Source organism: Mytilus galloprovincialis, chromosome 4 (assembly GCF_965363235.1).
Source record: "Mytilus galloprovincialis chromosome 4, xbMytGall1.hap1.1, whole genome shotgun sequence".
Taxonomy (NCBI): domain Eukaryota; kingdom Metazoa; phylum Mollusca; class Bivalvia; order Mytilida; family Mytilidae; genus Mytilus; species Mytilus galloprovincialis.
In genome coordinates, this window is record NC_134841.1 from 513,446 (window position 1) to 585,534 (window position 72,089).

The 72,089-nt window shown below is 35.0% G+C and overlaps 1 long non-coding RNA gene across 2 annotated transcripts; it reads left to right on the plus strand.

Moving 5' to 3' along the window:
- Positions 1–17,762: 17,762 nt before the first annotated feature.
- On the plus strand, positions 17,763–45,986 carry LOC143070452 (uncharacterized). Of its 2 annotated transcripts, none has more exons than XR_012976526.1 (2): positions 17,763–17,832; positions 45,665–45,986. It is a non-coding gene; the product is annotated as an uncharacterized LOC143070452 (long non-coding RNA). The 2 variants fall into 2 exon arrangements; XR_012976527.1 differs by lacking the exon at positions 17,763–17,832 and adding an exon at positions 44,626–44,854.
- Positions 45,987–72,089: the final 26,103 nt, after the last annotated feature.

Below are 72,089 nucleotides of genomic sequence, written 5' to 3' on the forward strand. Positions count from 1 at the left end.
TCACTGAAGATACATGTATTGTCGAAATGCGCATCTGGTGCAGGAAAACTGGTGGCGTTAATGTTATTAGTACATAAACCCTGTATGTTAATGACTATTCTATATACAACTATTACAAAAACCCTGTATGTTAATGACTACATATTCTAAACATAACTAGTACATAAATCCTGTATGTTAATGACTATTTTATATACAACTAGTACATAATCCCTGTATGTTAATGACTATTCTGTATACAACTAGTACATAAACCCTGTATGTTAATGACTATTCTGTATACAACTAGTAAATAAACCCTGTATGTTGATGACTTTTCTGTATACAACTAGTACATAAACCCTGTCTGTTATTGACTTTTCTGTATACAACTAGTACACAAAGCCTGTCTGTTAATGACTATTCTGTATACAACTAGTACACGAACCATGTATGTTAATGCCTATTTTATATACAACTAGTACATAATCCCTGTATGTTAATTACTATTCTGTATACAACTAGTATATAAACCCTGTATGTTAATCACTATTCTGTTTACAACTAGTACACAAACCCTGTCTGTTAATCACTATTCTGTCTACAACCAGTACACACCTGTATGTTAATGACTAGTCTGTATATAACTAGTACACACCTGTATGTTAATGACTAGTCTGTATACAACTATTTAACAAACCCTGTATGTTAATGGTTATTCTGTATACAACTAGTACACAAACTCTGTATGTTAATGACTAGTCTGTATACAATTATTTAACAAACCATGTATGTTAATGACTATTCTGTATACAACTAGTACACGAACCCTGTCTGTTAATTACTATTCTATATACAACTAGTGCACACCTGTATGTTAATGACTATTCTGTATACAACTAGTACATACCTGTATGTTAATGACTAGTCTGTATACAACTAGTACATAAACCCTGTATGTTAATGAGTATTCTGAACATAACTACATGTAGTACATAAACCTGATACGTTAATGACTTTTCTGTATAGACCTAGTACAAAAAGTCGAAAATTAACTGACAACACCATGGCTAAAAAAGACAGACAAGCAATAGTATTCAAAACTATAAACTTGACTACTGATATATGCAATACTAGGCATCTTAACGACAACCATTCGTCACTGCTGAGTACATGTAGTAATTCAATAATTCAATAGTATATGGATAAATAACCATGAAGATATGATAGTAAGACTGTTTGTATTGCATCTTTCTAATATGGCGACTTACTTACTGAGAACAGATGACTTCCGGTCAATATCCGTAGATTTAATCTATATTTAATAGGTATAAAGTGTATCATGATCTTGTAGTCTGATATAAGAACTTTAGGAACAATGAAGTCATTCCTAAGCAAAATTGATTCAGCATTTTCTTCTTACTTTCGGATAAAACATCCTCTCCCTATGGAATCTGTTGTTTTATTAGATCATCATCTGAGTAATGTAGATAGATGTTAGTTACGATGATTTCCATAGAGGACCCAGATAAAAATTAATACAGTTTTTACCGGTTATAGAATTACACGAGTTATAGTTCTGTCGCCAAGATGATTGAAAAATAAATGATAAGAATTCCGATTTTTGAAATCATAGAAGTGACTGACCAGTCCAATTTAACCGACTATCACAGTTAACCTGACAGTTGGTGCTTATGTTGTACTAGCAATGCAATAGTTTTCCCTTCGATATACTTCTATTTACAAGGAGGGTTGTTAAGTCATGTTGATATTTGTTTAATCCGTCAATGTAGAAATAATGTCTGATAAGACCTGAAATGTATTGTACTCCAAGGTATTTACAAAATAATTACCCATATACATACCGAAAGACACAACATTCAAACTGTAACACATCGAACGAAATAATCATCATGAAAGTAATTTGATAGTTGTTCGAAAGACATTCTTGGTTTCATAAAAAAAAATCAAAACAAAGTTCAAACAAAAGTTACCCAACCCTGATAAACATAGGCCAATACACAAACCCGAGAAAATCATTTTTAAAATAAAAATAATATGACGTATTTACAATTAATATAAATATAAGATTGCCAGTGAGCCAACTCTCCACATTTTACCAGAGACCAAAATATGAAAAGGTTAACAGCTAAAGGCCAACGTACGGTTTTCATTAATGAGCAACACCTATACCTTATAGCAAGCTACATAAGGTACTGTACTGTCATATACCATTCAAACGAGAAACCCATTGTGTTAAAATAATTTAAAATATAAAAAGAAAGATGTGACGTGATTGCAATTGAGATAACTTTTCGCAAGAGACTAAATGACACATAAATTAACAATTATATGTCACTGTATGGCTTTATACATTGTACAATGAGCAAAGCCTATATACCGCATAGTCAACTGTAAAAGACCCCGAAATGACCAATTTAAAACAATTCAAACAAGAAAACTAAATACTCAATTTTATAAGAACGAACTATCAAAAGTTAAAAAAGGCTCAACTCATCAGATGGATACAGATAAAAATGCATCTAACAAAAACGCAGATTGGACGTAGCTGAGTAATTGAACATCCAAACAGCAAAAATACACTACGTACAGATATGAGAGTAAACGCAGTTACTGACAGTTAGTTCAAAGCCACTGATAAGTTATAAAATTAACAAGCATCTAATAGTAAAGTCTATAATAAATCAGACTATCCAGTACCTTATACTTTCCTTAGTGAAAGCAGAGGCTTAACAATATACACTGCTATTACGGAGTTTAGTATGTTATATTCTTATGTTGTGTCGTTACACTACTTTGTTATATGATTACGAAGTTTAATCCTACCCTATAATTCAGATATCTATCCCGATATGGGATCCTGTATTTCAGTGGTTTTCATTTGTTTAACTTAATGTAGGATAGTTTATACAAATGGTCATATAAAGAAAGATTCCATATCCTAAGCACTATTGGTTTATTGTTTTATAATTATGCTTTACTTACGTTTTTTCTCAATTGAACAGAATTTAAACATATTTTATTTGCAAAAGTACCAAAAGGGATTGGACACAAGTTATAACAACATTAGAGACGTCCTCTCCCAATATAAATATAAACACAAAGTACATTAGATAATGACGAAAAACAGTAAGAATGCATGTAATACATACTACAGACGAAAATTAGAAAGAAAAAGAAAGAAAAAAAAACAATATAATAAGGAAACAACTGGACTGGAGTAAAAGTTTGTAAAGTAGAAATTTAGAATGTTAATTGATTGTTTTAAATCTTTGTGTTATTCTGGTATAAGATTGTACGGACTCAAAAATGTCTTTGTTTTGCTGAAAAGAAAGGTCACTGTCACCAGCTAATAGAAGCTCAATGGATATAGCATATCTTTCTAATTTTGAAAACAGTATTTCTCTTGCTTCGTTGTGAAAAGCGCACTCTAAAAAATAGTGTATACTATCCTCAACAGGGTGGCCACAGCTGCATGCGGGACTGGGTTTAATATTAACACGATGTAAATCTGAATTTAAAGAACTGCACATATTTCTCAAACGTGTATGAATGATATTAAGTTTTCTATCCCCACAATTAAAATAGGAAGGTGGTTGTATCAATTTGGACTTCATCTTTCGTTTAAAAATATTTATATTTTTGGACGTACGTATGTCGGGGTGAAGGCTATTCCATTCAATAGTAGTGGGTGGGAAAAAGGATTTTCTAGTTATGTCTAGTCTATAACCGGGTACTACATAATTATTACTGTTTCGCAAATCGTAGTTAGATACTTGACCAACAAGCGGGGGCATTTAATCACAGAGATAATCAGGGGCAGTCCCATTATGTAAAGAATAGAACATATTGAGCTTTCTGGACTTTCTTCTGTCCACAAGCAATTGCCAGCCAGTTTCAAAATATATAGCTTCCCGACTAACAAACACGGGCAACCCAGTTACTAACCTCCCTGCTTCTAACTGAACATGTTCTAAATTGTCGGCTTCTTGTTGAGTACAACCATCCCATAACTCACATGCATATTCCATAACGGGTCTTATAAAAGTTAAATATATACGAGCAAGATAATTTCTATTCAATACATATTTCAATCTTTTAAGAACATTTAATCTTGTGCTTGCACACTTTTAGTTTTATTAAGAGGCCACTATGCCATACCCTATCAAAAGCTTTCGAGATATCACATAATATAAGAGATGTTATACAGCGATCATAAAGTGACATGCATATCCTATAGTAAATTTCTATTAGCTGGTGAACAGTAGAATGACCTGGAGTGATATGAGTAGAATTACCCGATGTCTTAACTATTTTTTTCATTAATGACCAATACGATTTAGAATTACCAGATACAAACTCGTCCAACAACCTATTTGCGTTTAAGTAAAATTGATCTTTTGTGTATCGTTTTAAATTATTCACATGATTTCTTTGCTTTTTATACTTATTCAGATCTGGAATACTATTGGACCTATGAGCTTGTTTGTGTAGTCTATCACGTTTACGTATTTTTCTACGTAGGTCAGAATTAAACCATATTTTATCATTTGGTCGTATAGTTACTTCTTTTTGTGGAATACAGTCATTAACATATTCAAGAAATTTATTTGTAAAATTTTTACAATTTTGATCCATACTATTTTCAGCATTAATTATTGATTCCCAATCAAAAGTAGCAATGAGCTCGTTACATTTGTCGAAATCGGCATTTCGATAGTCCCAAATCATTCTTTTATAAGCAGTATTATTTTGTAACCTACTGAGATTATTCAAGAATATAATAGTTCCATCATGATCACTATACGTAGGATCTTTTTGTATTACATGGGAATCGTAGACATCACATGAATCTGATACCAAAATAGGATCTAACAAGGACTGGCATGTGGCACAAAATCTGGTTGGTTCGTTTATAACATTTTTAAGGCCATTTAGGTTCATAATGTCAAATATTTTATGTGAATGGTCAATAAGAAGATCTACATTTACATCACCCGTTATTACAACATTTGGAGTATAGCTCATATTGCATTTTCGATAGATTCATGGAATGTATCCCAAAAAATATTGTTGTTTGAAGGTTGTCGATATACAACACAAAGGAGTAAGTTGTTTGAAGGGAAGGTAATTTCAAGCCATAATGCTTCATTATTAAAATCCAAATCAGGTCTCGGTTTGGCTTGAATAAATTTACTAATATATATTATAATTCCTCCTCCTAAGCTATTGCGGTCTTTTCCAGTGGCGGATCCAGAGGGGGCGTAGAGGGCGTACGCCCCACTTTGCTTGGACTTTTTTTTTTTTTTTTTTGTAAAAGATTAATCAGACAAGACTTCGTGAACTTTGATATTTCCCGTGTATTTAGTTTTTATGTGGCAGTTCTTTACTTATAAAGATATTTTTCGCTCGTATTTACTGTAATATATTATTGGTTATGTCAAAGTCCTGTGATTCGCTACGGTGGAGAAAACCAGTGCGTCGAAAAAACGTCACTATGTCAATTTGAAAATCAAATTACAGTAACAAATTGCTTATGCTGAGGGTGACAAGAATGACACCTTCGATGTGACAAGGATTGAGCAAGAACGTACTGACTTCTATTTCATAATTCCACCAAACAGAAAGTAATACTCTATTACAATGTCAGGAACAAAAAAGTTCCACAGCAATATTATTTACCTACAAAAACATGTTCGCCGAACTGATTTATTGAATACTTTGACCAAGGCCCGACTGCAACCTGCCTGCTGGATGTTGCCTTAATGTCTCCATTTTTCGACCGTCATTCATAAATTCGTTGTCATTTCAGACTCATTCGTAGCCTTTGGTTGATTTGGAACCCCTCACTTCCCTTGTTGGCGGAAACATTTCGACCAAACATTTGGATAAAAATTGTCTGTTTGTTTCTTAACTCGTGTCGGTCGTATTGTAAATTCCATCGAATAGCCTGGCGTATATCTTGATACTAACTTAACATACAACAAACGAGAATTTTCCATGTCCATTTTTAACTGGCAAGTCCCAATCAAATATATTAGTACATAGCTTTGGATCCATCCCATCATTTTATAATAGACAATTAATGTGGAGAATACGGCATAAAAAATGTCCAACTCTTACACTTTACAGCAACTATAAAATATACATGTCCAAAGTCAAGAACCGTTTAAAAAGTGCATTTTACACTAATTTTATGCTTTTAGTCTAAAAAAGGTCCCAATATTTTTTTAGTTACTTCGCCCTCCACCTTTCCAAAATCCTGGATCCGCCCCTGTTTTCTATAAGGATCTCTATTATAACCCTCAATAATAATACCTTCATTTTTTATATTTTCGTCAAGATGCGTTTCGGTTAAACAAATCACATCAGCTTCATTACTAATGTTATCAACATAGTCTACTTTTTTACGCATACTTCTAATATTAAGGTGAAAAATTGAGAGAAAAAAAAAACACCTAAAGGACCAGGATTAACTTCTACATCATTACTTAGCATTATCAATAATAATATCACAAATGTTAACATTGGTTTCAATAGAAACAAATCAAGATATATAGAATAGCATACCGACGTCAAACATTTGCATTTCATAATAAGCAAGAACAGTTCAAATAAATAAGTGTGTCTTTTTCTTAATTTAAATACATCATTTTCATACAGAATACTGAATTAAGTTTACAGTAGAAATGACCTATCGACGAGCGATAAGCTTGAATATCATTACCCATTGTCAAAAACAAACATAGTTCTACAAGAATTCGACAGGTCTAACAATTCAATAACTACATCTGAACAATATTTCGTCACTCCAGTCAAAAACATATATAAAAAAAACATATGTACAATAGTTTAGATTGTGGAAACAATTGTACAGGTTGTGGATGAAAAAATAGTTGTTGAGTAAACTTTGATAAAAAAATAGAGAAAGCAAATAAATGCATGATACATCTGAATTTTTTTCCAAATTTAATGAAAAAGCAAGGAAAAAAAAAAACACATTTTACATTGCGCGAAGAAAAATAAATATAAAGAAATACTACATATTAAATATTTTAATTCTTTTAAATGAAGAGAATAAGAAAAATTTGGTGTAACTTTTAATTCTAAATTAAATTTTCGTATTTTTTCCTTGCAACTCAACATTGTTATTCGAGTGAACCTTTTTTTGAGGTCACATACCTTACACGCTTGAACAGTTTTGGTAAATAAACAGTTAAACGTGGCAAAAATTGTTAATTAATAATTCAGGAATTTGTTCATTTATCTAATTACAGGTAAGTTTATTTATTTATTAATATTGTTTGCAAATAGAAATAATACTTTAAATAGATCATGTTTGTCTTTATATTGTGTATTTGCATACAAGTATTAGATAAAATACAAAGGTAACAAAGAAACAGGCCGGTAACAACCGTTGCCGGATAGTTTTTCTGCACGAGTAGTCTGACTACAAGTGCAGAACAACTATTCGGCTGGTTAATCGCAGCTTACAGCCCAAAATTAATGACATAAGTTGAATGATTTTCTTCTAGATTTGCTGCTTATTTGGACGTGTATTACATGAACACTTTTTGTTTATAGGACCAATCGTGCATTGGTGAGTTGATAGGGATTTTATCTTTTGATAAGATTTGATTTTTATTTACTTATTTCCTGTCTTATTTTTATTGAAATATACACGTCAGTATCATCATTTCTTTACTTTCAGCATTGTCCAAATACTATTCATATCCATATATTGAAGAAAACGTTTATTGACCGAATATTTATATATTTCATTTCGTCTGAAATTGGGGTTTTCCCGTTAGGTATTTGTAGTTATTATATATAGATGGGAACTAGTGGAACTAGTTTTAGAACTAGTTCTGCAGGAGTATGTACTATTTATAAAGTCTGATGTTACGTGTACAAGGCACGAGAAAAGTTTTGGCGGTTTCTACGGGTGGGGTACTATATAAAGTTTGGCATTTAAATGTATTAGTATCGAAGGTGCTCGCAGTTAGGTCGTATAGTACGAAGTTAGTCACATTAATGGCTGCTATGTTTATTACATGTATTTATATTATGTTGTTTGTATCGAAGAAACTTGTATTATAGAGTGAAATAAAATGTGTATCGCAAGAGAAGATAATAATGTTACTGCGAGCAACTAACTCTATTTCTGTGTTTGTTTTGTTTAAAGCCTATTGAATTTAGAGTAGAAATACTTTAAATTCGGACGAGCAGGGCGAGGGAGAATTTAATGATTCATAAAGGGGGCGGTATGTTCTTTTTTTTAAGTATATTAATTAACTATTTACTTTTCAACGCCATCACCCAAATGTTTTTGTTTAAATTACTAGCACTATTTACGGTATACGGAAAATCAGGAATCATGCAAAACATTAATTTGTCATCTGCTTGACCATAATAATTTTTTTCTGATAAGATTTGTGATCAAAATATCTTTTTTTAGGAAAAAAAACATACCCCCCCTTTTTGAAGTTTGAAGTAAAGTCTAATCCCACAGTGTACTGATATGAATAGTATTTTACTGGAAATGTTTGAAAATAGATATTGATGCTAACGTAAATATTTTGTTCAATAAAAAGACAGGAAATAAGTAGGGGAACCAAAAAGTTCAAATCTAATTGAAAGTTAAAGTGCCCATATGCATGAACTCACTGATCATGCACGAGTGATTCTATTTATAAAAAGAGCCCGTGTATCATCTAATAAGAGCCCGTGTAACACCCGTTAATGTACTGTTTTTCTATAGCTCGGGGGGGGGGGGGGGGGGCAAAGTCGTAGAACTAAATGTCATTAAGATGATAATAATATGTTATTTCAAAAATAATTCAGACAAGAAGCAATGGTAACAGTCGTTCTAGTTTTCATATTTATTACAAGTTATTCAGTCTTAAGATCTTCAACATCTTGAAAGGATTTTATTAGAATTCTGTCGGAGCCGGAATTCTTCTTTGTGAACACTCTACCATCAAAGGTAAAAAACGAGTGAATCCTTTTGTTTTTTTTTTAAGTTGATTTAGCCTTTTGATGAGTTCCTGTCTATCTCTAGTTAGATCTTCTGTAATAAAAAAAATATTTGAGCCGAGTTGTTCTTGAGTTTCTTTTTGGACATGTAGATGTAGTTTTTAATTTTCCAATTTCGGAACCTACAAATGAATTGCGCTTTCCCATATTCGATTTTACCAATGATGTGAGACCTGTCAATGTCATTGACACAGAGAGGTGGTGAAATGCCCAGTTTTAGGTTGGCAATATTAACTATTATTTCATCTGTTTTTTGGAGGTCTTCTTTACTTAAAGGAACGTTATGAAATCTGAGCGATGTTCTGCGACCGTATTGTTCAAGTTCTTCAATATCGGCATTTAGAGTAGCCACTTCCTCCTTTAGACCCTTGTTTTCAGCCATAATGGTAAAAATTGCATTGCCCAAATTTCTAAATTATCTTTCATTAGCATCGGAAAGTGCTTTGTCAACATGTTGTTTTAGTTGAGTATTTTCAGTTTCTAACGATGTAATTTTTTGTTGTTGTTGATTAATAATGGTATTTAGTGGTTTAATAGCGCCTTGTATGGCTTCAGTAATAGCTGATTTTAAAGATGTTTTTAGTTCTGAAATAAGTTCTGTTTTTATTTCACTGATAATAGATTGAAATACATCAGGTTTCAATAAAGTTGTTTGTACAAGTTTTGCCATATCAAAGCTTTCACTGAGTTTTGAAGGTAACTGGACTCAATGGGGGACCACTCGACTGTACTTTAGATTGGCGTTGAACAGATAAAGATCTTTGACAGGTTGGTTGGGGTTTCATTTGGTCTTCTGATGATGAAGATAATTGACGTTTCCTGGAGGAACTTCTCCCTCTGTTACTACCACCAATAAGACTTGTAGACTCAGGAGTTTGACTTTTTATTTCACTTGTCAGTCAGGATTCTACTTCGTCAGAATTATCTCCCCATTACGCCAGTTCATTTTCACAAATCGTAGAAATGGAAGCCATTGTAAGGATGACGCGCTACCAATTTTGCTGTTGGAAACCGATAAATATATCCACAATGACATTGCACCATTACGATCCTTATATATCAGTTGTATTTTAAAAGACAAATTATCAACTAGCTAATGAGCATCAGCTAATGATATTGTCTGCATTGATTCAACTAAAAACTATTGTCTGATCGGTTGTCAGGTGGAATTTTCGAAAATTAATAAACATTTAAAAAAAATCTAATTAAAAATTTCGTGGAAGGGCAGACTAGATTTTTTCAGTGTATAAAGACTATATTAAACCCAAGTTTTCACACACTAAAAATTATAATTTTTCTAAGATATGCATTTTCATTATCCAACTTGAAAGACTGTCGTCAAGTACTTTCAGTAAAAAAAAAATAGCTATTCCAACACACCTTCTCTGTTTTTGTGACTCATTAGATAGGTATTTCACTTGACCCATATATTTCATCTTTTAGTACTGTTATTTTTTTTGTGTTATAAAGTCAACCTGTAGCTTTGATATATAAAAATGATAGAATCTGAAGCGAGACGATGTATGAAATATTCTTACTTTGTACGAAATCAAGACAAAATATTCAACTCAAACACACCTTAACATAAAAAGGTGCATTCGATTTTCTCTTTTCGAATTGTTACCCATTGTTTGAATTTTTTCTTGAGTCACATAATGGAAAGGCAGACACGAAAATTTTTTAACTAATAGATTGATATGTTTTCCGTCCGTGGTATTTTTTTTTTAAATCGGAGGTTATGCGTTTTCTTCATCCAACTTGAAAGATACCAATGTCGTCGACTTGAAATCTAATTGTTCTGCTTAACTATGTACTAGATAAATTGATAACTTATACAAATTGTGTTTTTAAATAAAACACCTCGTAATTGAGAAGAAAATTGTAGTTTTGTTTGTTTCGATTAATTTTTAAAAATTTTGTCACTATAGTAAACAATACAGTACACATTTATCGCCTTCTCTAACAAAGAGCTTCGATTTTTTTGTTCTAGTTCAACCGGGTTTCCGACTGTTGTGACGGACATTTTGTTTGTTTATAACTGGGGTTGAACCAACAAATCGTATATTTTACCAGTATTTAACGCATATAGTGACATAACAATGAAAGTCTGAATAGTACCATATATTAGGAATACATTCTTGAAAATTTCGTTACCAAGACACACATAAAAATATCACATTTCGTACAAAATGTTTGTTAGTATTTTCACGTCCTTCTAGTTGCCGCCATTTGTTGTTGTTGTTGTGTGTATCTTTCCTCCACTGTTTGGAGAACTGTAGTGTTGAATACTCAGCACTACATATATATATGCACTGTCCCACAATTACTACAAAACTAAAAAGAAGAAGTCTATATACACTAAGAGCGGGATGGTTTCTACTGTGTTTCAATCACTCAATAATTTTAAAGTTATGATAAATGTCAATGATATGCAGGCAAGTAATTCAAGCACATTACTTGTAGTGAATATCCAGGGCGGTACTACGTGCAATATGGAGTGCATAACATAATCCTCTGCTAATACATTCCAGTCTATTGTAAAATTGAGGTAGCACTAGGTGACTAGACGAACAGTCCAGTATGATCTGTGTAAGCTGAGTTGGTTCTGGTGTTATTTGTTGGTATAATCCCGGTGACATTTCCTCGATAGCTTTGCTTAGGGCATCTATAAAGGGTTGTCTAATCGAAGTAAGATGCTGGCATTGAACTAAAAAGTGAGTTCTGTCTTCAGGACCTTGCTTACAGAGCGGACATGTCGGTTCTACTTCATATTGGTTGAACTTATGTCTATTTGCTTGTAGAGTATACACTCCAAGCAGCATCCTACATTTTATAGAGGCTTTTGTTATAGCATGAGTGTTTTGTCCAGCACTACTCCATATCAGGTGTGTCTTACCAATTGAGAGAAGGTCAATATCTACATATTTCAGAGAGGATTTAGATGCAGCTTCTAACTTCAGTTTGTTATCCCAATAACAATTTACTGTTCGTTTTACAAGTTCTTTCCAGGTTAATTTTCCTGGTGGGTTTTGAAGAAGGTCGTAGCATGAGGGTAGATCATATTGTTCCAGTATGGATTTCACCATGATAAACCAACTATTTGACGATTTTGATTTTGTTGCTAGTTGACGCCATGCTAATTGATGTTCTATAGAGTCAAAATTTCTTATGATGTTGCCAAAAGTTGTTAATATCCTCCTATGTATCTCTGCTTTAATTGGTGGTTCACCTAGTAGCAAATAGCAAGCGGAATCAGCAGCCTTGTCTGGTAAGTGCTGTATCTGTTTAAGTAGCCGCTTATAATATTGATTGATGGTAGTAAGATCCTTTGCTGCTAGTCGTATGGCTTCCAGTCCATATGTCAAACGTGGTATTATGTAAATACGAATTAAGTGTAGTGAGACACATGGGTTTAGACCATTGATACCGTGCAATCCTGCTCCCATCATTGCATAGGTTGCTCTACGAGCAGTGCTTATACGTTCCTGGACCACTGTACTTGAGTCAAATCGTGATTTGCTATCTCTGGTTATTCCAAGATGTGTGGCAGTTTCAGACTGCTGAATCAGTGAGCCGTTGAGTAAAAATTCATGCGTGTCCTGATTTCCAGTAACTAATACTGTAGATTTTGTTTCACTTAGAGTGTAGTTTTCTTGCAGTGCATAGTTTTCCTGGAGGTCTAACATGGCTTGTAGCTCATATGGGCAGTTTGATGCTAGGCATATGTCATCTGCGACAGTAGGAGTCCCACAGTAAATTGACCCAATGTAACATCCTAGTCCATTTTTTTTGTAAAAGGTCCAAGAGGGAGTTAATGAAGATTTTGTAGGCTGTGGGTGACCACACACCGCCCTGTCTAACACCCTGCTTCTCTGGAAATGGACGAGAGAGACCACCACTCCATTTGACTTGGGATACTAGTTCGTTGTACCAGGCTTTAAGCATAAGCCACTTATCTCCCTCAATTCCAATCTGATATGATTTTCTAAGAAGTGAGCTGTGCCATAACTTGTCGAAAGCTTTCTGGGCATCTAATAATGCAAGGATAAGCAGTTGTTTATTGTCTTTTGCCTCCGCAAAAAGTTTGGTTATTATGATGGCAGCAAATATTGGTGAGATTCCTGCTGTGAATCCACGTTGCAGATAGTTTTGTATTTTGTTAATGATGGTACTATTGTCATTCAGGTGGAGTTTTTCCATGACCTTGTTGATAACACTTGTGACGGTGATTTTCCTATAGGAGTTTGGATCAGTGGCTGGTTTACCTTTGTTTTTGGACACGGGACTAACTAAGCCCATTTCGAAGAGTTCCGGTAAAGTACAAGATTGAAATATCAAGTTTATAAGTTTAGTTAACATGAGGACCAGAGTTTTTCCACCATATTTAAGATGTTCGCTACAGATGCCAGCGCTGTCAGCAGCTTTTCCATTTTTCAGTTGACATATTACTTCACTGACTAATTCTTCACTTACAATGATTTGTGATTTTTGTTCAGATCTAAAGATGTCTTCCAAAAATAAACAATCAAGTTCAACTTGGTTTTGATAACTGTTCTTGTTGTAATGTGGAGTTGCGAGTTCTTCAAAATAGTCAGCCCAGCCATTCCGAATATCATTGGGCGTTGATAGAAGGTTCTCTTCTACTTTCAGGCATGTAGTTTGTACGGATCCATCTTTTCTTTGATTGGCAATAAGACGATAAAAGGTTTGCTGATCACCCTCATGGGCTTTCATGATTTTTTCATATTTTGACTTGCGTAACATTGCCTCATGCTGTCTTTGGGTAGAGCGAAGTCTCTTTTTTGCCTCCTTCATGTTAATAAGTGACATACAGTTTAAATTTAATGGACGCCCGTCACATTTCCACTCCCAGAATTTTTGTTTACTATCTTTGCAAGCTTTGTTTATAGCTGGTGACCATGAACGGGATGATTTTGGTCTGCTCTTACTTTTTTGAGTCGGAGCACATGCTCTTGCTGCAGTGTCAAGTATGGCACATAATTCGCTTGTTACATTTGAGAGTTCACTATAGGTAGACTTTTCCGGTTCTAGTTTATTTCTAAAAGTTTATTTGAGACCATATTTTGGTACTTTTCCTTGTTTATCTTTTCCCATTTTACTCTTGGCGGTAAGTTTGAGATAATAGGTTCTGAATTATAGGTATCCAGGTCAACATTGATGCAGCCAGCAACTGGGTCGTGTTGAGACGTGTTAAGTGGGTGACGTTGTAGGACTTTAAAGTTGTTAACTAGTCCTGGTGTACTTTCCAGGATGTAATCAATCTGTGTTGAGCTCATACCACTAGGGTGAAAGTAAGTGTTTTCCTGTCCTAATCCATTAGGGGTATAAAAATTATGTTCTTTAATAAAATCTAAAAATCTAAATATCCAATTTCTGAGAGTTCATCAGTTATTTCACGGTAGTCTCTATCAGCGTCGATCCCTCCTCTACACGGCATGTATACACCTATTATTAATAGTGGTTTAGGTTTTACGTCCACCTTAATGACATTTATTCGCATTGATCCATCAGATTTTTCGGTGACAGAGCTTGAAATTTCCCTTTTATAGCATATTGCCGTCCCACTCATCCCTCTAGGTCTCTGGAGTGGTGATATGGGATTTGTATCATCTACACATTTAACGTGACATTTGTATTTATTCAAAAAATGTTCCATTTCGTCCTTTTCAAAGTTGTAAAGCCAGTGTTCCTGTAGAATGAGAATGTCTGACATTTTTTCCAGTAATGTTAGATACGGTTTACTGGAGCGGAAACCCTCGACGTTGTAGGATACCAGCTTAAGTTTACGAAGTTTGTTGGAATTTGTCTCATGATTTTCTGAGGAAAGTGTGGGTTTGCTCTCATCATCTGATTTTGATGGACCGTTTGCGGATGTCGATATATGACTGGTGCAACATGTTGTTGTTGAGTTTGCATGGGTTTTATCTGACAATGGCTGTAATTCATCCACGGTGGTTTGGTTAGAGTCGGTGCATTCACTAAAAAAGACTGATTTGTTGGGCAGAATGTTGCCTGTTGCTCGCTTTGCATACTATCCGAATTCCCAGTTAAAGGCTGCTTGGAGTTGTCTGTGGGTAAGGAGTCATTACTAGTAGCATGCGTAGTATTTAGTTTGGCTGGTTGTACATTTTCGTTTATGATGTTAGACGGATGGCCACTATTTGTCGATGCTTGATTAAAGTTCTGAGGAGAGTTATCATTTCCTACGTTTCGAACATTTGGATGGTTTACAACAATCGGGATCCCGTTATTCCGTGTCTGGAATGTAGGTAGAGTTGCACTATTAAGACTATTTTGACTTGAAGTACCGTGGGTTTGAGCATTATTTTTACTGATGTTCAATTGTGTTGTTAAATTTTCAATTTTTACTAAGTTTTCAATGCTGTCCATCCGACAGGCATTACGGACATTCTCAAGTTCAAGTTGACGAATTCGCTGTTCATATATCTGCATCATTGGGTTATTTTCACTTACAGTACAGCTGCATTGACGTTGTAAAGATGGGTTGTTTCTAGGCTGGTTTTCATCATTGTTGTGTATACCCTCTAGTAAAAGTATTTTTGTTTTTTGGATGCGATTCGACTCTTCCATATCTTTGCATTTGTCTTCAAGCTTAGCTATGAATGCTTTTGCCGTAACAAGTTGTTTCTTTGTTTGATTAAGATCAAGTTCAGTTTTGCTTAATTTATTCTCAATAGCACGGAGTTGCTTTTCCTTATTTTGTAGTTCGGAACGAGGAACAAATTCAATATTTTGTTGAGACATGCTGTTTTTTGTCACTATATCTGCACAAGAGGTTGGAGTTTGTTGTACAGATACGCTGTCATTGGCTTCTTCTGTGTTACTAGAAGTGGCTTTCTTTGGTCTTCCACGTTTCAGTTGAGTGGAGTTAGGTGTTACATCTTGGGTATTGATAATGGTTTTATCAGTTGTTATTGGTGCATTACTGATTGCATCTGGCGTTGACATGCTGGTGTCATCTGATGTTGAAATGATGATAGACGATCTGTTGACGGCTTGCTCACAATCGAGAAAGTCTTGCATGTGTACACAACCACGACAGGTATATGGACTATTTGAGGTCTCAAGCGCTCTTGATTCTTTAGGTTGAATGTTCAGGCATACGTAGTGGAACCAGTAGGTACAAATACTACATTCAACTGAGTTGGCCTTGCAGAATACATTACATATGGGGCATATTGCATAAGAGTCTGTATCCTGTATTAGTTCAGGATCTGTTGTTACATCACTTAATATAGAAGGACTGTTAATAGTTGATTCATTTGTTGGCTTATGTTTGGTACGAACACTCTCACTTTGAACCATATTAACGGTAGTATTGTTGTTACGAGTACTCTCACATTGAACCTTATTTACAGTAGTAATATTGTTAACACTGGTTTTGACTTTTGCCGGATTTGCATCCTTGTTAAGCTCGTGTTTTATTGGCGCAGTTGGCGTACCATAATTAGAGTTTGATTGTTGAAGATATTTACTGCAGGTTTGCCTTATTAATGAGTTCAGTTTATCAAAGCTTTTATTTTGACTAAGTAAGATAACTACCTCTGGTAAGATGTTACGCAAGAATAGTTCCAAAGCGTTGCCATTTATAAGTACTCTACTACTGGTGTTGTAACAGTTTATTCTATATTGCTGTTTTTTGTGACTATTCTTTACTGATATTTGTTCCTCAACTAGAAGATTGTTTTTATCAGTTTTAGTAGTAATGTCATATTTAATATGTTTGGAGACAAGGCATCCTTTAACACCTGATTTAAATTCTTCATAGCACGCTGCTGTTAATTCAAGCACTAAATTGTCATGTTTCATTTCAACTCGGATTTGACTTTCCCTATTTGCTGCCTCTATTTTGCCTGACATTGCTTTATCAATGTTTAGTGTGTATGGAACAGATGTTTCATTTTGAGCATTTGTATCATTATAACTATTGTCTATATTTGAGTTTCTTTGCTCTTGAGATCTATGCCTAGTATTTAAAGTGGCTACTTCGGTCCCCAGTCTTGTAGGGGTATAGGCAATTGGCGCATTTCTAGTTCTGTGACTACGTCTAGTTAATGACATAATATAATGATGATGATTGAGTGATATGAAACCAAGCAGAAACAAAACCACTAAAATGTTATTAAAAATATACATGTACCGGTAAAAGTTCACTGGGTAAAAGTTCTATATACACTATGTAAAAATTTTCCAAGATGGCGCCGGCAAGCCGGTGTAAAAATTGTGATAAAAGTGTCAATTATAACTTAAAACGTCTAAAAAAAAGTTCTGAATTAAAGGATTAAATGGACAACGGGTGCATATCTGTACACTATATTACACTGGTGTTGGTAAAAGTCAACTATAACGCATTAAAATGGATAAAACTTGTGCTGTGATAAAAACTGTGCATCCACCATCGAGCCTCGTTCACCGATGTTATCCCCGATCCATCAACGAAGATTAGGTTAATGTTAAGGATATTGTCTATCCCAAATTCATGTATTTGGTTTTGATGTTATATATATATGTTATATTTGTTATTCTCGTGGGATTTTGTCTATGTGTGTTACATTTTAGTGTTATGTCGTTGTTCTCCTCTTATATTTAATGCGTTTCCCTCGGTTTTAGTTTGTTATCCCGATTTTGTTTTTTGTCCATGGATTTATGAGTTTTTAAACAGCGGTATACTACTGTTGCCTTTATTAAGGAAACACGGAATTATTTCGCCTTACAATCGTTTACACAGAGGGCGTTTGTCATTCCTCGGAATATGTAAGTACTGATTATACATTGGTCGTAAGTTATGTCTCGTGTGGATGTAATCAAAACAAAGGTATTGATTTTGAAGGAATTTAACTGCTTTTCCTGGTTAATTTGATATTAATCATTTATAATTAGAAACACTTTCCGTGAAATTAACTTTTACAATGTTTAAGACAGATGAACAACTTGGTCTATTATTTTAATTGTTTTTTTCCTCGATTATCTCCATATTGAATCAAAAGATTATAATTACTGAAATTAAATTATAAAAGTTATCAAGATAATGTAAACACTGTAAACGTATAGAATATGAAAGTATGATAGTTCTTTTTTAGAATGTACTTCATGCATATCAAACCTTAAAATTACGTTCGAAGATATTTGCTATGATCATTGACCAAATATTCTTCAAACAAGTGAATGCACAACTTGATTCATGGATGATTTTTTTTGTGATATGCTAAGCGAAGTACTGACTTAGAACAAAAATGTATGTTGTATACATTGTAAGTAAAATGCAGAGACATATACTATAATAACTGTATTATTATAGTTTATGTCTCTGGTAAAACATATGTTACGAATTTACAATTTAAGAAATTCAATGCTCAGTGTAGAATTGAATATAAATTTAGTTTGAAATGTAACAAATAAATACTAATATATCAGAAATGTCTTTGTTTTTCATGATTTTGTGTAAAATACAAGGGTTATAGAATAAATTTATTACGTTCTTGTCCAATTGCAATTGTCAGAAATTAGAGTCATAAAAAGAGGAAAATTGTTTTTTTTTCCTTTTTAGCTCACCTGGCCCAAAGGGCCAAGTGAGTTTTTCTAATCATTTTGCGTCCGTCGTCCGTCGTCGTCGTCTGTTAACTTTTACAAAAATCTTCTCCTCTGAAACCGCTAGGCCAAATTAAACCAAACTTGACCACAATCATTATTGGGGTATCTAGTTTAAAAAATGTGTCCGGTGACCCGACCAACCAACCAAGATTGCCGCCATGGCTAAAAATAGAACATAGGGGTAAAATGCAGTTTTTGGCTTATAACTCAAAAACCAAAGCATTTAGAGCAAATCTGACATGGTGTAAAACTGTTAATCAGGTTAAGATCTATCTGCCCTGAAATTTTCAGATGAATCGGACAACCCGTTGTTTAGTTTGCTGCCCCTAAATTGGTAATTTTAGGAAAATTTTGCTGTTTTTGGTTATTATCTTGAATATTTTTATAGATAGAGATAAACTGTGAACAGCAAAAATGTACAGCAAAGCAAGACCTAAAAATAACATGACCAAAACGGTTAATTGACCCCCTAAGGAGTTATTGTCCTTTATAGTCAATTTTTAACAATTTTCATAAAATTTGTAAATTTTTACTAACATTTTCCACTGAAACTACTGGTCCAAGGTCATTATAGATAGAAATATTTGTAAGCAGCAAGAATGGTCAGTATATAGTAAGATGTACAAACACATTACCATCACCAAAACACAATTTTGTCATGAATCCATCTGCGTCCTTTGTTTAATATTCACATAGACCAAGGTGAGCGACACAGGCTCTTTAAAGCCTCTAGTTTATTCTGCTCTCAGTTGAATGTTATAATATTTCTCCCGACATCTCTATGAATTTGCCCTGTGTTCTTTTTGTCATTGAAACCATCCCTTTATCCTCCGCTGCTATAAGACGCTTTACCGGTACGGTTGTTACTTGGGTGCTCTCTTCGAGGTCCGCCTTCGAAGTATAAATAGTGGCTAGCTCTTCAGTTTTTGTGAACCGACTGTGCAAGGGCTGTTTAGCCAGTCAAGGTCGTTAAAAACTTCCATTTGTTGTTTTTGTGATTTGTACGGAAAACAGCAGATAGCTAACACCGAAAAGGTTGGGACGGAAGTAGTTAACAGCAGGCAGAAGGTTAAGTTTGAGTGAAGTGAAGTTCATGGAACCTGCGAACAGAATATTGAAAGGCTGGTACTGTTGGTTCGGTACAGATTGTCCAAACAGGGCTGGTGCTAAGGTTTTGCGTCTCACATTTCTCACTTTTGCAGTGAGTGTTTACCTTAATGCTACTCTGTTGTTCCGACAGTTCTGACCACATTTGTTTAATAAAGTTTCATACGAAAGTTAACATATTTTAAATTTGTTTCATACATTACTTTTATAATATGTTCCATACGTTTAGGTTTACGCCCAATTCCACGTACTTGTGTTTCAGCCCACTTTCGTACATTTAGGTTTCAGGCCAGTTCCATACATTGAGGTTTCAGACTATAGTTTCAAACAGTTGGTTCAAACAAGTATCAGACTGAAAGGTTTTAGACAGTTTAATTTATCAGGTTCGGTTTAGGTTGATAGTTCTTGATATTCGTTTTATGTAGTATTTGTTTTATATTTGATAGTAAAGCGTAAACGGTTTGACCTTAGAAATATTGCATTACTCTTCAAATCCCAGGAAAGTGGTACGAACCCGAGGATAAAAAAATATCAAAGCATCTCCTCCCGGTTACACGTTAAACATATATAATGAGAAAATGCGAACATAATCATCTTTCTACCAGTCACAGTTGAGTTTCTTTGGATTTGTAAGACTCACTGAATTAAAATTCAATTTCCCTGGACTAGCAATGACCGGCAATGTATGTGATTATCACGATGTAAAATACGTAGTTAAATTATATTCTGAAATGGTCATTGAATAAAACAAAAAGTGTTTTTTTGTAAGGCTGTACATACATATCGATAGCTTAATGACAACTTTACAATTATAAACTCGAAATGAACACTTCCTTCGAACGAGTTTTACACTGTATCGCACGAATGTATTAGTTCTTGTCACATAACAGTGACGTCACAACTAAGAAATGATTAAACAATGAATATCAACCAAGTTTGTTATTGTGATTATAATCCTACAGACATGTTATGTTAGGAAAGCATTAGATTGATCTGTCTGTCTATCACATTACTCAAAACTAAACAGCAATTATTTCGTTACAATGGTAAAAACGTTTAACATGATATGAAGGAGGCTGCTAATAGATAAGGTTTAACAATTTTTCTACCGTTGTATTTTATCATTTTATCAAACACACACACACACACAGACATCACGACACCATTACCATTGACTTACAAGTAATGTTTTCGTGGGCAAATAAAGAACGGTTCCAAGTGGTAATTTATTTAATACATGTAATTTTTCAGTCAAACTCAAAAAGACTTTTGAAAAACATCCTTTTTTAGCTCACCTGGCCCAAAGGGCCAAGTGAGCTTTTCCCATCACTTTTCGTTCGGCGTCCGTCGTCCGTCGTCGTTAACTTTTACAAAAACCTTCTCCTCTGAAACTGCTGGGCCAAATTAAACCAAACTTCACCACAATCATCATTGGGGTATCTAGTTTAAAAAATGTGTCCGGTGACCCGGCCAATCAACCAAGATGGCCGCCACGGCTAAAAATAGAAAATAGGGGTAAAATGCAGGTTTTGGCTTATAACTAAAAAACCAAAGCATTTAGAGCAAATCTGACAGGGTGAAATTGTTTATCAGGGTAAGCTCTATCTGCCCTGAAATGTTCAGATGAATCGAACAACCCGTTGTTGGGTTGCTGCCCCTAAATTGGTAATTTTAAGGAAATTTTACTGTTTTTGGTTATTATCTTGAATATTATTATAGATAGAGATAAACTGTACACAGCAATAATGTTCAGCATAGTAAGATTTACAAATAAGTCAATATGACCAAAATGGTCAGTTGACCTCTTTAGGAGTTATTGCCCTTTATAGTCAATTTTTAACCATTTTTCCTAAATCTTAGTAATCTTTTACAAAAATCTTCTCCTTTGAAACTACTGGGCCTAATTAATCAAAACTTGGCCACAGTCATCTTTGGGGTATCTAGTTTTAAAAATGTGTCCGGTGACCCGGCCATCCAACCAAGATGGCCGCCATAGCTAAAAATAGAACATAGGGGTAAAATGCAGTTTTTGGCTTATAACTCAACAACCAAAGCAGTAAGAGCAAATCTGACATAGTAAAATTGTTAATCAGGTCAAGTTCTATCTGCCCTGATATTTTCAGATGAATCGAACAACCCCTTGTTGGGTTGCTGCCCCTAAATTGGTAATTTTAAGGAAATTTTACTGTTTTAGGTTATTATCTTGAATATTATTATAGATAGAGATAAACTGTCAACAGCAATAATGTTCAGCAAAATTAGATTTACAAATAAGTCAACATGACCGAAATGGTCAGTTGACCCCTTTTGGAGTTATTGCCCTTTATAGTCAATTTTTAACCATTTTTCCTAAATCTTAGTAATCTTTTACAAAAATCTTCTCCTTTAAAACTACTGGGCCTAATTAATCAAAACTTGGCCACAGTCATCTTTGGGGTATCTAGTTTAAAAAATGTGTCAGGTGACCCGGCCATCCAACCAAGATGGCCGCCGTGGCTAAAAATAGAACATAGGGGTAAAATGCAGTTTTTGGCTTATAACTCAAAGCATTTAGAGCAAATCTGACATAGTAAAATTGCTAATCAGGTCAAGATCTATCTGCCCTGAAATTTTCAGATGAATCGGACTCCGTTGTAGGGTTGCTGGCCCTAAATTGGTAATTTTAAGGAAATTTTACTGTTTTTGGTTATTATCTTGAATATTATTATAGATAGAGATAAACTTTAATCAGCAAGAATGTACAGCAAAGTAAGATTTACAAATAAGTCAACATGACTGAAATGGTCAATTGACCCACTAAGGATTTATTGTCCTTTATAGTCAATTTTTAACAATTTTTATAAAATTAGTAAATTTTTACTAACATTTTCCACTGAAACTACTGGGCCAAGTTCATTATAGATAGAGATAACTAAGCAGCAAGAATATTCAGTAAAGTAAGACGTACAAACACATCACCATCACCAAAACACAATTTTGTCATGAATCCATCTGCTTCCTTTGTTTAATATTCACATAGACCAAGGTGAGCGACACAGGCTCTTTAGAGCCTCTAGTTTATTTTTTTTTTATCTTGGAATGAATGAACAATACCTGTCATGTTCAATGTGAAGGTCAATTATTATCGTGTAACGTGTTTGGCATATAAATCAGCTGTTCGTATCCGTTTTCACGGAATCTGAAATGCTTCAATGTTTATCTTTACATTATTAAACTCAAAACCTAACTACAACTTGGACTTTACTATAAAGTACGAGACAACCCGTGTAAACTTTGAATCAGTACTCGAAAGAAACTACAACATTATAGACAATTTACTTTGAATTCACAAGTCTTAACTATATTGAATCATTTCCATAACAGCGTGGACAACCGCAATACTTGTGTTGGCAATAATACTGGATCATTTGCCTTTAACTTGCTGGTCATCTGCTATCGATAACAGTGATTTTACTCCCACCTAGTCTGTCAGATGCATTTCAATGGGAATTAAAAAAGAATTAACAAGTAAAGAAGATACAGGTGCACAAGAAGAAAAACAGAAAGATAAGAATTCAACATTCAAGTCAACACACAATATTTAATCCTCTGTTAGTTGTGAGTTCGTATTATTTGATTTAGGCGTTTAGAACCTTTGGCGACCACACAGTTTAAATGTATATTACACGAACGATATGACAAATGGGCGATATTATCGAACGTTCATCTAATCAGAACCAGTCAATTGATACCCTGATCATGAGTGCGCCAAGAAATAGTCTTGTCCCCGCTGTTATGAAAATGCTTCTATATACATGTATTCATTTTTTTATATACAAATAAGGCCGTTAGTTTTCTAGTTTGATTTGTTTTACATTGTCATTTCGGGGCCTTTTATAGCTGACTATGCGGTATGGGCTTTGTTTATTGTTGAAGGCCGTAGTTGTTAATTTCTGTGTCATTTTGGTCTCTTGTGGAGAGGTGATTCATTGGCAATCATACCATATCTTCTTGTTTATATATAACTTTAATTTATCCTTAATCCTTTCAGACTCCAAACTTATTTGTTGTTTAACAATGACATGTCGAAACTATGAGTAGCGAGTCTCAAACTTCGAAACCACTAGTTCCTGAGACACCTAGTCTCCAAAACCCATGGTCAGGTACATTCTACCTGTTGATGTGTACGCTTGATAACATACATGGTCCGGTACATTCTACCTGTTGACTTGTATATAATTATTTGATAACATATATGGTCCGGTACATTCTACATTCTACATGTTTACGTTTACATTTGATAACATATAGGTGTCAGACCACCAATTAAAAATCCCTATCTGTTCAACCAAATTTTGCAATTTTCACAGCTTTCTAAATATTTTACCTTAAGTTTAACTTCAAAGAAACCAGGTATATCCTGAATTGTACATGTATCACCTTCCTACATGCCAATTTTCAACCAATGTTTAAAGTCTTGTAACAAATTTCTGATTTTGGAAAGACAGGTACTACCAAAATAACTCCCGGTTTTCTGGAAATCTTAAATTAGTGTACTATGTAGCGCATTAATCCTGAATTTTTAATGCAAACTCATAGACAAGTGAATTTTGGCTCAAAATGGTCTAAATATATTTCCCTTTCACCAAAAGTTTCATTTCTGCAAATTTGTTGGTTAGTTTAAGTAAACAATGACATCAAAAGCACTATTTTGTTCTAAATTGGAGGGAGTAATTGGTGGTCTGACACCTATATGGTCCGGTAAATTCTACCTGTCGACGTGTACATTTGATTACTGTAACATACATGGTCCTGTACATTCTACATGTTGACGTGTACCATGGTCCTGTACATTCTACATGTTAACGTGTACATTTGATTACACACATGGTCCTGTACATTCTACATGTTGACGTGTACATTTGATTACACACATGGTCCTGTACATTCTACATGTTGACGTGTACATTTGATTACACACATGGTCCTGTACATTCTACCTGTTGACGTGTACATTTGATTACACACATGGTCGTCCTGTACATTCTACCTGTTGACGTGTACATTTGATTACACACATGGTCGTCCTGTACATTCTACCTGTTGACGTGTACATTTGATTACACACATGGTCCTGTACATTCTACCTGTTGACGTGTACATTTGATTACATACATGGTCCTGTACATTCTACCTGTTGACGTATACATTTGATTACATACATGGTCTGCTACATTCTACATGTTGACGCGCATTTTTTATAACATATTTATATGATGTATTAAAATAAGAAGTTTTATGATTGCCAATGATACAACTCTCAGTTCTGTAACTGTTGTTCAGTCGATATTATATAATGAAATAAAGACCCACAAACACACACAGATCTAGACAAATCCCACCGCACAAACCATTCTGTCAAAAGACAACGGTTATTGTGTATGGTGTTTTTTTTTTTATTGCGATAGTCTACCGTTCATAGCTTAACACGTAACCCTTCATTGTTCTTGAAAATATGTTCTTAGCAGAGAATCAACAATTATCAATTTTGAAGCCTCTGATTGTGTGATTCCTGCACTCAAGGTGGGCATGACACATCAGTGTTATATATATAATAAGTACTTATGCAAGCAGGCACTGTAAGAACGTTCAAACGATACTTTGATAGAAATGAAAAACACATGGACGAATCGTAAAAACAGAAATTACTTTCTTTGTTTCTTTATAATTTTAGAAATGTATCTTTTTCTTATACTTGTTATATGAATATATCGTTAATCGTAACTTATCTAGATCAGAGATATCCAATTAGTACATGTACACAGATGACGATGCCTTTTAAATGCAGGAATATCACTTATAAGTTAATTATGTCTTGTTTGTTGTCATAAACTGGGTTTCTCATCAGCAGTTTTTATTGTAAGTATATAACAAGACAGTCTGATGTGTTTCTGTTATATAATAGTCAGAAGAGTAGCATAATATTATGTAATTGTTATTTTTAGTCGTATCAGTAAACATAAACAATCGATAACATAGATAATTGGAGAACGTTTAAACAGATAACATAGATAATTGGAGAACGTTTAAACAGACTCCTTTCTTATACAAAGATTAATTGATTCAAGTCAGTAAGAAATACAAGTATTTTTTAGGGAAGGTATGATCTCCAAATCTGTTCGAGGATAAATCTGTAAGTCTGTAAGAAAAGTTAATATCCGTTAGAATCTTTAACTGTCCAAACCTGCTTCAGGGTAGTAGACTGTCTAAATAATTTCTAGTGCATATATCTGTCTTAACTGAACAAGGGTAGAAATGTCAAAATTTATTTAAAACTGTCCAAATCTGCTCTTGGGCAGAACTGTCCAAATCTGTTTTAGGAAAGAACTGTCAAAATCTGTTCTAGGGCAGAACTGTCCAAATCTGTTTTAGGAAAGAACTGTTAAAATCTGTTCTAGGGCAGAACTGTCCAAATATGTTCTAGGGAAAAACTGGCCAAGAGTAGAACTGTCAAAATCTGTTCTAGGATAGAATTGTCCAAATCTGTTCTAGGGCAAAACTGTTCAAATCTGTTCTAGGGCAGAACTATCCAAATCTGTTCTAGGACAGAACTGTCCATATCTGTTCTAGGATAGAACTGTCCATATCTGTTCTATGACATAACTGTCCATATCTGTTCTATGACATAACTGTCCATATCTGTTCTATGACATAACTGTCCATATCTGTTCTAGGATAGAACTGTCCATATCTGTTCTATGACAGAACTGTCCAAACCTGTTCTAGGACATAACTGTCCATATCTGTTCTATGACATAACTGTCCATATCTGTTCTATGACATAACTGTTCATATCTGTTCTATGACATAACTGTCCATATCTGTTCTATGACATAACTGTCAATATCTGTTCTATGACATAACTGTCCAAACCTGTTCTATGACATAACTGTCCATATCTGTTCTATGACATAACTGTCCATACCTGTTCTATGACATAACTGTCCATATGATATCTGTTCTATGATATAACTGTCCATATGATATCTGTTCTATGACATAACTGTCAATATCTGTTCTATGACATAACTGTCAATATCTGTTCTAGGACATAACTGTCCATATGATATCTGTTCTATGATATAACTGTCCATATGATATCTGTTCTATGATATAACTGTCCATATGATATCTGTTCTATGACATAACTGTCAAATATCTGTTCTACGACATAACTGTCCATATCTGTTCTATGACATAACTGTCAATATCTGTTCTATGACATAACTGTCCATATCTGTTCTAGGACATAACTGTCCATATCTGTTCTAGGACATAACTGTCCATATCTGTTCTATGACATAACTGTCCATACCTGTTCTATGACATAACTGTCCATATCTGTTCTATGACATAACTGTCCATATCTGTTCTATGACATAACTGTCCATATCTGTTCTAGGGCAGAACTGTCCAAACCTGTTCTAGGATAGAACTTTCCAAATCTGTTTAAGTGTGGAATTGTCCAAATCTGTTCTAGGATAGAACTGTCCAAATCTGTTATAGGAAACTCGAACTGTAACACTTTACAAATATTTTAGGGTAAAAATGTGCAAAACTCTTTAACGATACAACTGTCAGAAACTGAATGGTAGATATGTCCGAAACTGTTCAAGGGTTGAACTGTCCAAATCTGTTCTAGAGAACTCGAACTGTTTACAAATATTTTAGGGTGGAACTGTTCAAAACTCTTTTACAATAGAACTGTCCGAACCTGTTTTATGGTAGATATCTTCACAACTGTTCTGGGGTAGAATATTGTGTAAATCTGTTCTAGGGAACTCGAACTGTTACCAACTATTTGGAGTAGAACTATTCACACCTCGTTTACGATAGAACTATCCGAAACTGTTCTATGACAGATATGTCCAAAACTGTTTAAGGTAGATTAGTAAGAATAGTTTATATCCGTCAAAACTTGTTAATAATCTACAAGTTATATAGGGTGAAAAAGGGGTACATTCAGGATTTAACCAAATTTGCGTTATTTCACAGTTCTATCCTGAATATGTACTAAATATTCCAAATTGCTAGAAATAGCAGAATGATTTAGGAAATTTGAGGCCCCAGGGGCAAAAAACATAGAAAATTGCATACCCTCTGGGTCATAAAACAAATAATTTAACTTGTAAATGCTATGATTTTATGATTTTAAAGTTCTTGATATAGAAAACAATAACTATGTTTGGTAGTCAGAATCAAATCAGATGTTAGCAGCCATCTCTACAACATTTTAAGTGAATTTATATCTCAGTCTGATATCTGCATACATACAACTATTGCAAATATGACTTTGTTTGAACACTTCTAGTATATACTAGAAAACGCGGGCTTATATATACAGCTTGTAAACTGGTGTAGGATGATTTTTTGTAAACGATAATTATTATGACTGAAGAATTTGATATGAGGTATCAAAAGCCCTCTCCCTTTTTTCCAAAGTCCGTTAGGTGTTTCCTTTCTATTAAATTCAATTATTTTCGTGTTTCTGGCCTTTTACCAAAATTATTCTTTCCGTTGGCCACAATGCATTTTTTGGTAAAAGTCAATCAATTTAAAAGTTTGCACCGCTTCAAACATGAAACTGCTTATAGACCATTATTATTCTAATAAAATATGCTTCTAGGACAATCCATCAGTGCTTTTCTTTTTGAGAGCCATATGCCAATGGTAGGATTTGAATCTCGTATAAATGACTAAGGCTCATTTGAGGGGTGGTCTGAGGGCCCTGGTCCCGAAATTCCAGTCTTAAAAACATGAAATTACGAGGTGCGTATCTTAACGAAATTTATATCCCGACATCAAGAAATTAAAAAAAATATTACCGCATCCCGTAAGAATCAATCCCGAAATTCCGAGCTTAAAAACACCCGACCCCGACGTCCCGAATCGGTCCTGCCTCCCTCTAATCTCTACCCTACTTTCATTTTGGCCAAATCACTACTTTCACTTTCAACAATAAATGTGTATGCCCCATTTATGGGAATTATGTTTTCTAGTCTGTTCGTCAGTTCATCCGTCTGTCCCGCTTCATGTTAAAGCTTTTGTCGAGATAGTTTTTGATGAAGTTAAGCCCAACCAACTCGAAACCTAGTAAATATGTTCCCTATGATATGTATGATCTTTCTAATTTAAATTAGGCCAAATTAGAGATTTTACTCCATTTCACGGTCCACTAAACATGGTGAATGCCGATAGTGCCGATGTGGCATCCGTATACTATGGACACATTCTTGTTTCCGCATGTTTTACTTATTTCAATAATATGCAACTGGTATGATCCCTTAGATAGAAAATATTTCAGAAAAAAGTAGATACAATACACAGAGTCTCAATGTATTATAGTAGTATAATCGTAGTTTACATGTGGATAAACGCGAAAAATAATTGTCTCTAAGGAGGTATAATAATTGTGGTTCTTGCGATCTAAAAACCATGATATGGAGAACGATCTGATTGGCTTATTCATCTTTCATTTTTGTAATCTATCATACGATTGGTTGTTCTTGATTGGATGTTTAAAACCGGAAGTCTTATCCATGACTAAAAGTCAGTCTGATGACGGAAACAATATCCGGACACCTATTTTGTCATTTTTCTCCCAAATTAACTCAATCTGAATAATCATAAGAATGGATGACAAATGCGACTATGCATGTTACCTAAAGAACACAGAGGCATGCTGATTAATTTTTTGTGGAAGAACAACACATTAATTCACGAATGCGCGTAGCGCATGAGCTTATTATCAGTGTTGTTCGGTCATGATTTGAATATTTTTTAACCTTAAATTCTTCGATTAGCTATTCTTTTTATTACATTGGCAAATGGCTATTTTTTTAAGAAATTAAAATAGAAAATGTATTAAAGGATATATATTTAAAGAAATTAAAGTAGAAAATGTATTAAAAGATAGAAATTAAAGTAGAACATGTATTAAAAGATAGAAAATATATATATCTTTTGCAACGCATTCACAATTTGTTTTGATCCGACGAAATCGACCTCTTGAAAACGCCTATTGTTGTATGATGTCATAGGAGTGAAAAACCAAGTTTATTTCACGTTTATTTGACATGTGAAATTATCGGTTGTTATTTCACTGGGAAATCAATGTAAAAAGTAAAATCACAAAAATACTGAACTTATAGAAGAAAATCAATTCGGAAAGACCATAATCACATGGCAAAATCAAATAACAAAACACATCTAAAACGAATGGACAAGAACTGTCATATTCCTGACTTGGTACAGGCATTTTCAAATGTAGAAAATGGTGGATTAAACCTGGTTTTATGGCGGTAATCCTCTCACTTTGATGACCGTCTCTTCAAATTCCGTTTTATTTACATTGATACGTTACCTAAACAGACACAATAAATAAAATAGTCAAAATATGGGTACACCAGTCATCATCGTATAACAATTGTAAAAGGAACAATTTAACAGAACACAAAAACATCTATCTACAAACACATTCATTGATTTGTGTGTCTGACGTCAGAAAATTTTATACGTCACATAGATTTGTCGTTCAATGTGCATACAAAAAATTTTAAAATTTACATAGGTAATGTTAGCATATAGGGTTAAAAAATCAAAAGTATGTAAAAATAAATTTCAGAAATAGACCGAGGTTGAAAATGGTCCAAATGGTTAATTCCACTACGCGATTGAATGATTTTGACGTTTATGGTTCAACGTATTTTGTAATTCATAATAGAAATATATCATAATAACATAAACTAGAACAATATCATACTGACGGGATCTTTTAAAGTACATAGTCACGTTATAAGAACCAAAGAAATACAAAAAGTCGCATATTCAAAACACGCCACCAAAAAAGAAAGACAATATAAACACATTGATGAGATGTGTAAGTACCGAGCCACGTCAAACGGATATCACATAAAACCATTCAACAGTAAAAGTAATATAAATAATAGAACAAAGACAAATGAAAGAACTATAAAACACGTTGTTTAGATGATAAACCACATCAGTACGCAGAATCTATACATCAAGACCATCGTGTATTATTTGTGAAGTTGATACGGAATATTTATCAACAAGGTCTTGGTACCTTCCGATGAACTTTTTTAGAAAAAGGACGAGACGTTCTTTGACATACTCCTGGCTTATCAACTTTCTACTCAGACACTGATGACGTTTTACAAAGTCTGAGTAGGAGCTGCAAGCTCTTCAATATCGAATAAGTTGGGAAATATATATCCCATATGCAGGTGAAGTTGGTATATTGCTACTAAGGTGGGGGAAATTTATAATTTCAAAATTAAAATCGTCTCGTTTGTCATAGATTCTGGTACTGAGATGACTGTGTAAGTCAAATTCGAGATATAAGTCTAAAAATGAGGCAGAGGAAGACGTGTCTGTTGTTTTTTTAATCTCTTGTTTTGGGGGATATATTAATTGAACCCAATCAGAAAAGTTCGGATTATTTATTGAAAGAACATCATCAATATATCTGAAAGTGAAATTAAATAATCTGGCTTCTTTGATCCTCTTGTTTTTGACAAGTGTCTGGAGGAACTCCGGTTAATAAGAAAATAAGAAGAGGTCGGCAAGAAGAGGCGCACAGTATGTTTCCATGGGAATGCCGAGAGTTTGTTGGAAAAGTCTACTTTCAAACTCAACAAATATGTTGTCGATAAGAAACTCCAGCATACTGACCACTTGTTCTTCTGTGTAGCATGTTTTACCTTTTTGTTTGTCACTATTAACGAAATATGCCTTATGAAATCCCAAAGTAATAAATTTATAGCGTATGCTACCATTTTTATGTTGAAAGGCATTGTGGATTATTTCTTTAAGGCGATTTTTCAATTTAACATTGGGAATGGTGGTATACAGGGTTGAAAAATCAAAAGTTTTGATAGAACTAATTTCAGAAAAAGACCGAGATTTAAAATTTTCTAGAAGTTCTTTAGAATTTTTAAGAATCCACATATGGTTAATACCACTACGCGAGTAAACAGTTTCACAGTATTTCTGAAGACCCTCTTTCACTGCGGACAGAATTTTAGTCAATCTAATGGACAATTCTTTAGTGGAACATGAAGATGAGCCAATAATATACCGTTGTTTGTCCGGGATTTTATGAAGCTTAGGTATCCAATACAAACAAGGTAAGTCCTCTGATTTGGTGCTCAATGTAATGTTTATTGAAGCCATGAAGGACTTATGATTTGCTAAACTCTCATCGTTGTCAAATGATATGTCTTTGTATGTGGGATTACCTGATTGCTCCTTTATACCTAATTTTTTACAAGACATTCGTAGTAATACGATTTACATACAAAGACAATATTATTTGAAGCTTTGTCCGCAGGAACAACAACATACTTATCATGAAGAGATGATTGACATTTCATCATGGCCTCTTTGTCCCTGAAAACAGACTTTGGTCGATCGTTCACACAGTTTTTCAACTTGTGAATGCGAAGTTTTATCAGAGACCTGATAGTTTTAACCCATTATGACAAAGTGTCCAGTTCAACTTCTTCTCGCTTAGCCCATGCTCTGGCGTAGTCCTCTATGGAATCCATAATTATTTTGAAGTTATGGTTCCAATTGATGTGTTGGGGTTCTCTAAACTTAGGACCATGAGAAATCACTTTTCGGAGATTTTCATGTTGAATTATGTTAAGATCCCCAGTTATAACATAGCCAGAGGGTCTGTAATTATAAGGCGAGTGGAAACAGTCACATGTCGGAGGGTTTTTTATGTGTTGTTTGAAGTCAAGGTCCTGCAATGCTTGTTTATAGTTAAATATTTTAGGTGCAATGGTTTTGGTGTAACTGTAGGATACAATAGGAACAGACTGATTTTGAAAATACATAGGAATTTTAGATGTTACCTGCTTGTGATGTAGAACGTTGCAGATATTGATTGCATCAATTCCTCTATTGGCAAATCAACAGGAAGGAATTTCCTCTTTTCCTAATGTAAAGGTTCCGATCTTACTGGTTCGAAAAGACGGAAAAGAGTTACATCACAAATAGTACTGACTAGTCTGTATATTGCAGAAAGTGCATTGGTTTTAGAAAATAAACTGGCAGTGAAAAGAGAATAGTTTTTATGTAATGTAACCCTAGCGGATGATGAAGTTGTGAAAGAAGGTCTTCAAAGCTCCCAGAGGGTGATCGAGATTTAGAAGACTTTTTTTACATTAGGCCGATGGTAATGGTTTTGCCCATGACTACGTTGTTGTCGTAAGGTAGTATTAAATAAACTAATTACATTAACATCACTGCAGACAGGACTTGACAAATTTCCTACTCTTTTAATATTATCATTGCAACCATATGGCATTGTAATTCATTGCAATCGATTAAGATGTTGAAACTTTATTTGATGTAACCTTATTTTCGAAACATTTACATTTCTCAGCTACATGCACTATAATTATGAAAATACGAGCTGATCACATTTTTCGATCAAACTGACTTCTGAGTAACGGGCAAACCACAGAATAAACATGTTAAATAAGAATTGAAAATTATATTATACGAATTTCTTATTCTATGTTCCTAATTTTGTCATTTTTTAAAGGGAGACGGATTTATATAAGTTTTTCTTGTTTCCGAATCCCTGTTTTTATATTGTATAATTAAATTTTGTGCACTTTTTGAAATAAAATATTGTTTAAAATAAAACTTGTTAAGTGGTAGAACTGTCACAAACTGTTTTAGCAAAGGTCTGTTAGAATATGTAATATCCATTAGAAATTTATCGAGCGTTTGTTCTAGGCAAGATCTGTTAGGATGGTTAATATTCGTCAGAATTTGTTATGAGGGAGGATTGTTCAAAACTATTCAAGGGAACTTCAATATATATTAGAATGGTCAATATCCTTCATACTATTTTACAGGGTGGATCTTCCAAATCTAACCTAGGAAATATCTGCTAGAATATGAAATATCCGTAAGAATTTGTTACAGGGTATAAAAGAGTCCCAAACTATTCTAAAAAGTATATGTTAGTATAGTTGAAGTTCGATAGAATTTATAACAGGGTTGTTAAAAACTGTATTATAATAAAACTGTCTATCACTGCTCTAAGGTAGAACTAACTGAAACTGTCATAGGGTAAAACTGTCTAACACTGTCATAGAGTCAAACTGTCCATCACTGCTCTAAGATAGAACTAACTGAAACTAGATGTAAGAAGATGTGGTATGATTGCCAATGAGACAAAGTACGTTTTAGTGTAAAAATGGCCAAAGTATTTATAAGGCTAAACTGTTCAAGACTGTTCAAGGGTAAAGCTGTTCAACACAGTTCGAAGGAAAAAATGTCCGAACCTGTCTAGGGCAGATCTCCAAAACTGAGCTAGAGTAAAACAGTTGAAATATGTTCTAGGATTCTCGAACTGTTTAAAACTGTTTTATTATGGAATATGACAGTTGTTATCCATTCGTTTGGTGTGCTTGAGCTTTTGATTTTGCCATTTGATTATGACTTATATCTAGAATTGACTATGAGGGTCGGTTGAAAACAAAACTGTACGACAAAAGAGATGATTTCAGCTTCCAAATTGTGTGAATTTTCATTTTTAAACCAAGAGTTCCAAATGGTGAAGTTGAAATCATCACTTTGTAAATTTTACAGACGCCATCACAAGTTGGTTGACCGTTATGGAATATCCGTTTCACAGATAATATCGGATATGTTCCTTATGTCGTAACTACAATCCTGTTCCCTTTTCACGAATGTGACCTACCGAATTAGACTATTTACCCCTATTTGTGACATTTTTGCCTATTGTTTTTGTTTGTTTTGTTCACACATCTTTGTCAATATAATGGAATTTGATGCGACTGTCATACAAGTGAGTGGTTTAGCTAGCTTTAAAACCAGGTTCAATCCACCATTTTCTACATAAGAAAATCCCTGTACCAAGTCAGGAATATGACGGTTGTTATCCATTCGTTTGATGTGTTTGAACTTTTGATTTTGTCATTTGATTCGGGACTTTCCTTTTTGAGTTTTCCTAGGAGTTCAGTATTTTTGTGATTTTACTTTTTATGGTAGATCTGCTGAAAACTGTTCTAAGAATGATCTATTAGACAATGCTTCAAATACGTCAGAATTTATTCAAGGTAAGATCTGTAAGGATAATTGACTTCAATTGGCTTTCCTGTAAATTTTGACTCCACACGCGAGTACAATATTATACATGATCAAGTCAAAAGCAACATAAAATATCGTCCAAAAATATTATTTTTTTGTACTTCTAAAAAATAAGCATCACTTTTAATTCGATTCCTTATTAATCTAGTTTTATTTTAGCAGAGCTCGCAATCAAAGCTATTACATGTAACTTTTTATTATATATAGAAATGTATTTTCATCCTTATCAGATAATAGTACAGTTCAGGGCGAGGTTAATAATTAGATTGGTAGCCTAAAACATATACTGTCCTATATTATCAGATTAGAAAGTCACTTGATGCTCACAAAAGTTCAATTAATTCTACATTTTATTGGGTTAATCTTATATTTTGTGAGAATAACTTCCAGACGTGACTTTTAATTTTTCTAATTAATCATGTGGATATAAGTGTATACTTTTTAATGGTAATATGTGCCTCTAAAAGTTCAAAAGAGGGCAATGCGTTGAAGTTATTGATCTATGATACAATGTATTTCATTAATAGAATATTTTGTAGTTCGTTGCAATTTCGTCAAACAAAATGTGATTTTAGTGAACAGCATTAAATAATTGCGATTCGAAGGACATCATCACTTCCTACCCATGTTGAGCGAGTGGTTGAATAAATATGATTTGATATTGCACAAATTATTCGGCAAATTAAATTATTATAATTGATAACTAAGTACCGGTCATAAGAGAATTGTGATTAGGTACCTACATAACACACATTATTTTTAGTTTATCCTGCATAATAACGATCACGAAGACCCTTGATGAAATACAATAGTGCAGAGATAGAGACGAACTCCCTATCTTGTAAATTGGCGTCATAAAGGCACGCTTATCTGACGAACCTTTCTGGTGAAGGAATGTCAGTGGCCTAGCTAGGCGGAAGCTTGGACGCCAAGATTTAGTCTTCAACATTGTTTTACCAACAAAAAACAACATAATACAAACACTTAAATAACTAGAGGCTCTAAACAGCCTGTGTCGCTCACCTTGGTCTATGTGAATATTAAACAAAGGACACAGATGGATTCATGAAAAAAATGTGTTTTGATGATGGTGATGTGTTTGTAGATCTTACTTAACTGAACATTCTTACTGTTTACAATTATCTCTATCTATAATGAACTTGGCCCAGTAGTTAAAGTGGAAAATGTTAGTAAAAATTTACAAAATTTTCTAAAATTTGTTTAAAATTGACTATAAAGGGCAATAACTCCTTAAGGGGTCAATTGACCATTTTGGTTATGTTGACTTATTTGTAGGTCTTACTTTGCTGTACATTATTGCTGTTAACAGTTTATCTCTATCTATAGTAATATTCAACATAACAACCAAAAACGGCAAAAATTCTTTAAAATGACCAATTGAGGGGCAGCAACCTAACAACCGGTTGTCCATTCATGGTTTGCTCTAAATGCTTTGGTTTTTGAGATAGAAGCCAAAAACTGAATTTTACCCCTATGTTCTATTTTTAGCAATGGTGGCCATTTTTGTTAGTTGGCTAGGTCACCGGACACATTTTTTTTAAACAAAATACCCCAATGATGATTGTGGCCAAGTTTGGTTTAACTTTGCCCAGTAGTTTCAGAGGAGAATATTTTTGTAAAAGATTACTAAGATTTACGAAATATGGTTAAAAATAGACTATAAAGGGCAATAACTCCTTAAGGGGTCAACTGATCATTTTGGTAAATCTTACTTTGCTGAACATTATAGCTGTTTACAGTTCATCTCTATCTATAATAATATTCAATATAACAAAAAAACGGTAAAATTTCCTAAAAATTGTCAATTTAGGGGCAGCAACCCAACAGCCGGTTGTCCGATTCGTCTGAAAATTTCAGGGCAGATAGATCTTGACTTGATAAACAATTTAACTCTGTTTCAGATTTGCTCTAAATGCTTCGGTTTCAGAGTTATAAGCTAAAATCTTCATTTTACCCCTATCTTCTATTTTTAGCCATGGAGGCCATCTTGGTTGGTTAGCCAGGTCACCGGGCACATTTTAAAACTAGATACCCTACTGATGAGTGTGGCCAAGTTTGGTTAAATTTGGTCCATTAGTTTCAGATGAGAGGATTTTTGTACGGACGACGGACGCCGGACGACGACGGACGCCAAGTGATGAGAAAAACTCACTTGGCCCTTTGGCCAGGTGAGCTAAAAAGGAGCTACAGGGAGAAGTGGGGGATAGTGAAGGAGAAGACAAATGGGCGCTGTGCGGAAAAATAAAACAAGTTTTTGTAGTAAACGACGAAAGTCGATATCACTTCTCAGAATCACGGTGTTTGTTCCCATTAACTGCGCATTCTTTTCCCTCTTTATAGCAGACACATTGCCAGTGACCAATGAAACCGCTGAACGGGTTACAACATATCTGAGTTCATCAATGACAATAGAACGACTTTCGGGGCTAGGTATCCTTCACACATACAAGGAGACGTCTATTGATAAAGTTATTAACTGTTTTGCCGAGCCTGCGACTTTGTCGCAAAAGCGAGACATAACGACCCTACATTCCGTCGTCGGTGTTGTCGTTGTTGTCGACGATCGGGTAGCGTCTACAAATAAAGTTTTTGAAATTTGAATAAATTTCTTATATATGCTATTTGGATCTCTATCAAACTTGGACAGAAGCATGTTTATGATTGTAAGATAGTACACAGAAGTAAGTTGTGTAAGAAAAAATTCTGTTTATTCGTATTTTACTTATAAATGGACTTAGTTTTTCTTCTAGTTAAAATAACATACAGTCTAGTTTCCTGACAACTGCTCCAGCGAATCATCAATTCAGGGCAAGGATACGCGTCTTTGATAGTACATGCGTTTAACTGTCTATAGTCTTCGCAAAAGCTAGTAATATTTTTTTCCAATTCATTATTAAGAGCATAATCCTTGGGATTGTGTACCTGACTTACCACTTCCGCTTCACTGAGATTTCCGACCTCAGTACCGGCATTTAATAATTGGACACTGTCTCTTATATTCAACAGCCTAACAGGAACTGTCTTATCAGACGTTACAACAGACTTCCCTACAAGAGCCTTTCCTCGATCAAGAAATTCTTCACTGGATTCAATAATGCCAGTCACCTCAACAGCTGAATCGTAGTTCAGTACTTCATCCTGGACTACTACCTCAGACCTTGGGGCTATGCTAACTTTATCTTTGACTGCCACCCGATAAACGCCTAACTTTCCCTGTAGTAGTAAAGGTATATTTATTACTTTATTGCAGAAATTATCTTTACAACCGTTTGTTTGCAGAAAATCTAGTCCATTAATACCTTCCACTGACAAACTTGCTATAACTCCTTCAATGACAGTGTGAAAACTACCAAGTTTAAGAGAAAACAGTGTCTTACCAATGTTTTTAAAGACTCACGATTAGCTGCTATTATTACCTGAGTGACCTGCCGTACACTTGGTCTATCACGGGACTTCAATTTCTAAAAAAGAGAATCCGACACCAAACTAACTGTAGCTAATGTGTCAAGTAGAAACTTGGCAGGGATTCCATTTATAAATAACTCTAAATTTCAGATACTTTCAAAGCGGTTTGTGTTTGTACCGGCCGACAAAGAAGCCAATAATGTGGTGGTGGTATGCCGTAAATACTACACGGACGTTCTTAAGAATGAAATTTTAAATTCATCTACATTCAAGTCCATCCGCTCCACAGAGAGTCATATAGTAAACAAGCATATCACAACCACATTAAAGCTTAAGGCTTCTTCTGAACATTTGAAGATCCCTACTATGTATTGGCTACCTAAACTACAAAAAAAAACAACATTTAAATATCGTTTCATCTCGGCCTCTAGTAAGTGTTCTACAACTAATCTTTCATTGCTCTTAACTAGTTCATTAACTACTATTAAAGAGCTTATCATAAACTTGTAATAAAATATATGAACATAGTGGTATAAACCATTTTTGGAGTGTAAAAAATTCTTTGGATGTTTTTAGATAAATTACGTGCTTTTGATGGTCCTTTTGATTCTGTTAATAGTTTTGATTTTTATACTCTTTACACTACACTTCCACACTATCTTATAAAACAAAAGTTTTCCTTTTTAATTAAATGGTCGTTTGGTAAAGCTGAATGTAGATATATTTGCTGCAACTCATTTAAAGCCTTCTTCTCTAATGAGAAAGGTAAATATGCTAGATATACTTACTGGAGGTGTGATGAGATGATTGGAGCTATTAATTTCATCTCCTTGATAATATTTATGTTCGTTTCGGCAACAAAGTTTATCGACAGGTTGTAGGTATCCCCATTGGCACTAATTGTGCCCCTTTAATAGCAGACTTGTTTTTGTACTGTTACAGATCACAGTTCATGACTAAACTCAGTAAAGACCCGTCGAAATGGCATTTAATTGATAAATTCAACAACACTTACCGTTATCTTGATGATATTGTTTCGTTAAATAATCAAGAATTTTCTCAATATACTGCGGAAATTTACCCCAAAGAACTTACTTTAAATAAATCAAATTTATTCGGTAATAACTGTCCTTTCCTGGATTTAGATATTTCAGTTTTAAACGGGAAACTCCACACTAAAATTTACGACAAAAGACGATTTTTCGTTCCCTATTGTTAATTTTCCATTTTTAGATGGTAATGTTCCTTTGGCACCATCTTACGGTGTTTATATTTCACAACTCGTTCGCTATGCCCGTGTCTGTTGGGACGTTTTTGATTTTAACGAACGCAACCTATGTATTACTGGTAAATAATTAAACCAGGGATATCGTTACCATAAATTACTTAAAACCTTTACTAAATTTTTCCATAGATATAAAGATTTGGTTTTGAAGTTTGGTTGTACCTGTAGAAAACTTATTTCAAACGGGATAGCACATCCTCATTTTTACGGAATGTTGTTAGCCATGCCCGGAAATTTAGAAATGATCCATGTAAACTTGTCGCTCCTTTAAATAAACTTATTCTAAAAGATTACCTATTCAACACTGTAATAAGATCATTGAATTTTGTTTTTATTGGTATAAATATTGATTTTGTTATCAGTAAATTAAAAGCTAACTAAATATTCCTAGTATGTTATATGTATATACATATTCATGGATCTACAATCTGTCGATACCTGTAACTTGGCATTGTACAAGGTCATGTTTTTCTCTGGCTGTTTATGACGTCTTTACACTAAATCCATTGGATGTTGGATGTGTACGGATTGATTGTTTAGTCTTAGTTGCATGATTTTTTTATTAGTTGTTAGTGGCTTTGAACTAGCTGCCAGATAACTGCGAGTACTCTCAGATCTGTTCATTGTGTCTTTTTGTGTCGGGATGTATAAGTACCGGGCCACGTCCACTTGTATTTTTGTCCATCTGATGAGTTTAGCCTTTTTCAACTGATTTTTATAGTTCGTTCTTATGTTGTACTGTTATACTACTGTCCCAGGTTAGGGGGAGGGTTGGGATCCCGCTAACATGTTCAACCCCGCCACATTATTTATGTATGTGCCTGTCCCAAGTCAGGAGCCTGTAATTCAGTGGTTGTCGTTTGTTTATGTGTTACATATTTGTTTTTCGTTCATTTTTTTTTTACATAAATAAGGCCGTTAGTTTTCTCGTTTGAATTGTTTTACATTGTCTTATCGGGGCTTTTTATAGCTCACTATGCGGTATGGGCTTTGCTCATTGCTGAAGGCCGTACGGTGACCTATAGTTGTTAATGTCTGTGTCATTTTGGTCTTTTGTTGATAGTTGTCTCATTGGCAATCATACCACATCTTCTTTTTTATATATCTACTTAGAGCCCTGTCTCATTGTTAAGAGTATTTGAGCCGATATACAAAGATTTCAATTTCCGTTTACAACTACGGTTGTTTGTACGTCTAACCGAAGGTCCTGGTGATCCTTGGTTATTCTGTCTCCTATTTCTAGGAGCATTACAATTTCTAGCCGTGTGGCCGGGTTTACCACAATTATAGCAAAGCAATTTCGACCTATCAATTGGACCAGACGTGTTGGCTTTATTCTTAAGTTCATCTAACTCTTTACGCATAATTGCCAATTGGTCATTGAATGCTGCTAGCATGCCCTCTATTTTATCCGACAACCTATCATGAGAGTCCGACTCTATCAAAAACTGTTTATTATTGTCTACAACTCTTAAATGTGCTTTCCCTACTTCAAATTGCTTTCTGTCTTGTAAAATGTTTCTAACTCTTCAGCTAAACATATAGCGGAATTAAAGTCAGGGGGCTTGATTGTTTGATTTTTTATATGCATTTCCGTATTAATCAATGCAAAAAGTGTTCTTTAGCCAATGTTTCTTTGACTTCTCCTGGGGCAGTTTGGTACGCCTTATTCACCAGCTAGCGTATATAGGAAATCTCAAATACACTGTTGACAGAGGACCCGTGAATATAGGAAATCTCAAATACACCGTTGACAGAGGACCCGTGAATATATGAAATCTCATATACACCGTTGACAGAGGACCCGTGAATATAGGAAATCCTAAATACACCGTTGACAGAGGACCCGTGAATATAACAAATCTCAAATACACCGTTGACAGAGGACCCGTGATTATAGCAAATCTCATATACACCGTTGACAGAGGACCCGTGAATATAACAAATCTCAGATACACCGTTGACAGAGGACCCGTGAATATAGGAAATCTCAAATACACCGTTGACAGAGGACCCGTGAATATAACAAAACTCAAATACACCGCTGACAGAGGTGAACGTAGAGATTATGTAACAGGAACTATTGGTAACGGTTTCTGATTCGAAAATAAAAACACAACTTGTAGAATTGTAATGTTTAATCAACACCATCGTCCTATATTTGTTATTCTTTAATTTGTCGTTTTACGTCATGCAGACAAACATCTTGGACCTCGTTATTTCAGTAGTACAGACATGCATAGAAATTGAATTATCTCCCTTTTACCGAAAGACTAAGCAAAAATATGCTTAATCGCTTGTTAATGTATAAATCTGATATTTCCGGTACTAGAGAAAAGTCTAACTAAACTCGCTTGTTTGATTCTATAAATGAATGACATATGATCATGACAGCACTATCTTTGTTCATTGATGAAGGATATACGGTGACATATATAAAAGTTAATGTCTGTGTCATTTGGTCTCTTGTGGAGAGTTGTCTCATTTGCAATCCTATCACATCTTCTTTTTTTATAAATATATATTCTTCATTTTATACCACTAGTATTTATGAAAAACTGATTATTATGTTTAACAGTCTTCGCCCCTTCCCCCATTTCTTGCTTCGAGATCTACTTTCATAGTGTCTATTAAACATGACATTTTCAAATCAACATTTTTTGTATCCTGTCATCTTCTTTGTTAATAAACTTATTGATGCAGCGATAGTAAACATCTTTCAGTAAGATAAAGTATAATTCTATATAACAGGATACAAATCTAAGATCAACGCTTCTTTTCAACAATCATACGATCAAAACTCATTTTCAACAATCTGTCACGTGCGCTTGGTTTTGGACTATTAAATGAACTCTATGAACGGGAAGCCTAATCCCAACTTTTATGATAAAAGAGATGATTTTTCATTGCCAATTGTTTGTAATCCATTTTTTATGGTGATGTTACCTTGTCACCATCTTATGGTGTTTATATATCTCAACTTGTACGATTCGCTAGTGTATCTAACTATTAACGTATTTGAATTCAACGGAAGAAACCTATGTATCACTGACAAAATAATTTATACAGCAGGGTTTTCGGTATTTCTGTGTGTTTATTTTTCAACACTGGCTAGAGGGATAGGGGAAAAGATGAGATCTAAAAAAACATGTTTAACCCTGCTGCATTTTTGCGCCTGTCCCAAGTCCAGAGCCTCTGGCCTTTGTAAGTCTTATGTGATTTTTAACTTTTGTTCATTGATATGTTTTGAAGTTGAGTATCACGACTGTTTGCACTGAATTAGTACACATTTTTGTTTAGGGGTCAGCGCGTTGGCACGCCTCCGGATGTAGGATATTCTCGCTGTGTTAAAGATCCATTGGTGGTTTCGGCTGTATTCTGCTCTTTGGTCAGGTTGTTTTCTCTTTGACATGCTTCCTCGTTTCTATTCTCAATTTTATAAAACGCCGAAAAGTGAATATAAAAAAGTGTATATTAAAAAAAATAGTATTATTGAGTTATTTTAGGACCGGAGAAGAGTTCTGATAATTTTTGAGTCTGAAAAAATGAATATTCACTGGCAATTGAACTACCGACAAAAGTAAAGTAGAAAAATTTCAAACTTCAAAGAAAAATCAATACGAATATTTCTTTATCAAACTGCAAAAACTCAAGCACATCAAACTAATCGAAAACAACTGTTCTATTCCTGACCTGGTAAAGACTTTACATTATGAAAAAGGGTGGATTAAACATGGTTTTATAAATAGTTAAACTCTCACTTGTATGACAGTCATATAAAATTCTATAACATGGATTGCTGTCTCTTTGTCTTATACATAGCATCTCCTTTTAATACATGGAGGTTGGTTATTATTCGTATATATACCCATATCTCCTTTAATCATATTGATTGCTGTCTATTTTTCTTATATATACCCATATCTCCTTTTATCTTAAGTATTGTTGATTATTTATCGTATGTAGTAGAATACGGAGATTGCTGTCTATTTTTCGTATGCACTAAAAAGCGGGTCCGTACCTGAATTAAACATAAATATTTTGATATGAGCGTCACTGATGAGTCTTATGTAGACGAAACGCGCGTCTGGCGTACTAAATTATAATCCTGGTACCTTTGATAACTATTTTAAAGTATATAACTATGTGTAAGCCTTATTTTAGCCTGGATTTTTAGTATTGGTATTGTCATCTGATAAAGTCATGCTGTTTATAAGATACACAGTTTACTCTGCTTTCAAAATCGTTCTGTTTGAACCCGTCGACCTGGAACTTATCAATTATTGGTAATATTAATTTCTTTGTAAAACAAAAGGGCCTGGAATGGAATGTTTAATTAACAGCATTGTCCTATATGAGTCATAAATAAAGTTGAATTCTTTGATTCGCCTTTTTTACGTCATACCGACTTACAAATCGGAAACAAATTGGAAACTGTACCTATACGCTTTATTTTAAGTCATTTTATAAAGTAATGCTGAATGAAAAAAACTACAATAGGAAACAATGTGACAATGAAAGTGACAATATGTGGAAAACAAAAGGGTCTGGAATGGTGTAATTTTTAACCAACACCATTGTTTGTCCTATCTTAGCCATATGTATTCATAAAGTAGAATTCTTTGATTTGTCGTTTTTACACCCATAACGGCTAACAAATTGGACCTCGTTATTATAGTATTATAATCTTTTATCCTAGGATTGCTGTCAATTTTCATATGTATACCCCATCTCCTTTTATCGTACGAATAGTAGTCTATATGTAAGAATTTACAGGGCCGTAACTACAGCTGAAGGGGTCGTTGTCGGCCTGGGTACTCCATCAAGGTACCTAGGGTACGTTTAAGATTTGAAATAATAATTTGAAAATGCCCAAAACTAATAAAGGTACCCAGGTTTGTATCCAAACTAATAAGCGTACCCAGATGTTGAAATCTCGACATTTGGGTCACGTGAGGTTGCTGATGCTGACTTTGACATCTTTGCACCTTCAATCTTAAAAAATGGCCATGATTATTAACAAAAGTGAATTAAAAACATATCTCTAACTTCTTCTTGCAGATTGTGATAAAAAAGAAGAGAAGAGGGCAAAATTAGGGCACAGATGTCTATTTAGAGTAGAAATCCATATGTATGCTGATAGCATTGGGTTTTGGAAAGTAGAATCTAAAGGTACACATGTACCCGCTACAGTTGTATGGGAAGCCCCCCCTCCCCCCCCCACAAAAACCCACTGAAAGAACCAGAGGTAACATTACATTTTTGTTTTGTATAGATCTGTGAGTGCAACCTACTTTTAATGATATTTTTTCAGTTTTTCTCATTTCTAAAGTCCTGGTAGACCAAAGATACTTGGTCAATGGATATAATTCAAAATATACAACTCTCCAACACAATTTTAAGATGCAAATTTTCATGTATAACTATTTCACCTCTTGTTGATTTTACATGATTTTGCCTTACATATTAAAATCTGCTAGAGCTAGAATCAAACTTAGTGGAAACTCTAAGTGGAACAATATTTCATAGATTTTTTTATTAAACATAACATAACAATAATTCACAATGACGGAGAACAACTTATATTTGGTCATGTTGCTGTGCCCTTGGGATTTATTGTTTTTGTTTTGTTTTGTTTGGGCCATCAAGAGCTGGCTGCCAGAAAGTGGGAAGTTTCTGCTCTATTGGAGTTCATGTGGTTAGGTCTGAAGTGTGTAATCCTTAAAAAAACTATGTATATGCAGCCAAATTTTGTGATGATTTGCACTTGATAGCCCCATATTTATATAGAGTCATTTTGTAAGCTATCAGATTCTTTCGTCAACATTGGCAATCAGAAATGAACGCTATTATTGTCATGGTGTTTCATAATGAATCTGCACTTTACAAGTTTACAACCATGCAACAGTAACTAGATTTTTTTTAAACAACTTGTAATTAAGTTAACAAACAATTTTTTATTATTCATTTTGTCTTTTTCAGACAAGAAAACGGGCATTCAACCTGATATCTGCTGGTCAGATATCTTTAGCAAAGAATGTTCGAGGACTGCTGGCTAATAATGAGGCACAGAAACCGAGCCAGAACGAAATGAAATCATTCATCCAATATCATACCAAGAAACAGAAAAAAAACAACACAACTTATAGACTATTCTGACTCATCAGAAGAGTCTGATGTGGATGGAGATTTAATGGGTTTAAACCGCCCAAGTGTTCAACCCATTAATAGCAGTCAGTCTTATAACATTGACATCAATCCAACAAGATGATTTATTGACATGATTAAAAATATGCAAAATCTGGTCCAAAACTCCTTCGCTTTAATTCACGTCCAGATGTTGATCTCATTTTTCCTCCTAAAATAAAGTACCATATAAACTAGTTACATGTACACAAATTTAAAAAAATATTGCCTACATCATCAAGGTGCAAAAATATACATCATAACAGTGCTGGCTTATTTTAAAAAAAGATAGTTTGGAGGTATGGCAATACCCTTTTTACCGAACACCTTTGGCCTACAACAAGGGAATGGACCTTATTTAAAACAAATTGCTACATTATACATGTAGACATATTCTCTATTCCTCTTGTATAGAAGAACCGCGCTGAAGTACGTCCATTATTCATAGTTCATTATTCATTATTCAATAATGAATAATGAAATAGTTCATTATTCACTATTCAATATTGAAAAATGAATAATGAATAATGAAATGGTTTATGTTTCATTATTCAAATTGAAGCGGTGAATAGTGAAAAAAATATAAAAAAAATTGACCGTGACACTATAGCTATATTTTGATTCGCAATGACCATAAGAGGGTTTACGGACGACCTAAATGCCACCAATCGGAACAACTCGGCCTTTCTGGTTGCACGAAGAAATAACCTCGTATGCATTAGGCGGAGGAATCATTGTCCGGAAAATTTTCCGATTCGATTCAAAATTATATTTTTTCGACTGGACTGGTACATTTTTTTTACCACTACTGATTTAACTTGCTCCTGTCCGGAAAATTTTCCGATCCGATTGAATTTTATATTTTTTCGACTGGAATGGTACAAATTTTTTACCATTACTTATTTACTTTGCTCCTTCTTTCGCGCCAAAATATTTGGCAGAGTTAAAGTTCTTGATTACTGTGATATGTAACCAAATTATAGCGCCACCTGGAGGATAGAACTTCTTTGTGTCGCGGATCACTACAATTCCGGCCAACAATTTAAGAAGAATTTCTCCGTAGTGCATACGAGGCTATTGTACTGCGTAGCGAGAATGGCCGAGTAGTTACGATTGAAATGCCACAATATGCATAAAAAATGAGGAAATATAAAAAAAAAAAGAAGATGTGGTATCATTGCCAATGAAACAAACATCCACAAAAGACCAAAATGACACAGACATCAACAACTATAGCTCACCGTACAGCCTACAACAATGAGCAAAGCCCATATCGCATAGTCAGCTATAAAAGGCCCCAATAAGACAATGTAAAACAATTTAAACAAGACAACTAAAAGCCTTATTTATTTTATAAAATGAACGAAAAACAAATATGTAACACATAAACAAACGACAACCACTAAATTACAGACTCCTGACTTGGGACAGACACATACATAAATAATGTGACGGGGTTAAACATGTTAGCCAATTTTGAATAATGAAATGGATATTTTGAATAATGGAATGGACTGCTGCGACCCTTTAGCCCCTAATTATAGATAAACTTTTTACCTCATTCGAAAGCTTATAACGGAAGGAACAAAATGTATATAGTCAACATGTTCCGCAACGCATATTAGAGGACTTAAATGTCGAAATACGCATGAAAGTTAAGAAATAGCCAATTTTGAATAATGAAATGGATATTTTGAATAATGGAATGGACTGCTGCGACCCTTTAGCCCCTAATTATAGATAAAATTTATACCTCATTCGAAAGCTTATAACGAAAGGAACAAAATGTATATAGTCGACATGTTCAGCAACGCATATTAGAGGACTTAAATGTCGAAATACGCGTGAAAATTAAGAAATAGCCAATTTTGAATAATGAAATGGATATTTTGAATAATGGAATGGACTGCTGCGACCCTTTATCCCCTAATTATAGATAAACCTTATACCTGATTCGAAAGCTTATAACGAGAGGAACAAAATGTATATAGTCAACATGTTCAGCAACGCATATTAGAGGACTTACATGTCGAAATACGCGTGAAAATTAAGAAATAGCCAATTTTGAATAATGAAATGGATATTTTGAATAATGGAATGGACTGCTGCGACCCTTTAGCCCCTAATTATAGATAAACCTTATACCTCATTCGAAAGCTTATAACGAGAGGAACAAAATGTATATAGTCAACATGTTCAGCAACGCATATTAGAGGACTTAAATGTCGAAATACGTGTGAAAATTAAGAAATAGCCAATTTTGAATAATGGAATGGACTGCTGCGACCCTTTAGCCCCTAATTATAGATAAACCTTATACCTCATTCGAAAGCTTATAACGAGAGGAACAAAATGTATATAGTCAACATGTTCAGCAACGCATATTAGAGGACTTAAAAATCGAAATACGCGTGAAAATTAAGAAATAGCCAATTTTGAATAATGAAATGGATATTTTGAATAATGGAATGGACTGCTGCGACCCTTCAGCCCCTAATTATAGATAAACCTTATACCTCATTCGAAAGCTTATAACGAGAGGAACACAATGTGTATAGTCAACATGTTCCGCAACGCATATTAGAGGACTTAAATGTCGAAATACGAGTGGAAATCAAGAAATAGCCAATTTTGAATTAAGAAATAGCCAATTTTGAATAATGAAATGGATATTTTGAATAATGGAATGGAGTGCTACGACCCTTTAGCCCCTAATTATAGATAAACATTCTACCCCATTCGAAAGCTTATTACGAGAGGAACAAAATATATATAGTAAACATGTTCCGCAACGCATATTAGAGAAGTAACGAAGGACTTAAGTATCGAAACACGCGTGAAAATTAAGAAATAGCCAATTTTGAATAATGAAATGGATATTTTGAATAATGGAATGGAGTGCTACGACCCTTTAGCCCCTAATTATTATAGATGAACATTCTACCCCATTCGAAAGCTTATTACGAGAGGAACAAAATGTATATAGTCAGCATGTTCTGCAACGCATATTAGAGGACTTAAATGTCGAAATGCGCGTGAAAGTTAAGAAATAGCCAATTTTGAATAATGAAATGGATATTTTGAATAATAGAATGGTCTGCTGCGATCTTTTAGCCCCTAATTATAGATAAACCTTATACCTCATTCCAAAGCTTATAACGAGAGGAACAAAATATATATAGTAAACATGTTCCGCAACGCATATTAGAGAAGTAACGAAGGACTTAAGTATCGAAATACGCGTGAAAATTAAGAATTAGCCAATTTTGAATAATGAAATAGCTATTTTGAATAATGGAATGGACTTCTTCTACCCTTTAGTCCCTAATTATAGATATACCTTATACCTCATTCAAAAGCTTATAACGAGAGGAACAAAATGTATATAGTCAACATGTTCCGCAATGCATAATAGAGGAGAAATGATGGACTTTTAAAATATAGAAAAACGCATGAACATTGAAAAATAGTTTATTCTGAATAATGGAATGGACTACTGTAACCCTTCCGTCCCTAATCAAAGCAAAATTTATACACCAATTTAAAGCCGATTGGTAGAGGAATAAACTGAGTATAAACCTTATGTGCCGCAATGATTATTAGAGGGGTTTCGGAGTACCTTAATGCCAAAATACGCGTGTAGTTATAGGACCCTTCAACCCTTAATTATAGATCTACCTCATTCAGAAGCCTAATAAAGAGAGGAAGACATAGTATATAGTCAATTTATTATATAATTTATTTCTGCTGGGACCGGACCTAAAAATCCGAAATATTGCACGCTCGTTGACGAGATTAAGCGGGCAAAACGTGGGTGGTTGGGGTTGAATGGAAAAAAGTGGGAGGTTGGGGTCGTGGAAAAATGAACCTTTTTGGAAGAAAGAAAACACAAAAAAAACATAGATGGAATAAAGACAATGGCTTGTAATGTTACAAATATGTCTGATCAGAGAGAGAATATGGCACAAGAGGTAGACATTTTGGAAAATACTGATGAGGAAACTCTCAAATGGCGAGAGGTAGATCAGGACTCGACCTGGATTGTCAAAGACATTTAAGATTTTGACACAAAGTGTGGTTCGGAAAAATTATAACCTTGTACTGAAAAGAGAAAACATATCTGCACTTGGGGATGTGAAAGACTAAACAAACACCTTACCACCGTCTGGGCAAAGAGAGAGACCGACGGAGCTGTGCAAATCGTGAGCTATGGGATGAAAAAAAAAACAGGCACGCCGGGTATATGATAACCACAACTTGTATATTTTTTATAAGGACGGTATGATTTGAAGTGTAAAGATCTATTGTTTAGGCCTGAAAATCGGGTCTAAAACCATTTAATTGGGGATGGTGGGAAAATCATAAAAGGAACATTTTGACAAACTTTGCTTAAACTGGACATGAGTTGCTGCAGCTGATCTTTATGGTCGTAGTAGTTTTTGAGGCTGGTGACGAATTTCCCAAACTAGGCATCATCGATCTGTTCATCATCAGCTAAAGCAGAGCTGACACATTGCTCAACCAAGGACTTTTTGGACTGGACCAATCGCGAGGTATCGTGGTGTTTCTTTTTCTTTTTGGTTGCATGCCTAGTAATAAGTGTGAGATCCATTACGGTTGTAGCATTCAAGCAAGCTAGAAACCCCAGAGGAAAGGTGGCTATAGCACCTGTACCGGTCAAAGCTAAACCCAAGGTTCTGCTGGTTAACACCAAACTACCAACAGAACAAGCACCCAGTGCTACAGATACAGCTTTGTCCAGACGTTTATAGGAGTTCAAGGTAGTTTGATACCTTCAAATTTCTGCATCGAGTTGAATCTACACACATTCGACTTTAGTCTGCCGGTACCTAGCATCTAATCGTTCATCTGTTTTATAGGAGCATACCGAGGAGGGGAATATTTTTGAAGGGGCTGTTAGCATCTAAATATAAGACCAGACCGGCTCCGCTTCCACCTGAAGGCACCGATTACCTCAGGGCATACAGCAGCGGACCTAACTGCCACCTGCGCTTCAAGTAGAGACAATACCCATAGGTAATCGAGGCGTTTGAGGATTTGAGGTAGAGACCGTTGCCACTGGGATTCACTGTGTAAACGCATCCACCACGTTTCAGGTACTATCCAGACCTTAAGGCCTTGTTGACGGCTACATCACCCAAACAAACCAAGAGATCTTACTCAGGTTGATTTCTGCTACGTCCTCAGGTTGATTTTCGCAACGTCGTTCACGGCAGCAGCAGGATGACATTGTCGTCCGAGGTGCGCACGAGTGACAATTCGTGCTTAAATCCATACACAATCTTGTTGTAATCGTCTGCAAAGACGAAAATGTGTCTCAGGGGTATGGTGAATGAAAACGATCAAGTATCTCTGCATAGTCGCCAAGGTCGTCGAGCTTGAACGATTCTGGTTTCTTTTTTACCATGACTTCCCAGAGGCCAAGGGTTCCTTTGTATTTCACACTCTCCATGAAAAAATTATCACCGTCATAAGTAAATGATGACCTTCTGGTGAAGATACCATCGTTTTCAGAAGGGTGTGGTCGGGAGTAGTCAAACTGAGCTACAAATTCTGCTGTTCTCGAACTCCGAGGACGGTGTCTGTAGTAGGTGGTCCAATGAGTAGTAGTGTCGAGGATTGCGGGAACGTTATGCATTCGTATGTGTGCTGTCGCCACGGACGATGTGACGTCGCGTTTCTATGTATATTGTATTTAAGATTCTATGCTTGTTTGAATGAATGTTGAACCACACGATTGTATTTATTGTTAGCCAAACCCTAAACGAACACAACACGAAGTACTAACACACTTAAAACCCAACATTGGTGCCGTGACTAATGGATAGAGAGAATGGACATAAGCAGATTAAAATAATTGAGAGCGGGGAACAAAGCAGTGGTGACGAAAGTTTTTAACAAGATGGAAGACGCTATTGTTGATTCAACTTAAGACCCAGAGGAAATATGTACATTATTGGAAGCAGTTGAAAAGAAAAAGAAAACTTTAGCCAATATCGACGAACAGATTTTAAATTCAGTGGACTCGGAGGGAATTACTGATGACATTATAGAACCAGATGAGAACTATTTAGAGAAAGAAAGTAAAATTAGAAAATATAAAAAGTTCTTGAAACCCGTCGCCACCGCCACTTCTTCAATTTTAGATAGCAATGGCCAAGAGTTTATACCACATTCACATTCAAACCCATTTACGCATTCCAGTCGGGAGCTGTCACAAACAAGTTCAACCTCAATCCAAAATCATCGCCTACCCAAGTTAACGCTACCAAACTTTAGCGGAGATATATTAGAATGGCAATATTTCTGGGATTCATTTGAATCGACGATTCATCATAACAATACACTATCCGACATTCAGAAATTTTAATATTTGAAGTCCTTATTGCAATCAGATGCTGCAAACGTAGTTTTAGGCCTCACCATGACCAACCCAAATTACTACAAGGCTATTGAACTTTTAAAGAATCGTTATGGCCAAACCCACAAGATAATCAATGCATATATGAGATCACTTTTGGATATGCCGGTGCCTGATGAGCGTTTAGAGAGTTTAAGAGCATTTTACGATAAGTCTGAGGCATACATCAGAGGTCTAGAGTCATTAGGCCAATGCCAAGAAATGTTTGGTTCATTACTGATTCCAGTTATTCTAGGGAAATTTCCGACAGATCTCAGGAAAAATATTACACGGGAAAACGGAAGTGATGATTGGAATATACAGAAACTACGAGACGCTATTTGCTGAGAACTTTCAATTCAAGAATCAGGACATAATGACATGAATGAATACATGTATCAACCGCCGACAGCTAATCACACCACAAATTTTGTAGCAAGCGTTAAGAAGGATTTAAGCAAAACTCGCCCACAAGGAAAAACATCGAAGTATCAAGGTATGAAAAAAAACCAATTAATTCCGCACAAAAAAAGCCTGCACATTCTGTGAGGGGACCACTTTTCCAATGACTGCACGGATGTCGCCGAACATGAAAGAAGAATAGCCATTATTAAAGAAAAGAAATTGTGTTTTAATTGTTTTGGAAAGCACAGAGTATCAGATTGTAGCACTAAATACGACTTTAGAATTTGCCATCGTAAGCATCATACATCAATTTGCAAGAACAATATAACACAACAATCAGAAGATAAGGACACCACAGAAACTTCAATGCTGTACACATCAGCCAGTCAAGAAACTTCAACCGTTTTGCTTAAAACAGCAGTAGCTCAGGTAATGTCGGTGAATAATACAGCAGAGACAAACATACTTTTCGACGAGGGTGCACAACGGTCTTTTATTACTGCAGACTTAGCTACTAAATTAAATGTACAGAAAGAGGGATCCGAAAATCTGAATATTGTTTCTTTCGGGAATAAAACTAGCTGTATAAGAAATTTAGACAAAACCACGGTATAGTTGAAAGCCAATAATGGAGAGATTATACCTATAAAAGTACTGATAGTTATCACCATAGCATCACCGCTTCAGAGCCAGAGCAGAAAAATCACGCAGGGACTTCACTATCTACATGGATCATCTCTAACCCACCCCGTTACAGACGCAGAGTCTTTTGAGCTTACTCTTCTAATTGCAGCAGACTTTTATTGGAATATAGTGCAAGATAAAGAAATGCTTGGAAATGGTTCGACTGTTGTGAGCTCTAAACTCGGATATTTGTTGTCAGGCCCAGTTCCAGTCAAGAATAATAACCAGTCAACTTTAATAATGAATGTTTTGATATCTCATAAACAGGAAAATTGCGATTTAGAGGAATTTTTGAAACTGGAATCTTTAGGAATTGACGAAAAGGAAGTTGATACGCAATTGATAGATGTCATGGAAACCTTTGCCGAATCGTCCATTACAAAACAAAATGGGACATATGTGTCCAAACTACCATGGAAAGAAAACTACCCGGAGTTTTTAACAAACAAAGATTTTGCCAAAAGAAGAACAGAAAATATAATACGTCGTATTTCAAAAGACAATGAAATGTTCCGAATGTATGGAGATATTAAAGCTGACCAAGAACGGAGAGGTTTCATAGGAAAGGTAAGCGATGAGACTCTTACTGAAAATTTAATTCATTATATACCATATCAGGCTGTTAAGAAGGATTCCACAACCACGCCTATACGAATAGTTTATAACTGTAGCTGTAAAGCAAATTCTTACAGCGCTAGTCTCAACGATTGTTTAGCAGAATATCCGCCTATGATGAACGACCTTATTACAATGTTGACACGCCTTAGAATGGAGAAATATGCAGTGACAGCTGATATAGAGAAAGGATTTCTACACATATAATTAGACGAAAATGACAGAGATGTTACGAGATTCTTTTGGTCACAGAACCCCAACAATCCGAACAGTCAATTAATAACTTACAGATTCAAAGTAGTACTGTTTGGTGCAACATGTTCACCCTTTATTTTGAGTGCTACATTGATGAAACATTTTAGAGAAAATCCATCTAACACATCCTCAAAACTGCAAAGGAACATATATGTAGATACCATTCTGACGAGACAACTCTACTCAAGTGTTATGCAGAATCTCGACATTATTACACGATGCCGGTTTTAACTGGAGATCATGGAATTCTAACAATGAAAACTTACGAAATATAGCAATACAGGAAACGGCAGGAGACGAGGACCAGACAGTTTAAATACTTGGAATGCGTTGGAACACAAAATATGATAACATTTTGTATAATCAACTAACTTTCACAAAAAAATGATGATGTACCATTAACAAAACGAGAAGTGTTGCGCCAGTCGTCAAGAATATTTGATCCGCTTGGATTGATATCCCCAGTTACTGTGACATCAAAACTCTTTATGGGAAGATTATGGAAAGAGAAGTTAAATTTAGACGAGCTATTACCGTGTTCTTTAAAAGAAGAGTGGAAATCGATCGCTATGGAAATAGAAGAGGCAACAGAAACAGAAATTTCCCGCCAAAAAGCACCTGAATATGATGCGCAAGACGAGACTGAACTTCATTATATTTACAGACGCCAGTCAATAAGCATATGGCGCGTATGCCTATTTAGTCAAAGGGAACACGTCTAGTCTAATCTTTACAAAAACAGAGTCGCTCCGGTAAAAACTATAACTTTGCCACGTTTGAAATTAATGGGTGCGCTGATTGACGCCAGATTAGCAAACTATTTATTAAGATTTATTGAAACACACAAGACATATTTTTGGAGTGACAGTCAAATAGTGTTGAGTTGGATATCGTCAACAAAAACGTTACCTACATTTGTATCTAATTGTCTCAAAGAAATAAGAAAATTGGCCGAAAACAGTGATTTGAGATATTGCCCAACAGACCAAAACCAAGCAGATTATCTTACCCACGGAATTACGGCAAAACAGCTGATGAATAGTGTACTTTGGATAAAGGGACTAAAATGGGTCGCCAACAAGACAGAATGGCCAAACTGGACAAGAAATGTGGAAAACTGTAACACATTTTCAACAATTACACAGGAATCTATGGACGCTGAGATAAATGTACCAAAGACAAGTTGTATTCAAATCGACAAATATAGCTCGTTTAGTAAATTGGTTAGAATAACAGCATTTGGAATAATCAGCATTCAAGAAATTGGAGAAGCCGAAAATACATTTATTCGTAATGTTCAGCGGACGACATTTGAACTCGAGATTGATAGTTTGAACCCATCATCGAAACATAAAGTTGCTATAGTTAGACAACTTATACTTTATTTGGACGACAACGGATTATTGCGCTGCGGAGGAAGACTAAACAACGCATCATTAGATTATAATACGAAGTATCCAATTTTGTTACCAACGAAACTCCATTTTACGTCGTTGATAATTAGAGACATGCATCACAAAAATTTACACTCTGGACTAAACAGTACAATTGCGCATATTCAGCAGAAGTTTTGGATTCCGAGAATTCGTCAATGTGTGAAGTACCATCTTAGAAGCAGTGCAATAAAGTAACAGAAAAACCTTACCGTTCACCTGAGCCACCACCGCTTCCGAAAGATAGACTTAACGATGAATTTCCCTTTTTGTTACAGGTGTCGACTTTACAGGCGCTTTGTGTACAAAAGAACAAAATAACATTGACTGCAAAACTTATATTTGCCTGTTTACATGTGCAGCAACACGAGCAGTACATCTAGAAATTGTGCCGGATATGAAAGAAGAGTCATTCGTGTTAGCTTTTAGGAGATTTGTGGCACGTCGTTCACTTCCAAGAATAATGATGTCAGATAACGCTAATACATTTAAAGCTGCTGCCGAATCAATTCAACAAAAAAGTGGTGGAGCGCGGAACCGAATGGAAATTTATCCCAAATAGAGCCCCATGGTTAGATGGATGGTGGGGAAAACTTATAGGACTAACCAAAATGATATTAAAAAAGTATTAGGTCGATCATTTATTACTATTGACCTGGTTCGAACCATAGTGACTGATATTGAAAGCATACTTGATAATCGTCCGATTACGTATATATCAACAGACATAACAGACCCACAACCACTTACGCCATCACACTTACTAAACGGAAGGATATTGGATTCGCTACCACATCAAATGGATGATATTGAAAACTTTCACAATTCTAACCATTCGTGTTGTTACAAAAAACTTCAGAGACAACATCAACTAATTTAATATTTCCGTTCACGTTGGAGGAATGAATATTTGACATCTTTACGAGAATTCCACCGTGCAACCATCTTCGCTAGCCAAGGGTTACGATCCACTCCCGCTAGAGAGCGGGAGTGGATCGTAACCCTTGGCTAGCGAAGATGCCGTGCAACTGGTACTAACGTTCAAACTATTGAAGTAGGAGACATCGTTCAAGTTCACAACGATTCCAATAGACTTATGTGGAGGTAAGCCGTCGTGAAGGAGTTGATTCGTGGAAAAGATCGATTTATCCGAACTGCTATTATCAAAACAGATACTGGTATTATAAATCGACCAATTGTTAAATTATATCCGTTGGAATTGCAAGGACCAACTAGTGAAATTTCTTAAACGCACTATTAACTCCGTTCCCGCCAAAAGTAAACAAAAAAGGACTTTCACGTATCAATTACATTCAATGACGGAGGGGCAAATTGAAAGACAATTGTGAATTAGTTAAAGTAATTTTCAGGAGTCATTTAAATATCGTAAATTACAGAGACAGTAAAAGTAAATTCCTTTTGGATTCTTTTGTGATTGTAAATTTTATCATTTTTCTTTAGTAATTTCCATTTCGGTGGCCCCCAGGATGTCGAGGATTGCGGGAACGTTATGCGTTCGTATGTGTGCCGTCGCGTTTCTATGTATATTGTATTTATGATTCTATGCTTGTTTGAATGAATGTTGAACCACACGATTGTATATATTGTTAGCCAAACCCTAAACGAACACAACACGAAGTACTAACACACTCAAAACCCAACAAGTGGTACGACAAACTCGGGCGGTGGAGGTGGGAGGGCTGGCACTGTTTCAGGAAGGTCTGCAATATTTTGGTGATCTGTGAACCTGCCTCTCGCTGAGCCTCAAGCACAGGATTGAACACCTTGTAAAGGTCCCGGCTAAGTTCAGTCTTGTCGAGGCGATGCTGCATATTACTGGCTTGAATATTTCGTTTGGTGTCTTGCAACTCCTTGACAATTGTATCATGCTGCTTAGGGTCGATAATCTTGATAAACGTCATTACTCAAGAAGGATCGAATGCTGCTAAATGCCCCCAAGCGTTGGAGTGAACGCCCCCAATCGATGAGTTGCACATGAAGGTATTACACAGCTGATTCGGATTCCTTTTCTTCGAAAAATCCAAGTGTCATAGGTATGTGCGCTGGTGGCCTCGAATCGTCTTTGCAGGGCATACGGGTTGAGAATATCGCTCCACCTTATCATAATGATGAATTTACATGCATTGAAATCACCTCCACAGCTTTAGATCGAACGAAGGATCACACAACCGCATCTTCAACATATGCTCCTCATATCGACTGGAACCAACTCAAAATTGCATTTACAGGGCCATTCAAACGTGGAGGGCTAGTTTTTCATTGTTTCTACATATTCTTCATCCTTCAGTTCCATAACGAAATCTTCGGGCTGGTCCATTCTTTATCTTGTACCTCATAGAACTCCTTTTTATTTGCATCGATATTTTCCATTTGCCTTGGTGCTTGTAAATCGATGGTTACAAATTCATAGGGCTTGGACTAACAATGCTTACACAGAACGTCAAACTGTTCCTTGGTGAGATCGTTGCAGTGATCGTGTCGGATGTGGTCGATATTCTTAGCGTTCTACTGGAAGAGGCAGGGGAAGTTGGCATTCTCCCGGATCGACTGGCGGGGAAGTGTGAAGTTGTTCTGGCATAGGTAAAAACAATCGACGTTGTGTTTACACGTGTTCTGTTTTCTCAGCATCCGGTCGTCGAACACCACTCAGGGGTCGTGGTAGTGTTGACCTCATCGACCAACGAGTAGGGTGACATGTCCATTGCACTGTAGGAGGTATCGGATATCTTCTTAGGGAAGCTTTTATTCAGCGTTTGCTCCAACAGCTGGTAGATAGGTTGGTGAAGCGATTATCCGAAGACGTACAATCGGTTGTAGTATGAGCCATCCACAGTCCAACTTCCCAATGATCAACCGTTTTATCGACCGCTGAGGTATGAGGTAGTGATTACTCCTCATAGAGGCGTTGACACTGTAGGAAATGTTTTCAACGTTCATTTATTTAAATAAAATAGCGATGATTTTCTGCGTGAAAGTCGTAGCAGAAAGACTGACACAGTTAACATCAGCGAGGTAATGACCAGCAACAGGCGAAGGAGAAAGGTTGGCAACTGCAAGGTGTGCGATGCCAAAGAAATCTCAGTTTGTTGCTACAACCGGTACAGGGTTCATGAACAAACTAATCAATCGATTACCCATGGAAATGCATCTACCCGGACACAACTTCGCCGTCCAGGGACTAAACTTAGCAAGCGCCTACTTCCGAATGGCATTCCGAAGGCTAGGTCAAAACCCATTAATCAAGTTGACCAGGCAGCATATCACCACGATCTGTGTTATGCCCAGCACAAGGATGCAACCACACGCAACTCTATATGTGACTAAGCTTTGCTAGCCTCGCTTAACACCATTCCCTTCTCTACCACACGCGAACGCTTCGACTGCAGCATCGTCGGACCCTTCATCGGTACCAAAGTTTGATTTGGTCTGGGTGTTAAAAAAATGTTCGCTGGACCGCTGATCTACCTGAGAAGTTGCACAAACCAGTTCGACTAGTTTAATGAACGCTGTGTAGCGTTGGGTGGTTTGGATGAGACCTTGGCGGCCGACCTTGATGATATGAGTGAATTCTCCAGGGACAACAAAGGAAATAAATTTATCCTGAGCATTATCGTTGTCTTATTTCCAAATATGGCTGGTGAATACCACTCAAGAACAAGACGGGGGTGACGGTGCTGGCTGCCTTCCAAGCGGTGTGCCCAAGAAGATATGGACAGACATAGGCACTGAGTTTTACAACAAACATATAAAGCAGCTGCTTCAAAAGCATGTTATCGATCTCTACTCCACCGGGAACGAAGAGAAGTCGAGTATTTTCAAACGTTGGAGTCGCACCATAAAAGAGAAAATGTTCAAATACTTTTCAGCCAACTCCACACGCACCTATATCGATGTCCTGGACGATCTTGTTCGCCAGAACAATACCAACAAACACCGCTATCAAGATGGCCCCTAGCCCTATTGCCGCAAGTCATAAGGAGCATAAAAACTAGTTGTATAGGTCCCTTTACGGCAGCATATCTCCCATGAAACCACTGCGATTTTATGAATCACCAAGACAAAATGTACATTCGAGAAGGGGTACACCCCCACCCCCCCCCCCCCCGCTAGACCTAAAAAGTATTCACCATTTCCTTAGTTTTGTCAGAGGTCCACTGGGTAATCTTTTCTACGATCTTTTCATCCATCTCCTCAAGGGTTTCAACCAAGTCCGTGGCCGTGGTGAAAATCAAGTTTCTCGAGTGAAAGTATCCCTCGTTCAATCCCAATTTTCTATAAGTTTCACCCGTGACATCCGAAAGACCTCAAGGGAGGTCTGCACATCCATGCCAATAATGGGGGTCATATTCCAGGTAGTACATAGAAATTAAACCTCAATTTTATTCCCAATGGCTTGCCTATCTTCCCAAATCTTTTCCTGCACCTTCTTCAGCTCACAATTTGCACAGCTCGATTGGTCTCTTCTTTGTGGAAGTCAGCTGCATGTTTAGTCTCTCACATCCCCATTTGCAAAAAGTTTCCCCTTTCCAGCATAATGTTATAATTTTGTATACATTTACCTCGTGTCAACATCTTTCATGTCTTTAACAATCCAGGGTGAGTCCTGCCCTACTTCTCGCCATTTGAGAATTTCCTCATCATTGCAGCGCTGTTCTCGATTGGCCTTAACAGCGGCCAGGTTTTTTTTCAGAATTTCTCTTGCGCCGTATTCTATTTGTGATCAAACATATTTATAATATTAAAATCCATTGTGTATTTTCTATCTGTGAATTTGTGTGTGTGTGTGTGTGTGTGTGTGTGTGTTTCTCCTCAGAATGGGTGTGTGGCAGAACTCTCATTATCATACTACTGTTCCTTCCTAAATAAGCTTTCCTCATTTTGTAGAAAATGGTGTTTAAGCGAAAAATCTGATAAAAAATCTCTTGATTCTTATTTAAATAAATGTATGAATGTAATAGATAAGAGAATATCACATTTTGAAAATGATTTAGAAGTAAATAATAGAGTACATAATACAGCTATTTCCAGAATAAGAAATAAACTTCAAATACTTTCAAAGCGGTTTGTTTTTGTACCGACCGACAAAGCAGCCAACAATGTGGTGGTGGTATGCCGTACATACTACACGGACGTTCTTAAGAATGAAATTTTAAATTCATCTACATTCAAGTCCATCCGCTTCACAGATAGCCATATAGTTAACAAGCATATCACAACCCCATCAAAGCTTAATGCTTCTTCAGAACATTTGAAGGTCCCTACTATGTATTGGCTACCTAAACTACACAAAAAATCATTTAAATATCGTTTCATCTCGGCCTCTAGTAAGTTTTCTACAACTAATCTGTCAGTGATCTTAACTAGTTCATTACCTGCTATTAAAGAGCTTATCATAAACTATTGTAATAAAATATATGAACATAGTGGTATAAACCATTTTTGGAGTGTAAAAAATTCTTTGGATGTTTACATAAATTACGGGCTTTTGATGGTCCTTTTGATTCTGTTAATTAGTTTTGATTTTTCTACTCTTTACACTACACTTCCACACTATTAAACAAAAGTTTTCCTATTTAATTGAATGGTCGTTTGGTAAAGCTGAATGTAGATATATTTGCTGCAACTCATTTAAAGCCTTCTTCTCATATAAGAAAGGTAAATATGCTAGATATACTTACTGGAGGTGTGATGAGATGATTGAAGCTGTTAATTTTCTCCTTGATAATATTTATGTACGTTTCGGCAACAAAGTTTATCGACAGCTTGTAGGTATCCCCATGGGCACTAATTTTGCCCCTTTAATAGCAGACTTGTTTTTGTACTGTTACGAATCACAGTTTATGACTAAACTCAGTAAAGACCCGTCGAAATTGCATTTAATAGATAAATTCAACAAGACTTACCGTTATCTTGATATTTTTTTCGTTAAATGATCAAGAATTTTCTCAATATACTGCTGAAATTTACCGCAAGGAACTTACTTAAATAAATCAAATTTATTCGGTAATAACTGTCCTTTCCTGGATTTAGATATTTCGGTTTTAAACGGGAAACTCCACATTAAAATTTATGACAAAAGAGACGATTTTTCGTTCCCTATTGTTAATTTTCCATTTTTAGATGGCGATGTTCCTTTGGTACCATCTTACGGTTTTTATATTTCACAACTTGTTCGCTATATGCCCGTGTTTGTTGTGACGTTTTTGATTTTAACGAACGCAACCTATGTATTACTGGTAAATTATTAAACCAGGGATATCGTTACCATAAATTACTTACAACCTTTACTTAATTTTTCCATAGATATAAAGATTTGGTTTTGAAGTTTGGTTGTATCTGTAGAAAACTTATTTCAAGCGGGATAGCACATCCTCATTTTTACGGAAATGTTGTTAACCGTGCCCGGAAATTTAGAAATGATCCATGTAAACTTGTCCCTCCTTTAAATAAACTTATTCTAAAAGGTAACCTATTCAACACCATCATTGAATATCGTTTTTATTGGTATAAATATTGATTTTGTTATCAGTAGATTAAAAGCTAACTAAATATTACTAGACTATGTTGCATACATATACATATTCATGGACCTACAATCTGTCGATACCTGTAACTTGGCATTGCACAAGGTCATGTTTTTCTCTGGCTGTTTATGACGTCTTTACACTAAATCCATTGGATGTAGAATGTGTACGGATTGATAGTTTAGTCTTAGATGCATGATATTTTAATTAGTTGTTACTGACTTTGAATTAGCTGTCAGAAATCTGCGAGTACTCTCAGATCTGTTCATTGTGTCTTTTTGTGTCGGGATGTATAAGTACCCGGCCGAATCAACATGTATTTTTGTCCATCTGATGAGTTAAGCCTTTTTCAACTGATTTTTATAGTTCGTTCTTATGTTGTACTGTTATACCACTGTCCCAAGTTAGGGGGAGGGTTGGGATCCCGATAACATGTTTAACCCCGCCACATTATTTATGTATATGCCTGTCCCAAGTCAGGAGCCTGTAATTCAGTGGCTGTCGTTTGTTTATGCGTTACATATTTGTTTTTCGTTAATTTTTGTACATAAATGAGGCCGTTAGTTTTCTCGTTTGAATTGATTTATAATCTCTTATCGGGGCCTATTAAAGCTGACTATGCGGTATGGGCTTTGCTCATTGTTGAAGCCGTACGGTTACCTATAATTGTTATTGTCTGTGTCATTTTGGTCTTTTTTTGATAGTTGTCTCATTGGCAATCATACCACATCTTCTTTTTATATTTCAAATGAGATATAAGGTATATCTGTAATTTCGGGCTAACAACAGTCCATTCCATTATTCAAAATATCTATTTCATATTTAAATTGGCTATTTCTTAATTTTCGCGCGTATTTTGGCATTTAGGTCCTCCGGAACACCTCTGATGGTCATTGCGGCACATATCGTTTATACTCTGTTTATTTCTCTGTCAATAAGCTTAATTTGGTGTACACATTTTGCTTTGGTTAGGGACTGAAGGGTTGCAGCAGTCCATTCCATTATTCAAAATAAGCTATTTCTCAATGTTCACGCGTATATTTAAGTCCTTCATTTCTCCTCTAATATCGTTGCGGAACAAATTGACTATAAACATTTTGTTCCTCTCGTAATAAGCTTTCGAATGAGGTATAAGGATTATCTATATTTAGGGGCTAAAGGGTTGCAGCAGTCCATTTCATTATTCAAAATATCCATTTCATTATTCAAAATTGGCTATTTCTTAATTTTCACTCGTATTTCGACATTTAAGAGCTCTAATATGCGTTGCGGAACATGTTGACTATATACATTTTGTTCCTCTCGTAATAAGCTTTCGAATGAGGTATAAGGTTTATCTATAATTAGGGGCTAAAGGGTCGCAGCAGTCCATTCCATTATTCAAATTATCCATTTCATTATTCGAAATTGGCTATTTCTTAGTTTTCAAACGTATTTCGACATTTAAGTGCTCTAATATGCGTTGTGGAACATGTTGACTATATACATTTTGTTTCTTTCGTTATAAGCTTTCGAATGAGGTATAAGGTTTATCTATAATTAGGGGCTAAAGGGTCGCAGCAGTCCATTCCATTATTCAAAATATCCATTTCATTATTCAAAATTGGCTATTTCTTAACTTTCAAACGTATTTCGACATTTAAGTGCTCTAATATGCGTTGCTGAACATGTTGACTATATACATTTTGTTCCTCTCGTTATAAGCTTTCGAATGAGGTATAAGGTTTATTTGTAACTAGGGGCTAAAGGGTCGCAGCAGTCCATTCCATTATTCAAATTATCCATTTCATTATTCAAAATTGGCTATTTCTTAATTTTCACGCGTATTTCGACATTTAAGTCCTCTAATATGCGTTGCTGAACATGTTGACTATATACATTTTGATCCTCTCGTTATAAGCTTTCGAATGAGGTATAAAGTTTATCTATAATTAGGGGCTAAAGGGTCGCAGCAGTCCATTCCATTATTCAAAATATCCATTTCATTATTCAAAATTGGCTATTTCTTAACTTTCATGCGTATTTCGACATTTAAGTCCTCTAATATGCGTTGTTGAACATGTTGACTATATACATTTTGTTCCTCTCGTTATAAGCTTTCGAATGAGGTATAAGGTTTATCTATAATTAGGGGCTAAAGGGTCACAGCAGTCCATTCCATTATTCAAAATATCCATTTCATTATTCAAAATTGGCTATTTCTTAATTTACAAACGTATTTCGACATTTAAGTGCTCTAATATGCGTTGCGGAACATGTTGACTATATACATTTTGTTCCTCTCGTTATAAGCTTTCGAATGAGGTATAAGGTTTATTTATAATTAGGGGCTAAAGGGTCACAGCAGTCCATTCCATTATTCAAATTATCCATTTCATTATTCAAAATTGGCTATTTCTTAATTTACAAACGTATTTCGACATTTAAGTGCTCTAATATGCGTTGTGGAACATGTTGACTATATACATTTTGTTGCTCTCGTTATAAGCTTTCGAATGAGGTATAAAGGTTATCTATAACAAGGGGCTAAAGGGTCGCAGCAGTCCATTCCATTATTCAAAATATCCATTTCATTATTCAAAATTGGCTATTTCTTGATTTCCACTTGTATTTCGACATTTAAGTCCTCTAATATGCGTTGCGGAACATGTTGACTATACACATTTTGTTCCTCTCGTTATAAGCTTTCGAATGAGGTATAAGGTTTATCTATAATTAGGGGCTGAAGGGTCGCAGCAGTCCATTCCATTATTCAAAATATCCATTTCATTATTCAAAATTGGCTATTTCTTAATTTTCACGCGTATTTCGATTTTTAAGTCCTCTAATATGCGTTGCTGAACATGTTGACTATATACATTTTGTTCCTCTCGTTATAAGCTTTCGAATGAGGTATAAGGTTTATCTATAATTAGGGGCTAAAGGGTCGCAGCAGTCCATTCCATTATTCAAAATATCCATTTCATTATTCAAAATTGGCTATTTCTTAATTTTCACGCGTATTTCGACATTTAAGTCCTCTAATATGCGTTGCTGAACATGTTGACTATATACATTTTGTTCCTCTCGTTATAAGCTTTCGAATGAGGTATAAGGCTTATCTATAATTAGGGGCTAAAGGGTCGCAGCAGTCCATTCCATTATTCAAAATATCCATTTCATTATTCAAAATTGGCTATTTCTTAATTTTCACGCGTATTTCGACATTTAAGTCCTCTAATATGCGTTGCTGAACATGTTGACTATATACATTTTGTTCCTCTCGTTATAAGCTTTCGAATGAGGTATAAAGTTTATCTATAATTAGGGGCTAAAGGGTCGCAGCAGTCCATTCCATTATTCAAAATATCCATTTCATTATTCAAAATTGGCTAACATGTTTAACCCCGTCACATTATTTATGTATGTGTCTGTCCCAAGTCAGGAGTCTGTAATTTAGTGGTTGTCGTTTGTTTATGTGTTACATATTTGTTTTTCGTTCATTTTATAAAATAAATAAGGCTTTTAGTTGTCTTGTTTAAATTGTTTTACATTGTCTTATTGGGGCCTTTTATAGCTGACTATGCGGTATGGGCTTTGCTCATTGTTGTAGGCTGTACGGTGAGCTATAGTTGTTGATGTCTGTGTCATTTTGGTCTTTTGTGGATGTTTGTTTCATTGGCAATGATACCACATCTTCTTTTTTTTTTTATATTTCCTCATTTTTTATGCATATTGTGGCATTTAGGTCGTCCGTAAACCCTCTTATGGTCATTGCGAATCAAAATATAGCTATAGTGTCACGGTCAATTTTTTTTATATTTTTTTCACTATTCACCGCTTCAATTTGAATAATGAAACATAAACCATTTCATTATTCATTATTCATTTTTCAATATTGAATAGTGAATAATGAACTATTTCATTATTCATTATTGAATAATGAATAATGAACTATGAATAATGGACGTACTTCAGCGCGGTTATAGAAGATACATAACCATTTTATTTTCAAAGCTGCAATTAAATGTGTCCAGTTAAAATAGTAGTGTGGTATGACACATAAAATTACAAAAATACTAAACTCTAAGTAAAAAATTCAAAACCAAAAGTCCCTAATGAAATGGAAATATCAAAAGCTCTAACCCATCAAACTAATGGATAACAACTGTTATATTCCTGAATTGTGACAGGCGTTTTATTATGTAAAAAAGGGATGATTGGTCACAAACAATCATACAAATAAAATGAACAGAATTCTATCAGCAGTTTTCAAGTACATGTAGTTATGTGTGTGTGCTAACATATGTGATAGACACATGCATTGAAAAATGGAGGACTCTAAATTGATGCTATTTCGATAAAAAAAAAACAAAAAACTATTTTATCATGCTTCCTCCATACAACGTTATACACCCTCTATATGGCTTTCTGCCCTTCCATACAATAACCTTTACCCTTGTATGTACGTTGTTTAGTTCATACTAAATTTGCAAATTTGTTCTCCTCTTGATTGTGCATGATGAATCAATTTGCCAGCAAATCTCAGAATTCGGTAACAGTAAATACTGAATTCATTAAAAGAACCATAATGATTAATAAATTCGGTAACTTCAGTGGTTATTTGGTATTGGCAATTTAAAATAAATCAAGAGCTGCGCATGATAAGCTTGTTGCCCTTTTAGTTTGTCTTTATCATGTTTATGCTTTAAATGAGGAACAGACTGACGGACACACAAACCAGAAAAAATAATGCCCATAAATGGAGAAAGTTTCTTTCTGACTACCACAATATTCAAGATAAATAATTAAATGTAAGAACCATAGCTCGGATTTTCACCAAACAATCCAAAAGAGTAGATCTTATCAAGCTGATCATATTTTAATGTTCACCACAATAGACACAACAACTGATGCATAGTGATGAGAAAAGCTCACATGAACCTTCAGTACGAGTGAGCTAAAAGGGTACCTTAAAAATGATTAGGACCAACCTAGGTTCAATCATCTTCAGTAGTTTCAAAGAAATAATTTTTAGTTTTTTTTTAGTTATTTTGAAAAACTGTGCAAATTAAGCAGCAATACCAGCATCTTGATTGGCAGATTGAAATAATTGACACAACTTTAAAAGCAGTGTCCATAAATGTTTTTAGTGACTAAATTTTGTTCTAATCTGTTTGTTGCTATTTTTATTCTCAGTCTGGTCAAGTTAGCTTAGAATTTTAAAATTTATCTGCTGTTTCTAAATCATCCTCTGGCATATCAGACTTTGTGTTATTATAGTTGTCATCTATATTCATTTCTGGTTGTTGATCTGGCATATCACAAATACACTCATCAAAGTTATCTTCATCCACTAGCGTATTTATTAACCATGCATCCATCTCTAAGCTGTCATCAACACCTCTCTCATTAAGGAATTCCTTACCTTTTCATATAACTTATCTGTGTATTTTTGACAATCACTGACGTAATTTCAGGATGTTTATTATATATTTCAATCTCTTCTTTATAGGAGTTAACCAAATATGAATTTAAGGTTTCTGTTGAAACAAAGGCATGGTAACGCATAGGTATTTGTTCCCTCAAAGGTCCTCTAGGTGCCATCTGCTTGCTCCTTCTATTCATTTTATCAGCATGCACATGGCCTGTAAAAAGTGACAAAATATGTATGATCATGATGCTACATGTATAAACGATTTTATGAAATTTTTTGTAACATAATTATAGTTTTGTTTTATAATTGATTGAACTTCATCAAAAACTACCTTGACCAAAAACTTTAACCTGAAGCAGGAGAGAGAGACAGCCGAATGAATGCACATACCAGAAAACATATTGCCCCTCTACTATCATAGATGGGGCATAAATAATAGCTTGATATAATAGATTTCATATCAGAAATTAATAAAAAACTAATAGGTATTTTAATAGATATACTATTTTCATATAAATTGTGACTTGAAAGGAGAGTTGTCTCATTCGCACTCATACCACATCTTCTTTTATCTTTAAACCTGTCATCAAAGTCTTATGAAAACTGCTCAAAGAACAAATGTGTCTTTGGAAGAAATGATGACATCATAGTATGATACCATTATACAATTTCAATAATGCATATGAATTTCATGACACGTTATTAGATTATCATATACCATTATTCTTTTTATCATTGTCCTGTTATTGAAAAATTCCACCTTATAAATGATAATGCAGACAATAAACTTGATGGAAACTTGCTGGTTTTTACCTGGAGAATCTTTCTGTGGATCACTTTATGCAACCTTTTGCACTGATGCACCAATTAATACAGTCTGCTTTGCCTTTGCAACTAAAAGAAAAAAGAACTTATTTGGATGAGCGTATAATTTGGGTTTTATCATGTCTCTCCAAACAAAAATTCCATATTTTCCATTTAAAGTAAGTCTAAACACTTGCCTGTTTAACAATGTTAGATATAAACCAGATGCTCCGCAGGGCGCAGCTTTATACAACCAAAATGTAAATACATGGCCATGTCTTTATTCAGCATACTAAAGAATCCTAAGAGTTCAATTTTAAACGAAATTAAATAAAGTTTAATTTTGGACCCTTTGGACCCCAATTCGGACCAACTTGAAAACTGGGCCCATAATCAAAAATCTAAATACATGTTTAGATTCAGCATATCAATGAACCCCAAGAATTCAATTTTTGTTGAAATCAAACAAAGTTTTACTTTGGACCCTTTGGACCATAATGTACACCAATTTGAATAGTTATCAAAGGTACCAGGATTATAATTTATTACGCCAGACGCGCGTTTCGTCTACATAAGACTCATCAGTGACGCTCAGATCAAAATAGAAAACAGAACCCCGAAATTAAAAATATAAATACATGGTCAGATTATGCATATCAAAGAACCTCACTAATTTGTGTTCATTCATTATATTGAAATGTAAGTTGTATTTGACGAGTTACATTTATTGGCATATTTGATTGATTTTACATATGATGACGACTCAGGAAAATGTCATCGGTTCCTAGTAACACCTAAACTATGTAGATTTGAAAAAATATGTGAAATTTACGTTACATTTGTGTAAGATTATTATTTTACAGAAAGTGTTTTTTGGCTTAAATTAATTTGCTTATGACTAAAGAAAATATTGTTTTCATTTTTTATTAAATTGCCGATTTTGTTAGTCGACTCTTCGCATTTTTTTCTTATCCGAAGGGCCGTAACGCTAAAGGTTTACATACACTCGCAAATAAGAGAACTTGTATGAAGGTCGTATGATTTGTGTAATTTGTTACTTATTATAATAGAAATAAGTGCTCACTTACAGTTTTTACCGATTTACTTAAAAGAAGTTTTTGTTCGCGTTACTTTCGACTCCGAAAACGTTACGTATTTTGAATGCCAAATTGTTCGTGTTGCGTTGATGAATCCCATTGGGAACCTCAAAACATCACATTCTCGTGAGATCTACAATTTCATGTTAAGTTCCATTTTTTGAATTTCTGTAATTTTATTGAAATTAAGATCGTCATTTTAGGAATCGATAAAGGGCGTTACAAATTGTAATTTTTAACATCTATTTCTATTTTTAAACTATTTTATCGGAATTCCTGTAGAAATCGCACAGGTGATTCTATAAATAAATTTGTCAAGTTTTACTAGCTTCAGAATAGTAAAGATTGCTTTGCTTTCATCTGAATCTAGAATGTCTTTCCCAAGGAGATCACACAGAGAGAAAATCTCTCCATATAGATATACACCAAGTCTAGCAGTTGCAAAATACAAAGCACGTCAGAAAAACAGGGAACGTTTGCAACTATCTGGTCAATTTACTCCAAATAGATTAAATCAAGGGAAATCAACTGTAACCAACGTCTCACTAAATCCACCAAAGCAGCCCAAAAGATGATTGATGCTACTGAACAACTCAATGAACAGGCTGAATTCAAAAGAGGAACCCTTATTATGAAATTTTCTCCTGCTGCTTTTCTGATGTTTCATAAACATACTCTTGCATTCTATGAAAAGTCAAGTAGACTAACAGCTATATCTCATTTCAAAAGGGACAAAACAATCTTATAGTTGAAGAATCACTCAGTATTAAAGCAATCACAAATGATAAGGTTGGTAGGAGACAAGCTTACAGAATCAATCTATACAAAACTGCATTTTCTGTTGAAAAAAATGGTAGAGAGATTAAGGACTTTATTAAGAATGACCTACATGAAATTTTAAGTACATTACCATCTGTAGAATTATTAAACAATATGAACACAGTCATACAGGATTCATGTAGGTCTTTCTTGTCTGATCAGGACTCTAACATTTGGATACAATCTGATAAAACTTCAACTTCCCATTCAACAATCGTACCTGCATCCAGTAAAGATGAAAATGATCCTCTCTTGACCAATTTAAACAGAGCTCAAAACTCTGCATCAATTGAGATAATATTAGCAACAGATTCTACCCAATCTCTCAAAAATTGTGCTAGTTGCTCTGAGGACATAATCGACTACGACTATATCATGTGTATTACTTGCGAAGAAAAATTCAATTTTCAATGTCAAAACGTCACTTCTGATCAATACAAATCTATGAGTATTGATGAATTGGAACAATTCAAATGCACTCAGTGTAACTTGCTATTAAATGACCTATCCATCTCAGAAATAGAAACAGTTGCTGGAAACATGGTTAAATTTACTGATTCCTCATGCTCCCCAGATACTTTGGTGAAATCAGTTCAGACAAACAGAAAACTTGAAAAATCTCCAAAATCAGACTCTCAATGTGGGATTTCCAATGACGCGCAACAAGACTATACAGGCAAACAATTTCATACTGATCAACAATTAACTAATATAGAAGCTTTTAGAAACAACTCTTCTCCAATATTACAGTTTCAAAATAATCCTTCAGACAATAACTCCACAAAACAACCTAATTAAACTGGACCAAAGAAACAAAAGATCTTGAAGCAAGATGATTTAAAATCCAAACTTGCCGTAGCTGTAGCACATATTGCTGCTCTAGAGAACACCATACTATATAATAATAACTAAATTAGAATCATGAAACTGTCGCAGTTCGGTCAAACTGATTACCACCAAAATGGACCTGACCATCACAGTTATAGACAGACCCCATCATCAAACAAAGCTAACTGTTCTAATTGTCATTGTTCACAACTAGATATCAGAATCAGAGACCTTGAACATGAAATGTCAAATTTGAGACTGCAACACCTAGAAAATCAATTCTTAACTCTTAGGCAACAAAGTCAAAACCTAGTCAACTTGCAAGGCACAGCACATATGAACAAACAAGGCCCTGTACATACAATACACTCTCAACATGTTGTACAACCTTCTCCAACTTCAGTGCAAAACCATTGGATACAACCATCAGTCCATCCCTTATTCCAGCAGTCAGTTCCAGCTCCACTTCCTTATATGTTTAGACAACCAGGCAGAACTCAACTGATACCTTCACAAAATATCATACCAAATAGTCACATGCAAGCCCAGCATTCACAAATGATATATCCTAGAGCTGCGGTTGCAACACAATTATCTCCCTTTGATAGTAATAACAGTATTGCTGTCAATCCATCAACTCATCTTCACTCTCAAATTCACCCCATGTCCTCTACTCAAGAAAAGGTACAGATGAACACATCTAGTAATAAAAATGTATCAGAGCTTATCACAAAATCTTATGTTTCAAATGACATAAGTAACAGTTCTATAGGAGATAGTAAAAACAGTTTTGCTGTCAGAAAAAGAAATGAAATGAAGGCAAACCTGAATGATTCTTCACAAAGTTACCATCATAGAGATTCAGCAAAGTCATATGTCTATCCTGAAAATCCTGATCC